A 71,735-nucleotide genomic window follows, 5' to 3' on the forward strand; every position below is an offset into this window, starting at 1 on the left:
GCCCATTCTTGTTGACTCTGACTTTGGTGATAAGGGTATCCTACAGAAGCAAAGGCCCTTTGTCACAGAACTAACCATGCATATACCTGGCTAAGGGTTCAGAAAATCTGAAGGGGAATCCAGGGAAACAGAGTAATTGAAGGCCTAGGTGCTGCTTCACACCAAAGAGGTACATCAGTGGATCAGCAACCAAAATTGTTGCTTCCTCTCTAATCTGACAAGTGTCTGCTTTGTGACCCTTCCTAACAGGAAACATACAAGTAAGGGAGTTCTGAAAAATGTACTTCAGCCTAGAAAGTTGACATTACAAAGCCATCACAGTTCCTTATTATAAAATTAGGTCTGTGTGTGATGAGGGTAAGGAGAGACTAGACCAGGGTCTCAAACACAGAGGTGCATGGGCACCAGGCCAGACAGGGCATTCTGGCCGAGTGGAGGACACAGACTCCACCTGAACTGGAGTAGTGACTACCCAGTCCTATTGATTGTTGCCAGGCAGCATTGTGGCTCAATATGGCCAGAGCTTTTCATTTTTTCAGACCATGTCAGAAGCACCTCATGAAATGTTTCTACATGCTCCCTCCAGAGGCAGGGGGCGTGGCCTGTGCCATTCAGGGAGGCATGGGGGAGGGTGCTTCAGCCTGGCAATAGTTTCATAGGAGGCTCAATCATACGAGGAACCTCTCAAGAATTTTTTTATGTGGAAACTACAAACTTTAATTTTTTGTGTGAAACCTCCCACTTTTAAGATATGTGCTTTAAAAAATTATTCTATCTCACATCTATTAGGATGGCTGCTATAAAAAAACAAATGGAACATAAATGTTGGTGAGGATGTGGAAAAATTGAAACCCTTGTTCACTGTTGGTGGGAATGTAAAATGGTGTAGCCGATGTGGAAAACTGTATGGAGGCTCCTCAAAAAATTAAACAGAATTACCATATGATCCAGCAATTCCACTTCTGGGTACACACCCAAAAGAATTGAAAGCACGGTTTTGAAGAGATATTTGTATACCCATGTTCATTGCAGCATTATTTGCAGTAGCCAAAAGGTAGAAGCACCCCAAGTGTCCATTAACAGATGAATGGGTAGACAAAATGTGGTATATATGTATAGCCCTAGAAAGGAAGGAAATTCTGACACATGCTACAACATGGGATGAATCCTGAGGAAACTATGCTAAGTGCAATAAGACAGACACAAAGACAAATACTGTATAATTTTATATGAAATTCATATAAAATTCATAAAAAGTAGAATGGTGGTTGACAGGAACTAGCTAGGGGGAGGGGGAAATAAGGAGCTGGTGTTTAATGGGTACAGAGTTTTACTTTTGCAAGATGAAAAAGTTCTGGAGATTGGTGAATATACTTAATATTATTGAGTTATACACTTAAAATGGTTAAGATGGTAAAGTTTGTGTTACGTATATTTTTCCATAATTAAAAATAAATACTGTATGGGCAAAACAAAATCATGTATGAGCTCAATGTGACCTCCAGTCTCTCTTTTGAGACAAGGGCTCTTATGGCTGCTTCACGAGACAAGAAGCCCTGGATGGTGATGTCCTCAAGGAAATTGAATCAAAGGAAGCCATAAAATGCTGAAAGCCAGAGATCCAGCCATTGGTCCTGAGGGTCTACACCATGGGTAACAATCTCTCCATATAAGGTTGTCATTAGGATCCCAGACCCTTGTGTAATGCACCCTACCCTACAAATATGTGCTTCTATAGGTCCCATTTCTCACCCACCTTCTCTTGTCTCTCTCTCAGCTCTGATCTTTCTTGTGGCTGCCTCCGTTATGGGCTAGGAGTGTGGCACTGCGGCCTTGCCCCAACCTGTCTGCCCTTTAAAACATCTTGTTCAGCTTGATTGTCCAACCCGTCTGCCCTTTAAAACGTGTTGTTCAGCTTGATTGTCCAACCCGTTTCACTGATGCCTCCAGCTCCTCCAAACAGTCCTCAAGCTTCTGCTGCCCACTGAGAGTTTTGTTCGCAGAGCCTGCAGCATGCCTCTCCTCCCTGGAGTCCCAGGGCGCAAGGGAGAGGGGATTCCTCATCTATCTCCATATGAGGGACACCAGCCCAAAGGTACGTTCTGGTTCTCCAACACCAGCATCTGTTCCTCTGGGTTCCTGGAAGTTCAATTGTGAGTACCCACTCTCCTGATTCAGAGATGGGCAAACCAAATCTCAGAGAGAACAAGGACTTGGTCAGTTTCTCACGTACTGGTAACCTTCTCATACAACCTGAGCCGAAGCTCCTTTCCTCAAGGAATGAGGTTCTACCTTTCCCATTACTTGTTCCTTGCTCTGGTTGAGGGGAGGGAGGGTGTACAGGCCCAAATGGGAAGCTAGGAGTCTGAGGCTACCCATTCCTTTCTCTGGTTCCCACCACCAACCTGCCCTTTGGGCTTTCCATGCAGCAAGCAGGATCTTGTCCAAACTCTCCAAGATTAGCGATACCCCTCCCAGGCCAGGAGCCCCTTGGATGTGTTCTCAACTTACCTATGTGAAACTGTGTACCTTTGGCCAAGCCCCTCCCTTGCCTAGGTCTGTTCTGCCTCCGTACAAAGCAGGGTTGGGCACACAAGCTTATCACCAGGAGATGGATCCAGTTGAACAGCAGACATGAATGGAGGATGGACATCTGTCTATGAGGACCTGAAGTGCTGGGGACCATCTGCCTCTTCTAAGGATAGAAGAATTCCCTAAATTAGGCCTAGAATCAAGCCATCAAGCCTGGTAACTGTACCAGGCTTGGGAGTGAAGGGTGGGAGTGAAGAAGGGCTGCCATCTGGGAGCCTAGCCCAGGGACCAGACAGCCATATACTAGAGCTGTCCCATTTGCCCCAGAGAAAAGCTGGAGTCCTGGCCTGACTGGGCTATAACCAGACAAGCAGGTGAAGGCTGCTTTGTTTGTCCTTGAGATTTGTTCTTTAAAAACAAAGGACAGGATTATACGTTCCAGTGCTCTAGTAAGCAAGATTAAGTATTGGCAAAAAGTGGGAAAATGGTGATTTGCATGCTCATTAAGTAAATGAATATTTGGAGAACAATTTGGCAATACCTAGTAAAGCTGATGACCCAGATTAAAAAACAAAACTGCAGAATGAAATGTCCAAGATACCATTTATGTAAATCTGAAATCACGAAATATAATCTCAGATATAAGAATGTGCTTTTAACATCCATTTATGTGAAAGTATAAATATCTAAATGAAAAGGCGGAGGACGGTTTATTCTTTCATGTTAAAATGAAAAGACCCTACCAAACTTAGTTACCCTGATGATGGGGAGATTAGTAATCAAAAATAAAGGGAATTTAATTTTTGTTGCTTATTAAACCTGAAGCAAGTATGACAAAAGCCGGAACAGTCAACATTCTGGTAAGTTATATGTATTTTTAATATCTCTCAGTAAAACCACCAAAACTCCATGCAAATCAACTCAAACAAAACTGGGTGTCTTGGGGAAACCATCCCGGGCCTTCAGTGCAGGGTGCCTGAGTATGACCACTAGCTAATCTTGCCTCCTCAACCAGAAGGGCAATCTGACAAGGAACTTAGAGTCAAGGCAGGCTGGGCAGGTCACTGCAGGGGTCAGGGGCAGAAATCCCCCTACCTCCAGTCTTGGCTGGCTCCCCTCAGGGCCTGTGTGAGGTGCCAAAGCTGTCCTTTAATTGGTGGAAGTCCTGATCCCTGATTTGCATAGGGCCTGGGCCAGTGCCTCCTCTGGGTGGTTCTGTGGCAGTAGGGGGTCAGCACCAGCCTTGTCCTCGGCAGCTAGGCTGCTTCTGTCCAATCACCTGACCTCTTATCAAGCCTTGTCTCCTGGAAGCTGCAAAGAGGGAAGAATGCTTGGCCTTGCCGCTTCTGGAGATTCACAGGCTCCATCCCCTGGATCCACAGGAAGTTCCCCTCCTGTGACAGCAGTGCCCTGCTTGGCACTTGCACATGAGTGCTTAATTGCCAGGTGTGTCACCTGGCAAATGCCTTTGGCTCCTTGCCTTGCACAGGGTAAGACATGTAGTTAGTGCTCAAATTCATTTAACAAATACTTGCACACTTACCGTTAACAATGGGAGGAAAAACACGGTGAAAAAAGCCATCCCTACTTTAATGAAACTAATGATCTGGGTGAGAAAGGACAACAGCTAACCACCCCAAATAAATATCTAATTATAAAACAATTCAGTTCCAGGAGGGGCCTGCAGAGCAAATCACAAAGGCTCTGACCATGCTGGGGCAGACGGATGGTCAGCTCTCACCTCTACCCTAAGCCCAAGTCATCCTCTGTGTCCTGTCCTGCTCTACCCAGAGGCTGGGAATTTGGATAGGGCTTGGAGAGCTGTAACTGGGACTCTTACCCAGACCACACACTCCCTGTGTAAGGTCAGGGTCTTGGCCTCTGTACTGAGTTCTCCCCCTAGCGCTTGTGTTTGGCAGGCAGTCAGGTTGGTTTTAAGGTAAAGGATTCAGACAGCTTCCAAATTTACAGGAAAAATGACCCAACAAAAAACCCCTAAGCCTTTTTATTGTTTCCAAAAAAGCAGTTTTGTCTACAGAAAGCCCCAAACAGTAATCCAAAACTCTCCTCAACATTAGCTGCATTTTCTGAAATGTGGAAAGTTTATCAAATATAATTTATTCAGAAAAAAATACAATGTTTTAAAAACTTAATTGCAAAAGACCTGAAAGAGCCCAAAGACTGAGCTGAAAATGGCCTTTTGCTAGCAGGACCAGGTCAGGGTGGGGCTGAGAACTGCACGTAGGGAAGGTTCCACCAGTCCATAATGAACTCCTACTTTTTCCTAGGCTGCCCATAGTCCCATGGTGGGTTCCTGGTCACAGCCAGAATTGCCACTCCCCCATGAACCCACAACCGTCAACTAACACTGTGCTACCTCCCCTCAAAGCAAATCCATACACACATAATACAAAAATCTGTTATCAGCAACAGTATTTAGTGCAGCAACTGTGACCTTGGTCTCTGAAAGTCCTGCATTACTGGCTCTGAAGCCGCTTGGTCACTGGCTCTTCCTCTTTCTCTTGCTTCAGCCATTGCTCCAGGAGTCTAGCACTACCTCTCTTGGTAGCGAATGGGCCCTTCTTCAGGAACTGGCTGGACCGGGGGGGCACATCTGACTCTGTCTTTTGGAGTGTTTTGAGATCTTCCTTTTTCGGTGGCTTTTTGGTCAGCCACTGCAACATCCTGTGGCTGCTGCCAATTGCCTTGAGCTCCTAGGAAAAAGATGAAAAAGCTCAAATCACCCAGCTCAAGCTTTTGGGAAAAGGCTAACTCCAAGGGAAGAAAGAAGGGAAGAGGCAGTAGGTACTGACCCAGATTTAGAAAATGTTACTAAGGGCCAGATAGGGCCCACTAGTGAGGAGTGGGAAGAGAGGAGCACCTGAGTGTGTTCCAAAGGGTGCCAGGGGTAGGGAGTAGCTCTTAGAGAAGGCTTTGCAGAGGAGGTGTGTGGGGCCAGTCAGAGAAGAGAACTGACAGGCATTCAAACATGCAGAGAATGAAGCATTCTCAGGAAGAAGAATGTAATTCATTATGACCAGGCAGGGAGTTGAGAAATGAAGCTGAGGAGATAATGGCTTCAAACAGCCCGCATGATGAGGCATTCAGCCTAAGTCTGAACGGGCTGTTTCCCGACTGCACAGCCCCTCTGCATAGCCTCTCCTTGCCTGGCACTGCTCTTCTGCTTCCCTTACCTGGGGTGCAGGTAAGGGAAGCTTATTGAAAAGAAGGCTCTTAATTTGCATAATGTCACCTCTCCAGAATGTGAATTCTTTTGGAGTAAAGGCCACTGAGAAATGGGGCTGCGCCTAGTGCAAAAAGAATAATTTTTAGAGACATCTAATAAAAAAGTGTCAGGGTTGCAGGAGTTTGCAGAGAACTGAGACAAAAGAAAAAGGATGACAGCTGCCCAACATTTTTCTTTTAAGTTTTCTAAGATGCCTATTCCTAGAACAGTCAGAGCCATGCCCTACTTCAGATCCCTCTATGCCAACCTAAAAATAGTTGCTACTCCTAAACCTTTATCCCCAAATGTCGATAGGGACCAGCTTTTTACTCTGGAGCTCCCCTCCCTATTGCATGCAGGCCTGTTGCTTGTTCACCTTCCCTTCAATATATATCTTCTGGATCCTTACCAATTCTAAGAAGTTAAAGTTTATGGCAAGAATGTTCTCAACTTGTCCTAAAGGCGGACAAGGATTAGAACTCCTCCAATTTGTGGCTGAGAAAGCAGTACAGAGAAGAGACATCAAAAATCACAGTCGGTTATGAACAGAGATACAATTATGGTTAAGGCCTCTTTTGTCTTTCTTACAATTGCCCTCTAGATTAGGAGTCGTCACACTTGGCATATTATCAGACTCACTGAAGAAGCTTCAAATGATACAGAAGCCCAAGTTCAGTCTGGAATATTGATTGACTCAGTAGTTGTAGATAGGTTCTGGCATTTACATTTTGGAAGAGCTCCCTAAAGAACTCTGAGTTACAGCCAGCTTTGAATCACTGCTCTAACTCAACTTTGCCATGAATAAGGAATATGCGTTTTGGGTGGTTTAAATTAAAACACTGAGTGTGTAAAAGGCCGTATTCTAAAAGAAAATGCTATACGGATAGAAGACAGAAAGCTCAAAAAGAACTGTCCAAGTCACAAGCCCCTACCTTTTTGATCAATAAGTCGACGGGAACCAGACACTCAGGAGTGTTGTTTCGGGAATTGTTCACCACGGGAGAGACTGGATGGAAGGTGATGTTCTCTGTGGGGTGGATTAACTTCAGAGCTTCCTCAGTTGAGACCTCACCAAAATCAAGCCATTTAGAGACTGCCTCCTCTCCATCTAAAATGGCAGGCATCCTAGCCAGTGAGGTCCAAACATTGGTTGGGATAGGCAGGGTGAGGGTGAGGGGAAAAGGGAGAGAGACTTGAGTCAGTTGATAGCACAAATTATCACAAGGAAAAGCTCACCCTCCCTCTGTACCTCACATGCTGATTACTGACTTGACAGGGCACAAAATTTAACACTGGGAAAGCTAGCTTATAAAGTTTTATGGCTAAGACAGTGAATAGTGCTATGATTGGATCCAGTGCACTGCAGTGTACATATTAACAAACTGGTGACCTTTCTAAGATGCTTCAGCCTAGAACTGTCTATCAACAATAATCTCCAGCCTTAACACCTATGACAGATTTACAGTAAGAAAGAGCTATTCACATAATTGTGAACAAAAGGAAACTATGCCTTGGAAAGCAAAATAACTTCTAGTACCCAGAAAAATGTTAAGAAAGATCCTATGTTTAGCTTCCAGATTTATATCCTAGGCCAATGCAAAGCAGGGTACATATTTCATCGATGGGTGATATAGTTGACTGTAGGAGATAAATATATAAGCATTTATTTTAATATAATCATTATCACTTTGATTTGTTTAAATCAAACATGTACTTGAAAAAATATTTTATAGGGAGTAGGTAAATGTGTTCACCTCCCACGTGACCACATCAAAATTACAACTAAAATATAGATTAACCACCCTTGAGAAGCACCCGAAGACTAGCTGAACAGAACTCCTATATCTATGGATATAAAAAAAGCCACGTCAAGACTGGCAGCACGGATGGAGCTGCAGAATGAACAGGTCCCACAACTACATGTGCTATTTAACAATCAGGACATTTTGGCTGTGGAGTCCCTGCTGAGGAGTGAACCATTCCAGGCCCACACTGGGCTCCCCAGCCTGGAGGACCAGTGCCAGGAAGAAAATTCTCCATAACAGCTGCCTGCGAAAATCAGTAGGGACTCACCACTGTAGACCCTGGAGTCCTTTTTAAGGGCCAGAGCACAGACTCACTCCTTCACAAACACTTGCCCTAAGCTCCAGTGAAGAGACAGCAGCTGGAAAAACACCCAAACACAGCAAACACAAGGGGGAGGAACTGACTGGCTTCAGGGCAAGGGCTGGAGCAGCAGGAGCTATTGTTCCTTTGTTCAGACCATCCCCCACCCAGCCAGCAGGTCCAGGCAGGCACCAAACCTGAGTCTCCTTTAATCTCACTAACACAGCTCTCATCCCACCCTAGTGATTCTCTAAGACCCCATTCCACTCAATTCACCCTCCTGGCCTGAACCTCTTTCAGCAGCTATTTCTCCTAAGTGGCAGGCGTCGGCTAGTGCTGCAGACATTGCTAAAATCTCTCGAAAATCCACAAACCCCAAATAAGCAGCGCCTGGCCTTAGTGTGCCCTGTACCTTTTGCTAAGCCTGGTACTCGTGATTGCAGCTTCAGTTCACATCGTAACCTATCCCAGGTGCCTGTAGCTCCACTAGGTGGCTCCAGCCTGACATGGGCAGTAGCTGGCCTTGGCCTGCATTGGAGCCCTTCCCAAAAGGTCCCAGAATCAACATACCCAGGGGCCAGTGCCAGACCACACCAGAGCAAAAGCCAGTTAGTGCCATAAATAACACACCCAGAGCCTGGCTGAAATGAATCCCGCTCTGTGGGGTCAACTTCTGCACAACAGCTTGTCTACTGTAGGCATGGCCAGTCCTCACATTAAGTCAGCCTGAGGGTCAATCTCATCTACTGATGTGCCAACAGCAATCAAGGAGAGCACACACAGTGCACACAAGGGACAGTCCTAGAGTAAATGACTGAGGGAGACTGTGCCACTGGGCTCCACAGGACACCTATTATATAAAGCCACTCTACTAAGAGACATAGCAGCCCTCTCTAACACATAGAAACAAACACAGGTAGACAGCCAAAATGAAGAGACAAACACATCCCAAATGTGAAGAAACAAGACAAAACTTCAAAAAATAACTAAACAAAATGGAGGCAACCAATCTAATAGATACAGAAATCAAAACACTGGTTATAAGGATGCTAAATGAACTTAGGGAAAGAATAGATGAACTTAGTGAGAACTTAACAAAAATATAGGAAACATAAAAAAGAAGATAAACATAAAAAAGAACCAGTCGGAAATAAAGAATAACTGAAATGAAGAATATATTAGAATAGACGGAAGATTAGATGAAGCACAGGACTAAATCAGTGATTTGGAAAACAAAGTAGCTGGAAACACCTACTCAGACCAGCAAAAAAGAAAAAAGAATTTAAAAAAATCAGAGCTCTGGGACAACGTCAAGAGTAACAACATTTGCATTATAGGGGTGTCAGGAGAAGAGAGAGAACAAGGGATTGAAAACCTATCTGAATAAATAATAACAGAAAACTTCTCTAACCAGGCAAAGGAAATAGATATATAAATCCAGGAAGTACAGAGTCACTAACGAGATGAACCCAAAAAGGCCTACACCATGCCATGTAATTAATGTGCAAAAGCTTAAAGACAGACTTTTTTTTTTTTAATTAAAATTATTGAGGTGAAAGAGAGGATCTTAAAAAGCAGCAAAAGAAAAGCAGTTAGCTATCTACAGGGGAGCTCCACTAAGACTGTCAGTTGATTTCTAAAAAGAAACTTTGCAGGCCAGAAGGGAAGAGCACCAAATATTCAAAGTGATGAAAAGCAAGGACCTATAACCAAGATTACTCTACCCAGTAAAGCTATTATTTAGAATCAAAGAGAGATAAACAGTTTCTGAAAGAAGATAAAGCTGACGGAGTTCATCACCACCAAACCAGTATTAAAAGAAATGTTAGAGACTTTTTTAAGAAGAAAAAAAATAAAAAATATGAAAAAGGAAATTCCACACACACAAAGAATTCCCACTGACAAAGGCAAACACACAATAAAACCAGTGGATCAATCAACACTAAAGCAGGTTCAGAAGTTAAAAGGCAAAAAAGGTCAGAACAGCATGTATAATTACAACAGTAAATTAAGGGATACACACAAAATAAATAATAAATGACAAAAACATAAACGTGGAGGGGGTGAGTAAAAATACTAGTGATTTTCAAATGTGTTCAAAGTTGGGTGACATTTAACTTAAACTAGACTGCTATAAACACAGACTGGTACATATGAAGTACAGGGTAACCACAAACCAAAATATTCAAGTGATATACAAGAAAAAAAGAGAAACGACTCCAACACAACACTACAGAAAGTCATTAACATGCAAGAGGAGAGAATAAGAGAATAATAAAGGAACAGAGAACTACAAAAACAATCAGAAAACAATAAAATGGCAATAACTACATAGCTGTCAATAATGTATTTAAATGTAAATGGATTAAATGCTCTAATCAAAAGACGAATGGATAAAGAACAGGTGATACACACACACACACAATGTAATATTACTTGGCCATAAAAAAGAATGAAGTCTTACCATTTGCGAGGACATGGATAGACCTAGAGGGTACTATGTTAAGTGAAAAAAGTCTGACAGAGAAAGACAAATACCATATGATTCCCCTTATATGTGGACTCTAAAAAGCAAACAAACAAGCAAGATGGAAGTAAACTCACAGATGCAGAGAACAAACTGATGGTTGCCAAATAGAAGGGGGACTGGGTGAAAAGGTGAAGGGATTAATAAGTACAAGTTGGCAGTTACAAAACAGTTATGAGCTTAGGGAATGTATGGTGCCAGGTGGGTATGATTTACCAGGGAATCACTTTATAAGTTACATACATGTGTAACTACTATGCTGTATACCTGAAACTTATATAATATTAAATACCAACTGTAATTAAAAAATTTCTTAAATTTTAAAAATAAAATTGATGTACCCCCCACCCAAATATTTTACAATCTCTGAAACCCAGGTGCATTTTATGATGAATGGCATCTCTGCACTGGTTTAGCTGGCAGTAATTTGCAGCACTTTACGTAACAGCATATAAAATAATGGTACATTTCAAAATGGTTGTGTCTTAGATTAGGTGAAATGGGAATTTATTTTAAGGTGAATTAGCAAACACCAAAAGTACTTTATCACATGAGAGCATACTTTCACAGAGAATACTTAGGACAAGGCTAAAAGAGGTAATCCTGGTATGTGCAGCATTGTATTCTTTTCAGCAAAGCATCAAAATTACTCCTGAGGGCACTCAGATTTGGCAAAAATTGTGGAAGTGTTACACAAGTATAGTCAGTTCTGGTAGTTAAGTTATTCGTTTGAAAAATGGAAATGTTTCAACGTGATTGATATTTTAGAGTGCAATATAAACAAAGATTTGTGTTTGCTTATATACGGTTTTGTCTGTGAGAAAGTCAAGGTGAACACAGAAAACTGTACCCCGCTGAAATAAGCCTGGTAGGAATACACAAAATACACACATGCATAAACCTCAAACATTGACAGCTATCTTGGTTCACTACATATTAGCCTTCAAAGTTGTGTTTTGCTTTTATTTTGCATTTGTGAACTTCTCTCTACATATAAAAAAATTATCCATTCAACAACTTAAACATGTCTAAGCTTCCTAACTCAGTGCATGCTAAGCAATGCATATAAATGGGAACTTTTAAGTATTGAGGAGAAGCTTGACATAACAAAGCATCTTGAAAGTAAAAAGAGGACATGTGATATCTCCTGAGTAACAGACATAAAGGAATCCACATAAACAACAACATTGTGAAAACAAAAGGAACATCTATACGTGGAAAAACTTCAAGAGGTGTTATGAAGTCAATAACAATCAGGCCTAAAGGAATCGAAGCAATGGAAAGATTCTTTAGCATATGGACTGAATGCCAAACAGTGAAAAACCTGGACGTGTTTTCACAAGGAGAAAGCACTATCTTGATATAAAGACCTAAGAAATCATAGAGGTGGCTCCTTTTAGTGCTAGTAATGGCCAGTTTGGTGGTTTCAAACACTGATGCCATTTTTAAAGCCTGTAGCTGTTGGGAGAAGACATAAGCACAGATGGAAATGCCACTAAAGAATTTTCCGCAGTGATACAGAAGTTAATTGAAGGAGAAGGCTATGCATTGGATCGAAGTCTTCGATTCTGATTAAATATATATATTATAAATGTATGTATCAAAGGAACTATATTTTGAAGGGAGAAAAATATGCTCAGGCTTAAACCACAAAAGATAATAAATTTTGCATAATCTTCCTTCCACCACTTGACAATAACTCACAAGCTACAACTCTTCAGACACTCACTTCCACAAGCAAATATTGGGTCTTTTTAAAGTAAAGTGCCATATTTATTGTAGAATCTATGTATTTCGTAATCCCCAATGTATAAAACTGTGGTAGTTTTTAACAGGTTAGTATTATTTTTTAATGTGTCACTGACAAAGTTTTTAAGTATTGTCCTCTTAACCCTACTTTTCCCAAAAGGTCTGTGGTTTTCACTGTAGTGTTTTGCACAAATGTGATTTTTAGGAATGCATGTCATGTTACAAACAAACTGACTGTAACTGTATTTTGCAAAACAACTGTCTTAGTTTCCTACTCTCTAAATACAGAAACTTTAAATACCATAAGCTACCTGTCTAAAAGCAAAGAGGACAAACTCTCCCTGAATGCTTTTGGACCTGGAGATAAGAAGTGTGACTTGCCTATGGTGGATGTCATTCAAGCCTTTGCAGGAATCCACTGTAATGATGGTGTAGGAATACAGGCAGTCTCTTCCCTCTGGTGGCTCCCAGCAGTCAAAGAGACCGGCCATTGTTAGTAGTCTCCAGTTGTCCCAGACTTTCTCCCAGTCTTCAGGATTGTCAGAAGCACCAATGCTACCTGACTGGAAGCAAAATACATGGGCAGATTAGATACTCAGCAGCCTTCTTCTACACGTAGGTCGAGTACTAACTACCACAGACTTAAGAGCATTGCAATCATTTAAGAAATAATTTAGCCCATGCCTTATTAACTCCTCCTGATCCACTGTCACTAAAGAAAAGAGGTCTGGTGGCAAATACCACCAAAGCTAAAGATTTACGACTCCTTAAATGTTTTCAGAATACAATTTAACACCTACGCTAGGCATTTAGGCCTTCTAGGGTCTGGCACATCATTCCAGCTTTCACTTACAATGTTAACCTGAATCAAATGCAGCTGTCTATAAATGAAGCTCTTATGCAATTTTGTTCTCACTGTGTCTTGCTGAAGCAATCTTCCTCTGCCCAAAATGTCATTCCCACCTTTCCTTATCATGCCAAATCCTACTTGCCATTTAAAATTCAGTTCAAGGCCTAGAATACAGAAAGCTAGAAAGGCTGTCACCTCCACCTTAACAATAAGAAAAAAAAAAGCTATAAAATCTATAAAATCTAATTTTTATTAAACTCATTAGAGAACTGAAGTCACAGGGCAACCAATTAGCCTGAACTTCATAGAAACACAGAGGCCTCTGCAGGGAGATGACATAAGCACTGGTTTACCACTGGCAATAGGAGGAAGGTAAGGCCTTAATACAGCAGGCAAGAATTCAGATAAAATTATCATCAAATTGCTAAATGCAGAGTATTGGGCCAGCCTAAGAGTACAGCATCCCTGGGAGCTAAATGCATCAGGGGAGTTTGTATCAGCTTGCAGACTCTTCCTCACAGACCTCCCTGGGTGTTCCCAAGAAAGACAGGAGACTAGAGAAAGCCTTCCTTGCTGGAGCATGCCTAGAGGAGGGGAGCTCCTCTGCTTTAGCAAAGGCGGGAAGCTGCACCTGATCACTTCTCTGAGGAATAACAGCCGTAAGGGGTCAGAAGAAGGGTAATAAACCCTACCACCCCTAAGATATTGGTAAAGACTCACTGAGGCCAGGAAGGGTAAAAGAAAAAAAACCTCTACAACCCCTGGGGAAGTAGCAAGATCATTGAGAAAGGCTGAGCCTGAGAACCCAGGGCACAGTTATGCCTAAGACTGAGAATGAGCAAAGATGACAGGGAATGCTTTTCTACCTGCCTTCATATTAATGGCACCAAGTGACAAGCAATAATAGCAGATACATTCTGGAGAAGGGGCAAAAGCATGGAGAGATCTTCTCTAATGCACAAGCACTAACGGAAATACGACAGCTGCAGGGAGCAGGACTACTAAGGAAAACCCTCTGGAGAATCAACCCTTATCCTAAACACAAGAGAAATTTAAAACCAGTGGTGAACAAAGGTAACAACAACAACAAAACACAAACCCAGTTCAGCAACTGACAAGATCAACTTAATTTTACACGTTAATAGCCTAAGAATAAGTGTATCCATTTCTAGGCATAAATATTATTTATCTAGGTCTCTGTTCTACATACTATGGCAATTAATCAAAAATTACAAGACACAGGGGAAAAAATGGCATCGATAATAGAGGCTCTGTTCATCCCTCTGGTGACTAAATCTAAGTTGTGACAGAAACAACAAGCAAACAGCAAGGAAAAATCGGCTGGGATCTAGATGAACAAGCCATACAACTAGGGAGAAATCTAAGAAATCACCCTGCAATGGCAGAAGGTAGGACAGGGTGAGGACGTGAGGCTGCCTGGTGCCTAGCAGCAGAGTGGGATGGGGGCCGTAGCAGCTGCAGACGCCTCTTAAAGGGGCCACGTCCACGAGCAGACTTTCGCGGTGACAAACTTGCTCACTCTGAGCACCAGCACCTGGTCAGCTGCATAGGAGGCACCGGGAACTTACAGGGACCCACGGAATTGTCGGAATGAGGGCCAAGGCTAGACTCGCTCTGTACAGAAGTGCCAGCAGTATCCATTGTTCCTCTGTTGAGCCCTCCCCTTTCCCAGTGTGCAGACTTAGCACCACCATAGCTGAGATGTTATCAAACTAGATAACATGTCACTCCACCCAGAGGATTCCATGAAACTCCACCTCCCTCAACTTGAGGCCCCACCCAAACCACATCCAGGTGTGTCCTCACTTAGTCAGGCGCCCCTGCTGAGCAGCGCCTAGACTCACAAAAGTGGCAGCTGGCCTCAGTTTCTGGTGTGGCCATTTGAGGCAACTATAAGCACAGCACCTGTGGATTGCCAGCTCAATCTTAACAGGTGGCCCTGGAGGGGCACAGGCTGGGGCTAAAGTTGGCATGCAGCTGAACCCCTCTTAGGACTGTGCCACTGTACTAATAAGACTGGGAGACTTAGGAGCTTTGCTTAGTACATAGAAACAGACACAGTAAGGCAGCCAAAAAGGGAAAACAAATTAGCAGAAGCCATATGAGAGAACAGAATAGAGATCCAGAAATAATGGAGTCAAGCAATCTAACAGATGCAGAGTTCAAAACACTGGTTATAAAGATGCTCAATGAACTTATGAAAAGTGCAGATGAATTCAGTGAGAACTTTAATAAAGAGAAAAAACTGGAAATGGAAATTATAAAAAGGAACCAATGAAGAACACATTATCTGAGATGAGAAATATATTAAATGGAATAAACAGAGAGAATAAAAAAGAGGATCAAATGACCTATATAGAGGATGGGAAAGCCAGGGACACTCAATCAGAATGGCAAGAAAAAAAGAAGCCAAGTCAAGACTATAATAATAATTTAAGGAGCCTATGGAACACAATTAAAAATGAAAATATTCATGTCATAGGGGTAACTGAGGGAAAATAAGAAGCTGAAGAGCTATTTGAAGAAATAATGATGGAAAACTTCCTTCACCTGGTGAAGGAAATAGACCTAAAACTCCAGGAAGCTCAGAGATTCCCCCAAACCAGGAACCCAAAGAAGCCCACACCAAGACACATCATAATTAAAATGCCAAAGGTTAAATACAAAGAGGCAATCTTAAAAGCAGCAAGAGAAAAGCAGTTAGTTACCTATAAGAGAGAACCCATAACTGGCAGCTGAGTTCTAAAAGAAACTAGGCAGGACAGAAGGGCTTAGCACAAAATATTCGACGTGATGAAAACCCAGGATCTACAACCAAGAATACTTTATCCAGCAAAGCTATCATTTAGAATTGAAGGACAGATAGAGCTTTCAGGACAAAAATAAGCGAATGGAATTTATCAATACCAAGACAGTATTACAGGAAATGCTGGAGGGACTTCTTTAAGAAGAAAAAACATGTATCAAAAACATGAATATGGGGTGGTAATAACTACATTCTTATCAACAAGTACTTCAAATGGAAAAGAATTAAGTGCTCCAACCAAAAGACAGAGTGGCTGAATGGATAAGAAAACAAGACCCCTACATATGTTGCCTACGAGAGACTCACTTCAGATTAAAAGACACACACAGATTAGAAGGAAGAAGGTGGAAAAAGATATTGCCTTGATAGACCTAGAGGGTATTACACTGAAGAAAATGGGCAGTATAGAGAAAGACAAATATCACATGATTTCACATACATGTGGAATCTAAAGTACAAAATTAACAACAACAAAAGCGGATATAAACTCATAGATACAGAGAATATTTTGAGGGATATCAGATGGGAAGGGGGTTGGGGGGTCACAAAAAGGCAAAAGGATTAAGAGGTACAAATGGAAGTTGCAGAATAGACATGGAGATGTAGAGTGTATCATGGGGAAGATGGTTAATGTCATAATGAATAGATAAGGGGGAACAGGGGTACTAGATTTAGTGGGGTGATCACGTTGCGAGTTATGTGGATCTCTGATTACTATGCTGTACAACTGAAACTGGTATATTATTGTATACCAACTATCATTGAAAAAAACTCATTGAATTGTACAACATAAATACAAGCAACTAATTGTTTATTATATTTCAATAAAGAGAAAAATATATATATCCTGGAGAGTAACAAAGAGCCCTGAGCAGAGACACACAGGCTAAGGAACAGGCATGGACTATGGAAGCACAGGGCCTAGACTGAATACTAGAGCTGCCCCACAGCCCAAGAGTGGGGGTGAGGGTTATCTCATCTATACACCTGCATCACTGAACAGTCCTTCAACCAAGAGCCAAAAGCTGGGGAAGCCTTAGAGATAAAGCTCCACTGTCACCCTTTGGAGCTGAGGGTAAGTGGGAGAGACAGACCCCAAATAAAGCAGTTCCCACCAGTGTGGCAAGAGGAACATAAGGAAATAACCAAGGCTGGGGGCTCTATTACAAACTTGTTGCTGTTCTCATGTGAGCCTGGTGAGGAACACATTGAGGAGCAAGATCGGTGCTGTCTACCTGCACTGACACGACTCCCTTTGTGTGTGGGCCTGGGGAGGGGCCCTGCACATACAAGGCTGACTTTCATAGCTGGCCCAGTTTATAACGTAATTCCTTTCACCACTAAGCAATTTGACCACCATTTTCACTTCCTCACCTGTCATTTACTTTATTGATGTTTTGATATATTTTTTTTTATCTGATGCTTTTCAAAACTCAAATAATAAGAGATGGAAAACAGATTAGTGATTACCAGCTGTTCATCACTGGTTGGGGGAGAGGAGCACGTTGTGACTAAAACAGGGTAGCAAGAGAGAGATCTCTGTGGGATGAAATAGTGCTATATCTTAATGGTCACACAAATCTACATGTGACAAAATGACAAAGAACTATATACACTTCATACCAATATCAATTTCCTGGTTGTGTGTGCTATAGTTACATAAGATGTAACCAATGGGGAAACTGGGTAAAAGGTATAGAGGACCTCTCTGTACTGTCTTTGCAGCTTCCTGTGAATTGATAACTGTTTCAAAATAAAAAGTTAAATAGTAAAAAAATAAAAAAATAAATAAAATTACAAGATACGTTAAATAGCCAAAAACAGACAAAACAACCATTTAATTGCCAAAAGATCTAGAAATCAATAAAACCAGACTCAAAGGATTACATTTCCCAAATGCTGAAAATATCAGCGAATTTAAAATAAGTATAGTAAGATTTCTTATTTTTTTATTACTCTAAAATATAACTGACAGTCTAAAACAAAACAGTAGCCATATATTGTAAGTTTAAAGCATATGAAAAAGTAAAATGTACGACACTATACCAAAAGGTGGAAGGAACTGGGAATACTGTGTTGTTAGGTCCTTATACTCCACAAGAAGCGGGATATTATTTGAAAGTACACTGCTCTTAATTTAAAATGTATATTACAGACCAGGTAGTAAAAACATTCTTTTAAGTAAAAATAATTAGCCAATGGTGGAGATAAAATTAAATAATAAAAATATACTCAATCCAAAAGCAGGCAGAAAAAATAGGAGAAAAGGAAAAAAGAACTGATGAAACAAACAGAAAACAACAAATGATTTTAACCTATCACATAAATAATTACATTAAATGTAAATGTCCTGAACACAAAGTAAAAGAATGATTCCCATATTGGATAAGAAAAGAAAGACCCAGTTATTTGCGTCTACAAAATTCTCTCTTGTAGAAAGTTGTCTGTGATGCCCCAGTCTAACTTATATGCTGTCCTCTGGGCCCCCACAATCTCATAAGCATTCCTTCCATGAGCATTCACCCCTAGTCTCTGATTTTTGATTCGTCTGTGTCTTAGCAGTAAAGCTTTAAGGATAAAAATTATGTGTCACTGAACTTCCAGGAGCCTAGCAGAACACATGGTATATGCTTAATAAATGTTCACTGAATAGAGATACATTTTTTATGGGCAAGAGACTAATTGTATAGAATTGAGAAAAGTGCCATCCTAGTCCCCACAAGTGCTTAACAGTCTCTCAAGGAGAGGGCCAGAGGACAAGTCTCTTTTTGGATATACAATTTCTAGTTGAAAGATGGAGAAACAAAGAAATAGAAATCTCATAGAGTGGTTCCCTCAAGAAGCAGTCCCAGAAGTTCTTACAGTTCATTTTAAGTGGAAAAAAATCACAGTGGAGAATCTAGGAAGACGGCAGCCTGAAAGCATAGCCTTGACTCTCTCCCTAGAATAATAAAACAGCTGGGACAAGTATGCTGGCTCCTCTGAGGCAAGAGCAAGGGCCACTGATGTGAAGGAGGTCTGGGACAGGGATCTTGCTTGCATTTAGCACCTCCCTGAAGAGGGTAGAAAGACGTCTGGGGATTTTCTCAGAAGAGCCTGTCTACTTGCTGTGTAGTGGTCCTTAGAGGGCTCAACTCTCCAGCTGGAAGAGAAGTGTCTGTAGAAAGACTTTATTCCCTTTCCTTGGAAGATGGGTTACACTTGGCTAATGCATTAACTAGACACAAATAAAACAGTTTGCTATTGTTGGAAAACCCTATGTATAGTAAGGAATATTTGAAGAATATACTACTACAATCTGACAAAGAATATACTACTACAATCTGACAAAGAAAAATTCTAGCCTACCTAGAGGGACTAGGTAAATAGAAAAGAAGAGATTGAGTTGAAGAAAAGTAGAGCTAATGGGAGAAAGAAAATAACTAACAAAAAGGTAATGAAAGTATGCAATGATAGATGTGGGATAACTGGGTAGATACTGGGAAGAAGAAAGTTAAAACCCTACTTTACTCCTTAAATAAAACAAAATACAGATGGATCAATGATTTGGCAATCCTGGTACATTTCTGTTGTCCATTTACTTAAAATCATTCAATATTCCTTATCCTAGTCTCAAATATCTGACACTCCCTTCCCATCCTCACTTTCAGCTGATGACTTTGCTTCCTATTTCACTGGCAAAACAGAAGCATTCAAAAGAGAGCTTTTGCTTCCTATCAATGAAACTCCCCACCTACCGTATGCGTTGCCTTCCTTCCTCTTTCTAATGGTTTATGCTTTTTGCTAGGTCAACCTCCCCACTGGTGCACTACTCCCCCTCACATATGCAAGTACATTCTTCCAGTGACTTACGCTTTCTCCCTGGATTAGCTTCAACGGCTTACAAAAATGCTGTTATTTCCAATTGTTTGTTGCTAGTATACAGAAATATTGTTGATTTGTGTATACTGATATGAGAATAAAATTTTCTAAGATGCCTGAATTGTCTAGGAAGAGGTAAAAGTATAATTTTGTATTAGACTTAGGAATATATTTAACTTAAGAGTTATAAGACTTGTACACAGAAATATTGTTGAAAGAAATTAAAGACCTAAATAAATGGAAAGACACTCAGTGCTTATGGATTGGAAGACTTAATATAATAAAAATGGCAAAATAGGCAATACCCCAAATTGATCGATGCAATTTCTATCAAAATTCTAATTGTCCTTTTTGCAGAACAAATAAGTTGATCCTGAGATTTATATGGAGCTTCAAAGAAACATGAACAACCAAAACAATTTTGAAAAAGAACAACAAATTTGGAGGACTCATACTTCAACTACAAAGCTACAGAGTGATATTGCATAAGAATGGACATATTAATCAATGGACAGAATCTAAAGTCCAGAGATAAACCTATATACCTCTGTGGTCAATTGATTCTTGACCACACATGGTACCACAGCCATGCAATGGGGACATAACATTTTCAACAAATGGTACTGAATAACCATATCTTACACCATATGCAAAGATTAATTCAAAATAGATCAAAGATCAACATGTAAAGCTAACACTATAAAACCTTTAGGAGAAAACAGAGGGGTAAATCTTCATGACCCTGAGTCTGGCAATGGATTCTTAAATATGACACCATAGGCACAATGAAGGAAAAAATAGATAAATTGGACTTCATCAAAATTTATAACTTTTGTGCTTTACGGACATTATCAAGACAGTAAAAGACAATCCACAGAGAGAAAATATCTGTAAATTGTACATCTGGAAAGGGTCAAGTAGCCAAACTATATAAAGGCTTACAACTCAACAAAAAGACAAACAATTAAATTTAAAGGACATGAACAGATATTTCTCCAAAGAAGAAACACAAAGAAGATACCTAAATATTTACTGTGAGTGCCAACAAGTTCATCAAAGATGATCAAATGTCATTAGGAAAATGCAAATCAAAACCACAATGAGATATTACTTCATCCCCACTAGGACGGCTATTATTAAAAAAAAAAAAAAAGAAAACAAAAACAAAAAACAGAAAATAACAAGTGTTGATGGGGATGTGGAAAAACCAGAATGCTTGTACACTGTGAGTGGGAATATAACCCAAAAGAATTGAAGAAAGATTCAAACAGATACTTGTATACCAATGTTCATATAACAGCATTATTTATAATATCCCCAAACGAGAAACAACCCACACATCCATCAACTGAAGAATGAAAGAAAAAGTGTGGTATTGTCCTTATGATGGAATATTATTTGGCAATAAAAATGAATGAAGTACTGATATTTGCTGCATGTATGAACTTAGGAAACATCATGCAAAGTAGCTAGACACATAAAAGAACATAAATTGTATGATTCCATTTATACAAAATGTCCAGAAGAGGCGAACTTGTAGACACAGAAAGTAGATTAATGGTTGCCAGGGGCTAGAGTAAGAGAGAAAAGGACAGGGACTGCTCATGGGTACAGGGTTCTTATAGGAGGTGATGAAAATGTTGAAATAAGATAGCTGCACAACATTGTGAATAAACTAAAAGTGAATTATACACTTTAAAATGGTTATAATGGGGAATTTTGTGTTATGCAAATTTTTACCTCAAGAAAAAATATTAATCTGAATACAAACAGGAGTGGCATCCTGGAATTAAAGGGGAAACAGAAGATACCATAGATAATTCTATGAATTGGCATTTCTTACTCTCTGAAAGTTTAATCTCCACCCTGGCCTCCACTTTAGCCAGTACCCTTTTTCTCATGATAGAAATGCTCCTAAGTACAGGAAAGCGCTTAAGGGGGAAAAAGTAATCAATAATTATTTGAAGGCTAAATCTTCTGACAAAGAATTAAATTGATTGTCTCCAGACAAACCAATAACCTTTTACTCCCAAACAACACAAGAGTCAGAATATTACTGACCAACTCCATTAAGGATTTACTATTAGGGACAAAAAGATTTCATGTGTAAACCAAAGTTAAAGCACTGAGTTAGGGAATCACAGGATTTAGAAATTCTAATTCCAGTTCTTTTCCCAATACCTTGATGATCAACTTTGTACACTGGTTTCTTACTATAAAATAGTACAAATTTCTGTTTCTTGCCCATACCACTCAGAAGCAAGGGCTTTAATAATTGCTGTATGATGAATGACTGGTCCTCGGGTGAAATTAAAATAGGTCTTGGAGAACAGAAGTTTTTGTATTTTCTCTCGTGTCTCAGTTTCTTCATCTGATAAATGAGAATAACAGTACTTTCTTCACAAGTAATTAGAAGCACTAAATAAATTAATACACATTAAGTTCCCAGAAAGAGTATCTACCTCATAAAAAGTGCTTAGTATTTAACCATTATAATGAATAGTTATTAAGTTTTATAGATTTAAGTCTTTTCCTCTACCAAATCATTTGTGTGTTAATAGGCTGGCTAGAGAGGGAACTTTCTGAGGAGGGTGCGTGAGGCATATGCTCTTGGCTATGAGAAGTCCCCCAAAATGAGATGACATCATCTGAAGGACAAACAATTCTCAATTTTAGCAAGGGAAACTGCAGTGAGAACGCAAATGTTTTAGCAGTTAGAGTAATAAATTTAATTAAAAAGAAAACATGATGTTGTCATGTCTGATATGTTTTCAATCTCCTTATAATGTTATGTGAACAGGTGAAGTTTATTATGTCTTAAAATAAAAGTTCTATGAAGGAAATGTTAAATGTAGTTATTATGCAACTAAGCAAATCCATTCCTAGGCATAAACCCAAGAGAAATTAAAACATGTATACATGCCAAAACTTGTACATGAATGTCCACAGCAACACTATTCATAATAGCTAAAAAGTAGAAACAACCCAAGTGTCCACCAAATGGTGAATGAATAAGCAAAATCTGGTATCCATGTAAGAATGAAATAGTGATACATGCTACAACATAGATGAACTTTGAGAACATTATGCTGAGTAAAAGGACCCAGATGCAAAAAACCACATAATGCATGATCCTATATATCTGAAATGTCCAAAATAGGCAACTCTATAGAGATAGTAAGTAAATTAGTGGTTGCCAAGGCTAGGAGTAGGGAATGGAGAGTGACAGCTAATAGATTCAGGGTTTCTTTTTGGGGTGATGAAAATGTTCTAAAATTAGATAGTAATAATGGTTGCACAACTTTATATATACTAAGAAATAACTGACTTGTATAAAAAAGGTGAATTATACCTCAATAAAGCTATTATTATTAAAAACTCTATAAGAGAAGGAAAAGCATGTCCTTCTTTGGATTAGTTTCTCTGTACTTTTCTAAATATTTACTGTGAGTGCTGAAGATAATACCCTTACTGTTTTGATTTGGGGGAAGTAGATGAAGTATGGCTGCCTCTGGCTTGTTCCCTGACTTCGCTGCCACTCGTAGAATCCATCTGCTAAAACAACACAGCGTCTTCCCTTTCCCAAAGGCACCTGAGGGAAAACATGAGCAAAATATGGTCTTAGTGATAGAATCATGTTTCATGAACTGGGGTTAAAATATTAGGTCTACCGATGTGTGATCTTAGAGCAGTTATTTAATTCTCTGCACCTCAATTTTTCACATGTATAACATCATCACTCACACAGATGTTGAAAAGATTAAATAACATACGTAGCAGCAAAAGCTCTCTAACAAATAGGCGCTTGTGGTAGGTAGCTTCCAAAGCTGGCTCCGCAATGAGCCTTTCATCTCAGTACTTATACCTCATGTGGTTCCCTCCCACAGTAATTTTAGACTGGGCCAACAGAATGCTACAGAGTGATGCTTGTGACTGCCATACAACTTCCAAGGCTAAGTCACAAAGCCCTGCAGCTTCTGCCCTACTGTCTTGAATCATGAGCTTTGGGTAAGCCAGATGCCATGTAAGAAGCTTGACTACCCCAACTAAGCATGTGGAAAGGCTTCCAGTTGTTCTCCCATCCTGGCTGGGATGTCAGAGATGTTGGTGAAGAAGCCATTTTAGACAACCAGCCCCAGCTGTCACTAGATGTTAACTACATGAGAACCTCCAAGTAAAAACTATCTAGCTGAACCCAGTCAACCCACAGAATATAGAAATTATATAGTTGTTTTGTTTTAAACCACCAAGTTCTGGCACGGTTTGTTACACAGTAGCAAAGAAAACAGCACTCAACATTAATAACTAGGAACACACTTTGGGACCTCAAGGAGGGTTCCAAAGAGAACCCTATTTTATTTCTTAGGTATATAAGGCACTAACAGCTTTATTAGAAAAAAGAACAGACTACGTGCCTTTTTCCTAGATAAGCCACCTACCTTGAAAGACCGTTTTTCCATTATGGTGTCACTACGACAGTTGGCAGTGTTGAACTGCAGCTTGGAAGGATCATCTTCTTTGAACCAAGATGGAACCAAGCCCCATCTCATGGGAGCAATGATACGCTCAGATGAGTCTGCATCCTGCCATGGAAAAAGGTTAAGACTCCAGTGAGATCACAATGAAATTTAGAAAACCAAATTTAGCGGATGCATTATATTACTATTAGTATCAAAATACAAAGAATAGAGAGATTATTAAAAGGGAAAGATTGTACTTGAAAACAATTTTAGTGATTTATCATGACATGAGTAACTTGTGTTCTTTAGCGATCATATTTATTAGCATATAAGATATTCTGCTTGGGTAAGGTGAGGGATACACAGAGTTTTTGTTCCTGTTAACTTTTAATTAGTGCCTACTATGAAAGAGACATAGTGCTAGGCCCTGTACTTCATGTGCTTCCAGGTCTTAAGAAGCACAAGTTACAGACAACCATAATACAATGAGGTACATGCTGTGATTAAGAGATATATAGAGTGCTATGGGGGCACATGGAGCAGTGCTTAGTCTCAAAGGGCTTGCACTGTAATGTGAGGCCACACAGGCATAAATATATTAAGTAATAATACAAACTATTATAGGCTAAGGGCCACATGGTGGTACATAATGAGTGTCTAAGCAGTTCTGGAGAGTGATCTGTGATGAACAGAATGGAAAAATATCAGCTCCTCAGAAGGAGCAGAAAGGATGGAGATAGGGCGGGATGATTCTTAAATTGGATCCCACAAGCTGTACAGAATTCAGAAGGAGAAGAGATGGGGGGAAAGACCAGATATGAAATAAGATGAGCAAACAGGCCATGTCAAAAACATGCAGGAAGTGGTTTTGTGCACAAAAGCAAGCATGAGGAAGCTATTTTTAGGAAGGCTTGCTCACAAGGTTGGTTTTCAGTTAGCATCTGGGAACTTGGATTTTGAGTATTCTCATCTTTCCCTTACTGATAAGGATGGTTTACTGTGACTTGTTTGTACAAAAAAAATGAGTTTTATGCTGAACACTTGTTTTTCTTCTGGGAATCTGGAATTTTGGTATTTGATAAACAGAAAGTGCTTATGTGACTAGCCCCCAATACAAACCTAGGGCCCTGAGTTTCTAATGTGTTTCCCTAGGCAGAAACACTGTGAATATGTTACTATATTTTTTACTGCTAGAGAAGGAACATGCTTAGTGTGTCCCCTCACAGAAGGAGAGAACATAAGGAAGCCTGTGCATGGATTTTCCCAGATTTCTACTTGTCTATTTCCCTTACTGATTCTATTGCATATCTTTTCATTGTAATAAACCTTAGCCATTATACACCTTATATGTTGAGTTCTTCTAATGAATCTCCAAATGTGGGGGAAGTTTTGGAGTCCCTCAATACATAGATGTTAAACTTCTTTGTGGTAACCAGCCCTTTGATGAAATCTAGATTAAAATGCAAATACACATTATTTTGCATGGAGTAGTACAGTATGGGTTGGAAGAAACCAGTAGTAGAGAGTGCATTTTGGGTGCTACAATGGTTCAGGGTCTCGTGATAAGGATACAGTAGGTTTGGTGACAGTAGCGAGAATAAAAGATATCCAAAGATAGAAAAAAAATAAAATCGCCATGCAAATCGAAAAAGAAAACAGGGATGATTAAGTTTTCAGGCCTAGGAGACTAAAATAATGATGGTACTATGGTACAAAAGGGAAAATCTGAAAAGGGATTTGATTTGGGGAAAGATCATGTGTTGAATTTCTGATGATAGTGGCAAGTCAGTGGCAGTTTAAAGAAATAGTCACAAAATCTTTCCCGTTCTTCCCATTGAGAGCTGGGGGTCTGTGTTCCCTTCCTTTGAATCTGGATGGGTTATGACTCGCAGAATGTGGCATGAGTGACACTATGATTTCTAAGGCTTAGGTCAGAAAAGGTTTTCAGCTTCTTTTTTGTTTGCTGAGACATCTCTTTTGGAGCTCTGAGCTGCCATGTAAGAAATCTAATTTCCCTAAGACTACCATGCTGTGAAAAAGCCCAAGCTGCATGGAGAGGCCACATGTGGTACTCCAGTCAACAGCCTGGGTTAAAATCCAACATCAACTGCCAGGTAAGTGACTGAAGATGCCTCTAGATCAGATGCTGGCAAATTTTTCTATAAAAGGCCAGATATTAAATACCTTGTACGTCATAGTCTCTGTTGCAACTAAAATTGTTGTTATAGGAACAAAGCATCAGATAAATAAATAGATATTGTGGTATTCCATAAAATTTCATTTACAGAAATGGTCAGAGGATCCTAGTTTTCTGATTCCTGCTCTAGATGATTCTAGCCCCAGATGCTAAGTTTTTTCTGCTGAGGCCCCAAACTTCAGGGAAAGACAAACCATATGTACAATGCCTTGTCTTAATTCCTCATGGGTGAAAATAATGAAGGTTGTTTTAAGTCACTACAATAAAAATCCAAGAGGGTTGTTTACTATGTCAAAAAAGTATGTAGAATTAAAGTTTAAGTGACAGGCAGCAAGGTAGAGAGAATGGGTCATCAAACTTTTTCTGTAATGGACCAGACGGTAAATATTTTTGCCTTTTTGAGTTCATATCATCTCTGTTGCAATGACTCTGGTAACTGAACTCTGCCACTATTGGTAGCATTAAAGCAGCCAAAGAATGAATGAGTATTGCTGAGTTCTAATAAAACTTTATTTACAAAAACAGGCAATGGGCCAAATTTGGTCTGAGGACCATAGTTTGCTAACTTCTGGTATAGGGAAAGAATAGGCCTTTGTAAGAAGACCTTGCTTCAAAAAATCCCTCTCTGCCACTTAGAAAGTTGGCCTAGTCTCAACTTCCCGGACCCTCAACTTTCTTTTCTGTCAAAATAGAGTGAACAATACCTACCCTACAGATTCATTAAAATGTGTGGCATGGTACAGGCATACAAATTGTAGTTTAATATTTTTTTAGGTTAGAATTAAAAAGAAATAGTAAAATTTTCTATATAAAGGTGATTGTTAAAACCATTAGGATAGTATCTTAGGGGGTAAACCGAGCATAGGATTTAACCTGGGGGTACAAAAAGAGAAAAAGGCAAAATGAGGAAAACGTAGAGTCCAAGAAAAAATACCTAGAGAGAGAAAAAAAAAAAAAAGAATGAGAAAAGTCAAGAAAGGATGGAATTCCAAGAAAGAAATCATCAGTAGTAGTTATTTCAGAAGGGCTTCCCTTTTGTATAAGGCTAATCCCTCTACTGTGTTCTTGATAAGATCCTGCCCTGTTTCTTTCAAAATTTTGCCTGTATTAGTTAATCCTCTTTCTACACACACACACACACACACACACACACACACACTCCATTCTCATTATTCATAGCAGGTAAATTCTACAAAGTTGTTGTAAACATTGAATTAGTGAATAGTGAACTGATACTCTTAGGGGAAAATACAGGGTTAGTTTCTCATGAGCCTATGATGACAACATATTCATCATTTGATTTTCACATCACCTTATTTAATGTGTATTTCTGTTTAAAGACAGTTGATTTCATATATATTATTGATTCACTGAAGTTGAATTCACGACCAACAGCACAGTAACTCATGCCTGAATGAAGCTTATCTAACACATGTATTTTCTCTGTAAGGCGTATCAGGCCTTCTTATGTTTAGGAATACCAGCCAGCACTTTAGCACTACGCTTGGAGACAATTTTATACAGTGAAATCAATGACTAAAAAGCATAGAAATGCTAAAAACATAGCATTAAATAGAATGCAAAAATGTCAATAGTGCCAAGGTTGAGAAATCCCACTTTTACAATTGTGTTTAATGGACAATTGTAAATCAAACCCATACGTGAAGCTGCCCTCTACTGAGAATGATAAATAAAAAGTGGCTGTGGAGGGAAAATATTGAAAATATTGCTCAATATTAGTCATCTTTTCTCAAGCCTTTTTGGACTTGTGAGCAGAAGAGCTGGTAGCACTGGGGTAGATAAATGAAAGAGGAAGTCATCTGCAAATCAGTGGTTTCAAATGCAAATTTTGCAATCTATACATATGTGCTGGCCGTTAATATAGATTAATATGCTGAAATGGTTCTAATTTTGCTTTACAATTTACAGATTTGAGAAAAATGAAGCCTCAATTACTTATCAAAATTAGGAACCTCCCAGCAATGTTAACAAAATTTATTAGAGATGTGGAATCAAAATACTACATCAGCCAGCAAATTCATACCACTGACAGAAAAGGAAGGCTATGCTTGCTAGGGGCTCCACCTTCCCCATTCCTAGTTCATGGACACATCCCCAGGAGTCGGGACAGTGGTCTGGACCTAAGTCCCAGATCTATACCTCAATGACTGGGTGACCGAAGATGAGTCACAATCTTTCTACACTTCTCTCTTTACAAACATGATTATAAATTATTGGTCACTCCAACACAATAGGTAAATACTATATGAATTTACATATAGTACTAACGGATGCAATTAAACTTCAGAAAATCAAACCAAATACATGTTTATAGCTTCACTAAAAAACAAACGTAAAAAAATTGAAAATACATGCAGAATGAATAGAAACTTCAGTGTTCAAGTAACATCAGAGGTGTTTTAGATCAGCCAGTCTTAATGCTGCCCTAGGCCCAGAGATTCTGATTCAGCTGGACTGGTAAGGGGTATGGAAATTTTTTTTTTTTAAGGTACTCAATTGACCCTGATGATCAGTGATGGTTGAAAGATACTGTCTTAAAAAATGTATTCAAATACCAGGATCATATAAACTTGATATGCATTAAGGGTAATATGCCTTATATAGGGAAGGCACTTAAATTAGCCTGAAGGATAGTGAATTATTTTTGAAGATTGGAAGATACCAATACAACTCCTTTCGGTGAGGCCCCAAGTAGTTCTCAACTGAGGAGTCAAATAAAGGCTGGTTTTAATGTCACCTCAGAGGCTGAGCATACACCAAACCAAATACAGATGACCCTGAACCACACACAGATTTAAACTGCATGGGTCCACTTATACGTGGATGTTTTTTCAGTGAATACTGTAAACATACTTTCCTTATAATTTTTCTTAATAACATTTCTCTTCTCTAGCTTATTGTATTGCAAGAACACAGTTTACAACATGTACAACATATAAAACATGTGTTAATTTAGTTTCCATAATTGGTAAGGCTTCTGGTTAACAGTAGGCTATTAGTAAAGTTTTTAGAGAGTCTAAGTTTTTTGTAGATTTTTGGATTTTTGGCTGTGTTGGGGTGGGTGTTCCTAGTCCGTGCATTGTTCAAGAGTCAACCACAGAAGTAGATGACCATCACAATGCCCATGCAGAAGCTAATATGGTGCAGAAAAACTGGTTACCTTCTCAAAGTGTAGTCGCGACAGAAGCACTGGGCTATTTGATTGAGGGCTCTTGTTGTATGAAGGGTCATACTTGTCAGGGTCTCGCCACTCTGGGAGCCGCTGCTGGCCCTGCCGATCTTGATAGGCACAAGCTCTTGTGAGAACATCTCTAGGTAAGTGACAGGATGTTCGCCCACACATTCTTCAACACTGTTTCTTACAACCTTTAGATCATGAAACATTAGGTTTGTATTGCTCAAATATTAGGTCTTATTTCATTATTTACAGCATTCTCTCAAGATTCCCACATGACTCTGCTTCCAGCACCACCTGTAGTTTTATGTAACCATCTCTTAAGCCTTCCCTAGGAAAGTCTTTCCTCAAGAAAACCGACTATGCCTGCTTTGTTTACTACCCAGGCCTATATAAAGCATTAAAAAATTGGGAGGTGCTCCATAAATACCTGACTGAATGTAAGAAAATAGATTTCCCTGTGGAAGTTAATTTTTTTCAGCTTAATGTTTCTGCCAAGAAAGGCAAAAAGGTACGGCATCTGTGGTCACTTCTGGAGCCACAAGCTCCTTCCTGTACGTGACTCTTTTTGTCCTCACCGTCTCGTCCCACTCCTTTTCCTTCTCTCCCTGTCTGGGATCCTCACACCAGCGAGCAGCGGCTAACCTCGGTGACGGCAACCGGGGCTGAGCGGGCGCTATTAGTAGCATCGAAAGTCAGCTTCTTCGCTGTCGGGCGTGTATCCTCTCCTCCCCAGCACCGGGGATCCCCCAGGCCGCCCCGCCGCCCCGCCCCCGGGCTCTTGGCGCAAGCCTAGGCGTCAAGGTGGCCCAAAGGTTCTCCCGCTGGCGCCACCTTTCCCCTCCGCACCAGGGCTGGGGCCCCGCTGTCCGCCCCAACCCGCCTCATTTTTACCTCGGCCCTGGACCGCGCCCGCTCCGCTGCCCGCGAAGCTCTCCTCCACCCTCTCACGCTCCGCGGACACACGTACGCGGCGCCGTGCCCCGCCCCCAGCGCCCAGCCCCGCCCCTGCGTGGGACATGGCCCGGGCTTCCTTCCCTCCCGCATCCCGGCGATGGCAGGCGGCCTGTGGCATCTGAATCTTCTAAAAATGCCCCAGGAGACTAGGATTGCCTTTGGGTACTCCTCGATCTGCGTTCTCAGAGATCCACTTCCTTACATATTCGGCTGTTCCCCTGTGGTGTTAAACTTCCCTACCAGGGCGAGCTGCGGGAATGGGGCTGGGGAAGAATCTGCAAGGACAAGGCTCATGCCTGTGGCGCTGGCAGAGATTGTAGTTGCGTCCCAGGGAGCCTGAAGTGCGCCCTGCTTCCTATAGCGGGAACCATAACTCTAGGGCACCAAGTTGTTGGAGGGGTGAAATCAGGAAACATTTTCTTTGCAGTCCTACTGCCTCATAGTTTGGGGCAAAACTTAAACCATCAGGAAAACTTCCATGAATCACTCAAGTCACTCAAACTTCAGTGGGCACCAGAATGAGCCTTTCCAGGGTCATCTTCCCCCACTATCCCAATCTGAATCTCTAACGGTGAGGTCTAGGATTTTTTTTAAATGGGCTTTGCAAATACATGTATTACAGCCACAAAGCTGGTAAATCACCTGCCTTGAGTTTAAAAATACAATTGAGGTTGTTGCTGAGCCTGCTCCCCTGGGACATAAACCAGAGATTTCTGCATCTGGAGCCAGAAAGCTCTTTAAGGGCTGTTCTTCCCTTCTGTGCATTCCCTGAATTGGACTCAAGTGGGGGAGCAGGCAAACCCCAGAGCATACGCTATCTCAGATCTGATGCTAGGACACAACTGGGTCATCCACCCCAAACCCTCTTGAACCTCCATCTATCTCCTAGAAAAGGAGGGTGGTTGTGAAAATGCAAGAATAAGTGCGTGAACTCTCTCGGCTGCTGCCATTCCCTCAGCAAACCTGCACTGCTCCTGTTCCTGGGCGTGGGGTTGACAAACGAGGAGAGGGTCCTGCCTCATGGTAAGTCCCGCAGCCAAAGGGCTATGGATGCAAAAGGGATACAGTAGGTGTTTCCTTAGTGGTGGTGAGAAGAGAAGGTGGAGCCCCTATGCATGAGTCTGCAGAAGTTACCAGTCATTCAATAAATACATGCTGATTTTTTTAATACGGATAAGCTGGTTTCTTTGGGGATAAATTCAAGAAATGTGAGCATTTTATTTATTTGTGATGTCCCCCCCTGGCAGGCAAGGGAGCAACTTCTAGGATAAACTAAAATCATCCCCTATTCATAAAAAGGAAAAAAAAGGTTATCCCCTAACAAACAGTCCTGGGGCCAAAGTTAAATTAAAAAAAAAAAGAAAATCCCCAATGATTCCTAATTGTTTTTGTATATAGAGGCTTGGGAAGGAGTTTCCACTGGGTACATGACAAAGGTGAGACTTCTGCATAGTGCTGGGGACAGAGGTGAAGAGTAGGGCCTATGCAGCCTGGCCTCTTAGCCCACAGATGCTAAAATGATGTCTACTGGCAGCTCCTCTGAACTTCTGGCTGTCACTTGCATTGTAACTGTGTCCAAAAGCAGCAGCCGGGAACGCACCAGGATGTCATGACCACCCCGGAACACACCTAGAAGGGAAGAGAAAAGTACAGGTGTGTAAGGCAGAAGCTATGCTGAGTGCCATTCACAGCAACTGATCAAGGCAGGTCTAGGGTAGTGAAATGCGAGTGGGTCTGGGACCAGGAGACCTGGCTGAAATCCCTGAGTGAGGCCTTGCACAAGTCACTTTACCTCTCTGAGCTGTAGAATTTTCAGCTATAAAGTGGAGGAGATAATACTAACCATATTTTAAGTTTGTGCCAAGATAAAATTAATGGACATATTAGTCTGTACTAGGTGTCGCAGAGGTTCTCATACATGTTGGTTGAATCTAAGAGCACAGATAAAGGGACAGCCCCATCATGACAAAACTACAGAGCAGGTGTCCGCAAGACCCAAGGGACTGGGTTGCTTCAGTGTGGCCAGAAACATGGGCTTAGGGGCTGTCACCTGTGAGCAGGGCACTGAAGCAGAGCAACCTCCCTGCCCTGTTAATGCTGGGGGGGACGCTTCCATTTCCTTTTATTCATTGTTTTAGGTTTGATAATTGTATTGCCCCTTTCCTTTTTAAACAAAGGGTCATTATCTCAGAGAAAAGCACTGATACAGAAAGATTTACATACAAAATGCTACATTTATAGTTTGCTTTAAAATAATCTGGGGGCAGGAGCTATAAATGCTGTAGTTGTTGAGGCTGGAAGATGAGCACTTGGGGGTTCATTATACTAATCAATTTTCGTTTATGTTTAAAGATTTCCATGATGAATGCTTAAATCCCATTCCTATTAGAAAATTAGACAATGAATATGAAAACAATTCACACAACAGAAAGTACAAATGGCACTTCACAGAAGAAGAATCTTAACATCATTCAATATATAAGAAATGTAAAATAAAACTACACTAAGATACCATTTTCCACCCAGATTGGCAAAAATCATAAGGTTTGATAACATGTCACGTTGTCCAGAGTGTGGGAAGACAGGCATACAATTCCTATGGAAGGCAACTGGGAGGCAAATATTTATCAAAATGAGAAATGCACTTTGACCTCAGCACACACAAACAAAATAAAGTATGTGTGTGTACATGCATATATGTGTGTGTGATTACTTATTATAGCACTGTTTGTAATAGCAAAAGACTGGAACAATCTAAATGTTCATCAATACAGGATGGTTCTATAAAATATGGTACATCCATACAATGGAATATGAGGCAGCTGTAAAAAAGAATATGGATTCAGTTTGGGATGATAAAAAAGTTCTGGAGATGGATAGTGGCGATAATTGCACAATAACATGAGTGTATTTAATGTCACTGAACTGTACACCTAAAGATGGTTAAAATGGGAAATTCTGTGACATATGTCTTACCACGATTAAAAAAAAATGAGGAGACTCTATGTATTGATAGGAAAGATCTCTAAGATGCACTACTGTCAGTGAAAAGCAAAACCATTTGTACGTAAACATATGAATTAAAAATGGATATATTAGCTTTTATATTCATAACATCACTGGAAGGACATACTGGCATTGTTTGTAATAGTAGCAATGGTTGCCTGTTGGAAAGGAACTAGATGACTGGCAGCAAGGGTTGGGAAATAGATATTTCACTGCAAGTCTTTTTTTTCTTTGTGAATCTTCGACATCATGAATTTAGAATCCTTCATTCCTAGTGGCAGCTCCCACCCAGGCTGCGGCGGCATCTAGGCTGCAGCTACCCAGGCCTTTCCCACCCAGAAATGCTGCTTACCAGCCAGGAGCAACATGTGGGTGTTCTTGTTATCCGGCACTTTGTCTGACCTCTCACAAGGGTGCATTCCCAGGAATTTCACAATATTTCCCACAGCCTCTGTAGGGAGAAATTACAATATCATTAAGTCATATATGTTATCTCCCCTTTGTGGCACCAAAACTCCCCCATTCCCTAATCCTGCCCTGAGGGGCTTTTAATGAAGTGGCATTTGAAGTATGTGCTGGAGACATAGCTCTGGGTCCTTGTGGGGGCAGGGGTGGGGAGGAAAGATGAAGAGTACTTCAACAGCAGCCAAGGATTTTACCTTCAAGTGTCTTGATGGTAGACAAAGTGAATGTCTCCTCCTTCTCAAACTCCTCCCCTACTTCATCCCAGGCTGCTTCAAAGTTCAGCTTCATGACCTTTTGGATATGATCAGCTATAGTGACTTCTAAATCTTCCAGCTGGAGAGATGGAGGTAGAAGTTAGGCACATATCTCCCAGGAGACAGAGTCCTAGCTCTGCGCACCTCTGGGCCTCTGCTCTTAACTCACTGCTCACTCCTGTTGCAACACATTAAGCAGGTACTTGCTAGGTACTGAGCACTGTGCTAGGCTCTGGGAACACGCAACAACTTGACCAGGTATCTGTCCTCAAGGTGCTCACAGACAAGCATTCACTTCAATGGAAAACGCCCTGACTCAATTACTTACCTTGGAGTTTCAGCTGCAAGATCACATCTCTCCTAAAAGCCTCACTAGTCAGTGGCTCAAGGATCCAGGGACTGCACAGGAATATTCACAGAAGTCTGACTCAGCATGTCCTCTCGCTTACCTCAGCTGTGTCCTCTAAGCCTGACATATATTTGACCCACACCTCAATCTTAGCTATGTCCTCATTAAATGACACACAATTTCCCCCTTCTCCAACCTTAGACCTGAGTGTACATAAAGATTCCCCATTCATTTACCCAGCAGATCTTCATTGGGGCCCTACTCTTGCAGATGTTTAAGCTATGCATAAGTAGGACTCAGCTTCTACAATAACAACAATGCCTCAGACCCAGCTCTCCCAAGGAGCTCACTTGGTCCCAGGGCAGTTCTTGCCCATTGGCTCAGAGAAAGCCCCTCCTCAACAATGGTTCTAGGATGACACAACAGTGATGTCAGTTTTATTTCACAGTGACTGGCCCTCTAGCCACAGCAGCTCTAATAATCTCTGTTTTCAAACTGAGCTTCATGGTCTATGCTCAGGTGGCACTGAACCACTGCCCCATGATCAAATCCCAGAATGACTCCATTCAAGCTCAGAAAGGTAGGATTGGAAGAGCTATTTTAGCGCATGAAAGGACTGTCTAGTAGATGCAAACTCATCTAATTTCTCTAGAAAGCAATTTGACAGTATGAATTGAAGTCTTAAAATCAAGCTTACCCTTTGACCCAATGATTCTACTTTTAGAAATCTATCCTAAGGAAATAACCTGAAATGCAAATAAAAATTTGTACTGAAAGGGATGTTTAATGCAGCATTTGTAAATAGTGAAAATGTGGAATCCCAAATGCCCAACATTAAAGGAATCAAGTGAGTTACGATACAACTATATAACAGAGTATTTTAAAGTCATTAAAAATTGTGTTTATGAAGTACTTGTAATGACACGGGAAAATATGCTATGGTTTTAAGTGAAAACAGTAAGATCTATAATGTACAGAATGACTTCAATTATATAACTCTTCCCCCCACCCCAAAATAACTCCCAAGATCTGTGGGTAATGTTATTCTGTTTATACTTGTTTTTTTGTGTGTGTTTCTCAAGTTTTCTTTTCATACACAAGCATGTCACTTTTTTCAAGTTAAACAAGTTTCAAGAGAGCTGCAAAGCTAAAAACACGAAGAAAATGCTTCAAGTCTGGTCATTAGCTCATGGAGAGAGTCGCTCTTAGCTGCAGGCACAAAACTGAGCCTCCTGACACTAACTTCTTACCACATATTCATCCTCATAGCCTTCATCATCAGTTTCCCCAGTGGTGGGGTCACAGTCCTTGACAGTGAATTTCATTATGCAGCTGAATGTGCAGGACACTGTGGGGAAGAAGGGCTCTCTGGTTAGTATGTCCTGAGCCACTACAGGGATGAGATCTTCCACAGGGCAGGTGGCCACTACTGGCCCTCTTGGCCTCTGTCATGTCATCAGTACCAGCAACACATCATTCAACCCCGCAAGTCTGGACAGAAGGCCCCACCTTGTAAAGGACAGGAGAGTCAGGTCATGGGTTCACAGAGTCTCCTCGTAGGAAAAGGAAGAAGAGGAAAGCAGAAATGACACAGGACAGCTACATCCACATATCACAAGCCCACTGTCTGAGGCCTGGAAAAAGAAGCTAGTGGTTTCCTTGGGAGGAATGGATTTGGGGTGTTTCAGGATTTGTCCCTGTCTTTGTGCCTATCTTTGTACTCTTTCATGGTATAATGAAAGGGTACTGGTTTCAGGACAAGATAGACCTGGGTTCTGCCTCTTATCAGCCATTTGAACTTAGACAAGTCATTTAACCCGAGTCTCAGTTTCATCTATGAATACGGAGGGTAGTACTTATCCCCTTGGTCTTCCATGAGGAGGAAATGAAATCATGTATGAAAAGTACCCAGCACTTAGCCATTCTTTTTCTCAGGACTGAAATCAAGGAGCTGAAGCTCCAATAGAAGACAAATGGTTGGTACACAAGCTGCTTACCCCCCCCCCCCACCCACCCCCATCCTGATCCTGAGGGCTTCCATAAGGCCAGGCTGGTATCTGGAGAGGGTCTCACCAGCTGTGGGGTCTTCCTTAGGCAGTGCCACCAGCGTGTAGCAGGTCCCAGGCTGGTTGTAGGGTAGGCTCTGGGCAGGCACATAACAGAGCACCTCATAGGCCTCAGTGGGGTCCATTTGCACCGTGACATGTTCCAAGGTCTGGTCGTTGAGAGTGTTTGTGCAGTCAAACTGGACCAGAGAGGAAAGGGGTTAGACACTGCTCTAGGTCCAAGCCCTGTTGCAGTGGAAGAGCCAGGAGGTTCCACCTCTCATGCTATGGGCCAAGCTGCCTCCCATCCCAGTCACCCTACCCAGGTTCCATGCTGACACTAAGGAGCCAGAAAGGTCCTGGGTCAAGGATACAAGAGACATACCAGCTGATGAAAGACCCCGTCAACGAGTTGGGCTCCCAACCAACTCGGTGTATGGGGAAGGTACCCTAGGACCCTATAGGACCCATGAGACCTGAGACTACTCCCTGGTCTCAGGAGTCCTTTACCAGGGCCTCAGCCCTCCCTGCTCACCTGAAACACCATGTGGTCAGTGAAGGTGTGTTTGGTACAGTGGATGACATACTCTGTCTCTGACTCAGTGAGGGCCACGGGCTCAGGCGAGGACTTGAAGAGGGGCCCCAGCCCATGGAACTCTGGCACCGCTGCCAGCTGCTCTGAAAACCACAGGCCACACATTTACTCAACTTCTCAATTCCCAGACCAACTTGTGATGGTTTCTAATAAATGCTCTGCCTAATTTTCAAAGTCTTTCACCTTCTGGGGGTAGACAAGTATACACAACTGATTACTCACTATTTCCTAAATATATTGATGCATTTTCTCATCTTCCTAACTTTGCTCAAGTTGTATCACCCACCATAAATACTCTCCTCCCCTCTGGCCCAGAAAAAAACCTCAGAAGCAACAAACTGACTTGGAGACCCCAATGTCCTAGGCATAATCCATTTGGAGACTCTCTCAACCTTAGAAACTCAGCAAGGATTCTTAAAAGAAGATGGGGAGTAGGAAAAGGTTAAGAGAATGAGATAAATGCTGTTATAGCTGCAGACACAGATAAAAGAAAAACTGCTCCTATACATTTGTCACTTAAGACAAATGGCCAATAAACAGGTATTTCATTGTACAGCTGAAACTAATATATTGTATGTCAACTGTAATTTAAAAATAAAACAAAAAGAGATGTTTCAGATTCAGAGTATTGCAGAAGGGCATCTGGTACGGCCTAGCCCTACACTCCACAGCCAGGTTCCAGCAGTGAGCTGGGTTCTCTGGCTCAAAGCCCATGGACCCCTACCCTGGCCTGTCCAGGTGAATGAGGCATCTGACAGCTGTCTGTACATGACATCCGCCTATGATGGCTAAAGCTGCTGCTCTCTTCCCCAGTCTATGGCAGGGGCAGGATTCCCCAAACAATGACAATGGATCGCTTGTGTCAGAATTACCTAGGAGTGGGGGCTTGTTAAAAACTCTGATTCCTGGACCCATTCTGAATCTGCTCTATCAGACTCTCTGAGTTTGGGACCCAGGAATCTGAATTTCTAAGAACTGTCCTCAGATGACTCTGATATCTACTAATATTTGAAGACCATTGTTCTAAGATTTTCAACTTGTCTTCCCAATTAAAATGAAGTCTGTAAGTACAGGAATTATACCCAGAAGCCAGGGATCCAATATTTTGCCCTGTACTTAGAAGGTACTCAATTCATGTTTCTGGGACAGAGACAGAAAGTAGCATTATTGTCATTATTTTGTTCCTCCCAACCCTCCACAAAAAGAGTCTACGTGATTGCTTCAGCCTTCTGCAGCCCAAAGGACTCAAGAAAAAGTACAATGTGCAGGCAAGAGGACCCAGCCCACTGCTAGAACCTGGCTGTGTGGGATAGGGCTAGGCCTTACCAGATGCCCAGAAAGAGCCAGCTTAGCTATTAGGAGGAATTCTTAGGCCACCATGATCATGAGAAACCAGAGTGCTTTTCTATGGGAATTCATTTCATTGGGCCTCAAGTTTACAGACCTGACATTTACTACCTAGGGGATTCTGCTAGTAGTTCTCAGTTAATGCCTCTGAGTTTCAGAGTCTTCATCAATAAAATCAGTACAATAATCTTGCTCACAGAGTTGTTGTGAAGATAAATGAGGCAATAAATGTCTAGATCTAGCAAAGTCCTGGAACTTAACATGTGGTCAATAAATGTTAAGCTTTGAAAGATTGTTTTAAAATGGAACTGATACCTTCAAAGGGGCTTAGAAGGAGTCTTCCTTGGAAGGTGTGGCAGAATGACTACCCCCCTCCCCCAAGATGTTAAGGCACTAATTCCCGGAACCTGTGAATATGTTATGTTGCATGGTAAAAGGGACTTTGGAGATATAATTAAGTTGGATCTTGGGGTGGGGGAGATTATCTTGGATTACCTGGGTGAGCCCAATAAGGGTCCTCATGAGAGGGAGGCAGGGGTCACTATGCAAAGAATGTAGGCGGCCTTCAGAAACTAGAAAAGGCAAGGAAATTATTTTCCCCTAGAACCTTCAGAGGGGGCTCAGCACTCCCAACATAGTGACATCCATTTTGGACTTCTGGTCTTAGAATTATAAAATAATAAATTTGTGTTATGTGAAGCCACTGAGAACTAATACAAAAAGAAGTTTCAGGTTAAGTTTAAGTTTAAGGTTAAATTTGGTGATCCCAGTTGGCTCAGGATCCTAGTTTTCTTGAATCTGAAAGATAATATGTTGACAGGAGACAAGATTCTGGAATGGAATAGGAAGGATTTAATTCAATTCAACAGTAACTGGGCCTGTTTAGAGGAAGGAAGGCACTGTGCTAAGTGCTATGACAGAGAAAATAAAAGACAAAAATATGTGAAGAATCACACAGAACTATTTAAGAAAAGACAGGAGAGCTAGAGTAGAAGTGATCTGGTGAAAGAGCTTAGATCAGGGAGGGCTTCACAAAGGAAGAAAAGTATGTGCTAGTCCTTGAAGGTAGGAACTCAATGGAGAAATGGTCTGGCGATTAGATACACAGCCTCGCCCCTTAAAAATGCAAGACCAGAGGAATGGATGGATACTTACACAAAGCGTTACAATGTGGACTGAACACATCTGGGACTCAAGAAAAAGTACCAATGTCTTTGGACCCCAACTGTGCTGAATCAGAAATCTTGAACTGGCCTGAGCTCCATGGTTTTGAGCCTTTAGAACCAAGGTTGAGAGGCAGCTCTGAGCCAGTTTATTCTGGATCAATTCCAGCCCCTCCACTTTCTTGCTCTGCAACCTTAGACAAATCACTTACTCTCTCTGAACTTCCTATGCCTCAGATTCCAAATGGACCTAATATCCTCCATATGAGGGTCAAATGTACTGCCTCTGGTTCTCTCAGGGCCCAGAACTCAGGACAGACCCAATAAAGAACAGTTCTTACTCTGAATTCCCCTGAGGTGAGCAACTACTCCAAAGCTGAGGAGACTGAGCTCTGCTCCTGACAGTCCCACTGAGCATTGCTACTTACCCTGGAAGATCTCCTGCCGGGTAGTTGCCACTTTCTCAGGCTGCTTGGTTGCTGGGATGGGAGTACTTTCTGCAGGAGTAAATACACATGGTGACCAATAACTCCAGTAATGGGGCAGCATGATGCTGTCACTTAGGGATTATAATTTCCTGAGAGTGTGAAGTACAGAACATGTAAGAAAGAAAGCAAATGTTGGTGCATGTGTCTCCAATTCCTGAGGCAGAGATAAAAAGGATTGATTATTCCCTCCTCCCAGTATAACCCATTCCATCCCAGTTGTTTAGTGGCTTTGCAGCCAATGCAGGGCCTCTGAAAGGAGTACAGGTGTTACTTACCTGTTCTTTGCTCTGCCATGGGTGTGGTGGCCAGGGGCACAGACTTGAGATCAAAAGGTTTTTCTGATGGTTCTAGAGTATACTGCTGTAGAGCCCTCTCCAAACCAGGGATGGACACAGTCAGACCTAGAGGCCAGGGGGAGAGAGGCTACTCTGCTTGGAATGCATGACAGAATGAGCACCAGGAATCCTCCACAGAAAACTGAGGCCCTGGGATCTAAGTTGTATGACCCTGAGAAAGTCACTTAACCTCTGAGCCTCCACTTCCTTATTCATACTCTCCTTCATAGGATTGGTGCACAGAGTAAAGATCCATACAGGAGTGATTGACAAAGGGTAAAGCACTAATAGAGGTTTTTATTAATGACTAGTGTTTCAATTCACTGGGCTGTTTCCACCCACACTGCTGTGAACTGCAAGACCTGAGGTCTCCTAAGGTCACGGAGATGCCATGAAGTTGCCATGAAGGTCTAGCCAAGAGCATCTCACTTCAAATTATACCTGCTCAGGGAGGGTGTGTCTGCTCTGGAGTGATGAAAAGGGTCACAGCTCTGATAGGGGTGTGGGTCAAAGACAGACAGGGAAAGACTCACCATTTAGAATATAGCCTGCATTGAGAGCCTTCTGCTTCTGCTCCAGGACATTAAGATAAAAGGTAGCTCGGTCCCTGACTTCATTGTCATCATCCATCACACACCTGCAGTTGGAACACAAGGTACTCTTGACTGGGGCCCCACAGGGGTGACAGGAGGAATCCTGAAGGGCTTCACCAGAGGGTGGTGAGAAAAAGCAGATCTCCTAGAGCTGAGAGCTCAGTCCCCAGATGTGATATCCAGCCATCAAACCCACAGAAGAGTCCATAAAACTCTAATTAACTAAGAGGTAACTATATTTATATTCCCTGGATCGTCTCACTAAAGCTCCCCCAGTAAGAGAAGCAATCTCCTGTATCCAACAGCACATCGAAAAAGAATTTAATCTGACCCAGCAATTCCATTCCTAGTTATATCCTCAAGAGAATTGAAAACATATGTCCACACAAAAATCTGTATAGGAATGTTCATAGTAGCATTATTTATAAGAGCCAAAAAGTAGAAACCACCCAAATGTCCATGAACTGATAGATGGATAAAATGTGGTATATAGCCGTACAATGAAATATTTGGCAATAAAAAGGAATGAAGTACTGGTTTGTGTTGCAACATGAATGAACCCTGAAAATATTGTGAGGAAGCCAGACACACAAAAGGCCATAAGACTGTATGATGGCATTTATATGAAATATCCAGAATAGGTAAATCTGTAGAGATAGAAAGCAGATTAGTAGTTGTCTAGGGCTGGTTTAGGGGAATAGAGAATTATTACTAATGGATACAGGGTTTCTTTTTGGGGTGATAAAAATCTTTAAAACTTAGACTGTGGTGATGGCTGTGCAACTCTGTAAATGTAAGTCACATCTGGGTGACTTACATTTTTTCGTGCTCTTCTATGCCTTCTATTTTTTTCTTATAGTCCATAGTTGTGTAACTCCCTCCCTACAGCCACCTTTTTTTAGTTAAAAAGAAACAAAGGAAAGCTGCCTGGGCTTGAGAGAACTGTCATTCATCATGGCCCTCAGGCCTATACTCACCTCTTCAGCAACACCAAGATACTGGGTAACATCTCCTCATTCTGGGCTCCAAACTTGGCCAGAGCACTCACAGCACCTGTGTTTATCAAGTACATATGATATACGAGACACACCAGAGCCAACACAATGAGTGGCTCTGGGTGGATCTTGGTACCAACTGGCTTCAACTTCTTCATCTATTTCGTGGAGAAGGCAGCCCCAAACTAGAGTTCCAAGAACCATTTTCAGCATTAACTCTGATGAGTCCCCAGGAGCTGGACACAATGTCAGGCTTCTCAGCTTCTGGAGCCAAATGGCCTTAATTCATAGTTAAATGTAAAATATCAGTGAAAAAATGAACTATTTATTACTTAATGATTATAGATTACTAAAATAGGAAAATCTGTCCAGTGGGCATGAGAAAAACAATAAATTAAAAATAAAATATAATGGTTGCACACTCATTTAAAAGTGAGTTTTACGGATATGAATTATATCTCTACAAAGCTATTAAAAAAAGAAATAAACACTAATATAAAGTGAAACTTAAAAAAATCAATAAAACAAATTAGAGAGATTAAGAACCATTCACCTAGATGACCTCTAAGCATCTAAGGTCCTTCTATAATATTATAAAAACTGAGCTTAAGAAGCAAGAACACCAAGTGCCCTGTCCCCAACGGGGCAGGTCCCTTTGCTAGGGCAGTCTATTCAAGAATAAGTTAAGAGTTCAAGTTCAGTCCTGGCTTAGACCTACCTGCCCGGACCTCCTCATGCTCCAGAACTACTCGGTTATAGATGAAGCGGATGTATTTGGAGGGGTTGTTAGTCTTGGGCCCCTCCTGACCCAGGAGATGCAGGATGCGGGTGGCCAGCACAGTGAATTCGCAGTCTTCAATGAATTCACACAGGTGTGACAGCCCTGTCTCTTTGCTCTCTGAGTTCTCCTCAATGATGCTGATGATGCAGTCCACGATGGCCCGCTTGTACTCAAAGCCACCCTACAGCAGAGGGGATTCAATCTGAACAAGGAAGCTGCTCTCTCCAGAAATGAGCTGTGAGACTCGGACCCTAACCAGGTCCAGGGACAGTGGTCCAAACACAGAACCTGGAGACAAGACTTGGCTCTCTGTGCTCGATCTTTTTTGTGTAAAACAAAAGGCTTAAACTGAATGCTCTCTGGGGCTTTTGACGTTCTAACAGTATTTGGGTTAAAAGAAACATTTTGAGTATTATTTTCTTCCCAGCTTTGAGATAAAAGGCAAAATGGTGCTACACATGCTATGGAAAACAGTTCAGTGGTTCCTCAAAAAATTTTTTTAAGAATGGAATTACCACGTGATCCCAATTTCACTTCAGGGTACACACCCCCAAAAATTGAAAGCTGAGTCTTGACGAGATATATGTATACCCATGGTCATAGCATCATTATTCACAATAGCCAAGAGGTGGAAGCAACTCAGCTGTCCATTGACAGATGGATAAACAAAATGTGGTCTATATATACAGTGGAATATTATTCAGCCTTAAAAAGAAAATTTCAGTACATGCTACAATGTGGGTGAACCTTGAGGACATCACGTGTAGTGAAATAAGATAGTCACGAAAGGACAAATATTGCATGATTCCACTTATATAAGGTCCCTTGAGTCGTATAATTCATAGCCAGGGGCTGTAGGAGGGGTAGTGAGGAGTCAGTGTTTAATGGGTATACAGTTTCAGTTTTGCATCACGAAGTTCTGGAGATCTGTCGCACAACAATATGAACATATTTAACAATACTGATTAATCTCTACACTTAAAAATGGTAAATTTTTATGTCATAGGTATTTTATCATGATTAAAAAAGAAAGGCAAAATTGGGCTGCAGAGAATCAGAAGATCCTGGATTAAAACTATGCTCCACTACTTACAGACTCTAATGACAGAGGTGATAAATGAGATGCCTATAGGTGCCAGTCATGTAACCTGGCAACACCAAGCCAATCGGATAGGACTGGTGGGGCAATAGACAGCGCCTGTCTCATCTAAAGAGGGAAATCACCACTTAGCCTAGTGTTGCCAGATCTTACAAGTTTTTCAAGAGAAAACTAGAAATCTGTGGTAATAGATGATTTTTAAATAATGGCTACTTTATTTGAATATGTGAAATGTTTAAAACTTTGTATAAGTACAATTTATCTGTGGGTCAAATCTGGCCCCTGTTTTCAGATTAATTTGTTTTATGTCTGTGAGCTACTTTCCTTGTCTGAGCCTCATAGTCCTTCATAATAAGGACCAGTAGTGTGCTTACCTCACAGGTTTTTTGAAGAACAAAGATGCTATGTGTACGATACTATGTATTTTAATAAAGCAATTATATAAGAAGGTGCACCATAAACTTGCAAACACTATTCATTATCAGTTCCACAGTCAGTCAGTCAGCCTGGTGGGCACTTAAATTCATTTTTAAGTTCAGAATAAGTGCCTCAAGGCGTTACTGGCAGTTGCTCTAACTAGAGAATGACAAGCCTCTCTGCAGAAAGCTAGAAACAGAACCATTTCCAGAAGACAAGGTCTCAGTGTCTAAGTCCAGTATTCTAATGAGTGAAGGACTTACATGCAATTGTTCTGTGGAACCATGAGTTTTCCTGGGAGGAAAGGAGATCTGGGAGAAAATCATGGGCTTTGGAGTCAGACAGATCTGCTTTCAGGTCTTGGCGCAGACACTTACTGGTCAGATGACCAAAGGCAGCTCAACGCACCTCTGAGTCTCAAATCCTTGATTTTTAAAGGGAGAAAATAATGTCTATGGACAAAGCCTGTCATAAGGATCACAAGATTGTGTATCCTGTGTAGTGTCTCCAAAGTGCTTGGCTCATTAGCTGAAGGCTCCCTAAGCATTAGTGCTCTCCTCCCAATATTCTTGGGAAACCCAAAGCCACCCAAGGCAACAGCTCCTCTACTGCCTCAGTCCAAGGGTCACTCTGGGGCTGGGGCAAAGGACACCAAATATCTGGGGACCAAATCTACTCCACAAACCGTTTGCTTCTGCTCTTCTGAATTAACCAGTTTTGTTAAGATATCCAAGAAAGGTGGCATAGTGAATCATTAATTCATGTCAGGAACAAAAATATAGCAAATGTCACATTAGCATCAGTTTCACAAGAAACCACCCAGGGAGCTCCTTGAATAGCCCAGAATATTTCTACACTAGCTACCAGGACAGTACATGGCTTCCCACCTTCTGCACAAACATTGCCTCAGAGCATCACTGTGTCTTTAAAGTCAGGGTAATAAGTCATTATAGTTATTACTATAAATACCAGTAATTGATGTATGTTCATCTCTTGGTCCATGAGGAATTTAAAGGGCTGCAGACACCAGGAAATCTACACTGTTAACAGGCTGATCGGGGTACAACCAAGAAGAATGGGCACTTGACTCCAAGTTGAACATGCAGCCAGCGCCAAGTCACTCCCTGCACCAGGAGCCCTGGCATGTTCCACATGCCCCCTACTCTTACCTCTTCCCGCAGCATGGTAAACAGGAAGTTCATGAGGACAGCGTGTTTGCGAGGATACTTCTGACACAGGGCACTGATGGCCTGGACAACCACCACCTGAGTTAAATAGACATGTGTGAGCAGCAGCCTGCTGCTACCAGGGTTGAGTCATTTAATTCTCCAATTGCCAATGGAGTCCTTTCTTAGGCAAGGCCAGGCCCTGGATGTGGCAGGGCAGGGAGACAAGGGGCACTCTATCCCTACTCTCAGGGAGCATGCGGTCCCCGAGCCCATACAGGGGAGGGTGTTGAGCAGAGCCATCTCAATAGTCCCAGTTTCAGACTCTAGGTCCCTTAAACTCTGCTTTGCTACTCAAACCTCAAAGTAAGTCTGTAAGCCTTCCTTCTCTATCTCACTTGTCCTACTTCTCTGTGTCTCCTATCACCTTGCCAACCCCTCTGTGATCCCCTCCATTATCTTTCCTGGCTCCTCTTCTTTGGGTATTCTGTCCCTGGCCCTCTTCTCTTCTCACAGTCTCTTCAGTAATCTTACCTTCTCCCATGGTTTTAACCACCTCTTCTATATCACTGACAGCAGATCTTGTCTGAGCTCAGTCTCAGTGTTTCCAAATGTCTACCAGACAACTATAACCGGTGTCCACAAACAACATGTCTTCAGTCATCACAATTACCTCCCCACTTCCCTCATCCAAGACCTGACCCTCTCCTTCCTTAGGCAAACTGATCAACAGTACCACCATCAACCCGAACTGGAAAACAGTATCATCTTTGACAAAATTTATTCCCTCAGCCCTCACACCATGCCCTACCAACCGGCTGTGAAAAGGAACAATGTAAACAAACAACAAAGGGAGGACTGTGTCCATCTCTCAAGTCTGAACTCTGTGAACGGTGATGTGGTAGCCTTCTCTACTGAGTCCTCAAGCCTGAACAGCCCCCCAGGTCAATCCTAGACTAGTACCTAGGGAACATGGAAAGGGGGCTCAGAGAGTCTTCCTGATTCTGGAGACTGTTGGTGTCCCCAAGGTGCCCCAGGTACCTTGAATTCATCTGAGATCTCTGACATAAAGGAGGAGATCTGCTTCATGAGGCGGTCAATGCTGCTCTCGCTGCCAGTTTTGAGGAGGGTGGTGATGGCCAGCGTGGCGATGCTACGATTTGAATCTGTGACCAGGTTCTCCAGGTCCAGATTACAGGCCGTCACTGCTGATGGATGCTTCATGGCAACCTGTTTGGAGAAGGAGGAAAAAAATGGACAGGAACAAGACAAAAAATATAGGACTTCTGTCAATCTAGTGGATGGGTCTATCCTGGTCAGAGGTCCCTTGGGTGAACTCATCTCACCATCTGATAGAAAGTAAATGTGATCAGGGTTATACCTATCCAGGTCAGGGGCTAGAAAACACCTCCAGCTGGATCACACCACCTCTACCTATCCTTTCAGACATCCAGATCCCCATTCTGTCCACCCTGGACCCTTACCTTATTGAGGGTGCGGACAGCAGCATAGCGGAGAGCGGCCTTGGGCGAACTGCAGAAAAGCTGGAGCACTGTGGGGAGATAGATGCCATGTGCCAGGCTGCCCTCACTGCTCAGCAGCTGGGAAAACTCAGGTAGATCTCCAGGGGAGGGGCGGGAACAGGGGAGGATGTGCAAGGGCTCTAAGCTGTTCAGTTCCAAATCCTCTGCTCAGCTCATTTCCCTGCTGGCACCCCCACCTTAAACAAGGAAATAAGCTCTTCTCTCCCTGGGTCCCTGAGCCATGTGTACAGGCCTTAATATGTGTGTAACGGACCAGTGGGTCTTGTGAATGATGACAGCTACTGTTTACTGAGCACCTGCTGTATGCTAGGCACTGTGCTAAGGAGCTGCTGTGCCTTGTCTCTGATTCCTCACAACCTTATGAAGCAGCTACTGTTATTATTTATCACAATTATCGTTTAACAGGTAAGACTGAGGCCCAAAGGGGTAAAGAAACTGAAGTAATTGTGTTAGCAGTCAATAATCGGCAGAACCAGACTGAAATCCAGGACCGCCTGCACCTGAAGCATGACTCCTGGACCTTTGTGAAATAGAACTCTACTCCTCTCTCCTGAGGCACATCCAGAAACTAACAGAATTTATGCAGTCCTGGCTTAAACAACAGCCTTAGCTCTTATAACTGTGTGGGTACAAATCAGGCAGCATCTCTCTCCCTCCCTGTGCCTTGGTTGTCAGGAAGCTCATGGCTCAGTTCTGCACTGGCTGTGATAGTGAATATGACTCCTGTTTTCTGAAGCATCTACGTTCCTTTCTTTGTACCGTGGCTTCTCTTATACTTTTTGGGGAATACAGTAAGAATGAACACCCAAATCAGTGAATGAATTCATTTTGTTCTTATATTTTTATCTCTAAGAAGGGAGACTTCTTTCTCTAAACATGAATCCTATTTCTCTACTTGACCGGGTTACACCATTATTACAGAGATTAGAAAATCACGAGGTCCATACGACTGAAAAATCTGCAACTCAAACTCTTCTGCTATAACATATTGGCTTTCATTGGGTTTGTCCTAGAACACTCTCCTCTTCTTTCTCACTCTCTCACTCTGAATTTGGGTTTAGCACCACTAAGAATCTCTCCTTTTCTAACCCCTCAACATACCCACTTCCAGTACCAAATACTTACCGCATCATCGCATGCTTGCTACTCTGAAAGTTAAGGTTTCAACACCTAGCACAGGGAACTGTACAAACAAGGCACTGAATACTCAATAACTAGACGTGAAACAACTTGAGGTGGGTAGATTCTCCTTAATAACAGCAAATAACACTTACACGGTCCACCTTGATGCTAGGCACTATTCTAAGCCATATGTATAGATTACATAGGTTTACTACCTACCGTAACCCTACATAACAGGCATAATTACAATCCACATTCCAGAGAAGGTGAAGCAAGGAGAAAATGGATGTCTTTCCCAAGCGCACTCCGCTGCTAAGTGGCAGAGGCAGTCCAACCCAGGCTATCATGCTCCAGTGTCCAAGCTCTAAATTGCTTTCTCCTTTACCTGAGACAGCTCAGCCCCCAGGGAGCATGTATTGGTTTCATAAATCTTGGGTTCTTCCACCAGCCTCTTGTAACATGGCTAGTCAGCCCAACATGCTGTAGAGCAGATCTGAATCGATTTGAATCTCACCTCTGCCACTTACCAGAGCCCCAGCCTCTTCAGTGGTGAGATATAACTAAAAGTACTCCATCCCCAAAATGCAACACACATGACAGGCCATAGTACAGTAGTACAGTGCCTGGCACAGAGCAACGCTTACTAGGTACTGATTCCTTTTCTTAACATTAGACTGTGGCCTATACAAGGGCATTTTCTTTCTTCCCCTGACCCCTAGCCCAGGACCTAGCTCTCAGCAAGCACAATGTTTGAGGCTGCGTGAAGGAATGTTCGATAACCTGACACAGCTGGGGCCAGCTCTTTTGCACTGCAGCCTGGCAGATTGACGATGGCTGAGGCGGCCTCGTATACCACCATCTCATGCTTGTTGCGCAAGCAGCTCTCGATGAAGTCAAACAGTGGGCTGTCACGGCTACAAAAGAACACAGGTGGCAAGAAGTTGGAAATGGCTTCGCATGGTAAGTTGAATGAGGCAACATCTAGAGCCAGGAGAGACAAGAGCTGTTACCTGCCGTCCTCCTCCTCTAGCTGCTTGCTGGCCACCCGGATCATCATGCAGTAGGCAAAGGGAGACTTGAGGCCATACCGGGTGAACTTGCTGATCATCTTATTAACAGCCAAGCGGTCATTCTTACGCACATGGTATAGGAGCCCCAGTGCATGGTACTAGAGGACAGGAGATAGCAGCAGAGAAGGCATGAGAAGCCCAGCTCTACTAGTTGTGTGTATGGCCCTGGGCAGGCCACTGTGTCTGGCTGAGAGGGCTTTAGCTTTCTCATTTCTAAAATGGGCATCACAGTAGCTGCTGCAGAGTGGCTGTGACAAATCCCCCAGATGGTCTTTACAGATAGCTCCTGACAGAGTACTCAACAAACCACATGAATATATCTGTAGTTCTTGTTCCATTCCCTGACAGACATCATGAAGGGGGACAATAGACATCGCAGAGATGAAAGAATGGGAGGAGACCCAGCATGTTTCAGCAAAAAGGAGGCAGGACATGGGCCCTGAGCATGGACATGTGTTGCAAGGTGTCATGCAAGACACCTCAGACATGAGACCTTACAATGGTAAACCCTACGACACTCCTGAAGATATGTATTCTTAGTTCATTGACTCTCCCAAGGACTCATGGCTGGTACTGTCAAAGCAAGGTCTGGAAGGCTCGAAATCCAGGACTCCCTTCTGGAGATGTAAGGTACACAGTTATTTCCCGTTCCTTCTGCTCTTTTCTGTTTCCTTATGAGAGTAGCATTTAAGCGCTGAGGCTGTGAGTGCCTTTTATGTGAGAAGCTTCTCTGACCCTGGGGAAGTGTTTTGAGCGGCCACAGATGGCCCTGGAGATGAGAATCAGGGCAAAAGGCGAGGAGAAAGAGAAGAGATGAACACAAAGGGACCACCTATAGGTACACGCCAGATGGGTCAGATGTTATAGATGCTGTCTCATTTTATCCTCACAGCTTTGTGAGGCAGAAACTTTCACTCCCATTTTATAGACAAACAAATTGAAACTCAAGAGAATTAAATTCTTGGCCTAGATCACTAAAGAAGAGTTACAAAGATAAAAGTCCCACCCAAGATATTTCCATGCATCACTAACAGAACTGCTTGCCGAATGCCCTCTGCCTGCCTGGGCCAGGTTTGCTACACTGCATACCCCCAAACACTACATAGCCGTTTATCAAAATACTTGAATATTTTGGCACCAAATGGTAAGCAATCTTAATCCGCGCCCCCCCCCCAACACCCCCACCATGGCCCTAAGGGGTAGCCTAGATTCTTTCCCAAATCTTGCCACAATCCAGTGACAATCCAATTAAAGCCTGCTCCGGCTAGGGGCCACCGAGATCTCTGTGGTGAGAGTCCATTCTGACTGCCCAATGCCATACTATCTGCCCAAATATTTTAAATACCACTGCTCCACTCACACCTCACCTGGACCATGATGTTGTCACTGGATGCTGCCTCCTGGGCCTCATTCACCCAGCGCTTGACCACGTCAAAGCTGCACTTCAGCAGGTGCTGTGGGCAACAGGGCACATTAAAGGGCAGGCAGGCAGGAGACTCTGCCAATACAACTCTTGGGCCCAGTTCACAGTTCAGCCCTCATTCTTCCCTTAAAGTCCAGGCCCTCTTCATTGTCCTGGTCCTGAGACAACGCACAAGCACAGGATGGCTCCCACCATCATTCTCCCTGCCCTGGAAGATTTCCAGCTAGGCCCAAACTCCAACAATGTGTCACTGCAAGAAATGGGTCAAAGCCATCTAACTGGCCCCTCCTCAATGAACCCAGAGTTCCCCAGCGCTCTTCACCAAGGTGGTTGGGACTCTCAGATATGGGGATACAAAAACACTTATTTCCTACTATAAAGTGACTCTGCTATTCGGTTTCCTGATCCTAAACCGTGCACCCCACCCTACCTCCCACCCCTGGCCCTACAGGGCCGTGGCCACAGTTACACACCAGGGAAGACACCAGTGCAGAGCTGGAGACACTGGGCACCTTGTCCACAATAGCCTGTTTCATGTAGCGCTCAATAGCCTGCAGCATGGTGCTCTGTGGGGACAACAAGGAGTGGGGCAGGAGGGGACCCAATCAACCTTCAGTAGCCATCAGGAATGCAGGCAATGGAGTATGGAAGAACGATGTGAGGAGAAAGGAAGCAAACACGTTTCCTGTGCACCCTACCCCTCATCCTCCATCACCTGGTTCAGTGCTTTGTCTAGGAGATGGGGGACAATGATAAGCATGCAAAGGATGAGACTGAACTTTAACTGAAAAGCAGAAAAAGGGGAGGATGGCTGGCTGAGAATAGCAGACTCACATCAGTGATCTGGCAGAGCGTTCGCACGGCTGGGCCCCGGTAGTTATCTTCTTTGCCAGTCATGTCCTTTGTCAGGCTGTAGTGGGAGAAGGTGTTGTCCATGCCCAGGAGTCTGGCCTGCCTTCTCCAAGCACAAGTCCGTGCCCACTTTTCTCTAGCTCCCACCATCACACTTGCCTGGATTACTACACGAGTCTCCTAACTAGTGTTCTCTACTTTTGCCTCTTCCAAGTCAAACTCCACAAAACAGCCAGAGGGATTTTTATAAAACTCAAAACTGACCAGGTCATTCCTCTGCTTCCTACTGCCATTACCATGAAGCATCATAAACTCTTTAACAAAGAAGTCCCCACATACACTATGTGATCTCTCCTCTCCAGGCATTTGTGTATGCTGTTTCCTCAGCCCAGAGAACTCTTCATCCCCTCACCCTCATCTCTGTCCTGCTATTTCTCACTCCTCCTCCAAGACTCTACTCAGACATTTCTTCTAGGAGGCCATTCCTTATCCAAATTCAAGTTTGGTGCCCTTCTTTACTGTTTTCATAGCCCATCATACATTCCATGGTAAACTATATTATATACTATCTTAATGGCCTGACTGCCTGGTTATTTCTCTGTGAATTCTGAGAAGCCAAGTCTGTCTTGTTCGCTGCTCTATTCCCAGAGCTACACACAGGGACTGGTAGAGAGTCAATAAATATTTATCTAAATGAACATACAAATGAATATATAACACCTCCACAAAAAAAATCTGTGACAAGAAATAAGAGAACTGAGCCCCAGTTCTTAAAAACAGGATTGAACTTTAGTAACTTCTGTCCCCTAAGTTACTCAATGTAATGTAGAAAGCAGTAGGTAGTAAGGAAGCCTTTACATACCTCTTGCATTCTCTGTGTCTATTTTTCTTGTGCTTTCTCTTGGTACTCACTAAGCTCTTTGTGAGAGTTCCGGGCTGGCTCAGTTATCTAAATCAAGGAAAGGGTCTGTGCCTAAGCTAAGGCCAGAGAATTACAAGGGAAACGGCATGCTCTGGACGCTGTCATGGGGTGGGCAGTGGTAACTGAAAGGTGAAGGAGGCAGAAGATGAAGGGTACCTGGCAATATGTCTATCAAAAATCTCATTGTCCAGTACATATGAGAAAAAAATGGCCTTGTATCAGTGGAACCCATCAGAGGAACCATCCACACACTCAAGACTCACCTGCTGGTGACGATGATGACATCTTCTGCGATGCAAGACATTTCCTTGATGGTCAAGTAGCACATCCGACGGAGGGTGGGCTAGTAAAGAAATGGGAAAAGCTCTATGACCTCTAGCCTAGGTTAGCAAAAGAAAATTCCAAGAAAACTCCAGAAGACACAAAGGCAGTCCACACTGACTGGTGGGGTCACTTTCCCTTGACCCCCCCCCCCCCCCCCCCGTCACAGCTGTTTCCTCTCAAGGAAAGCTGGGGTTGGGGCACTTACGTCATTGGACTGAAAGAGCTTGGTCATGGCAAAAAAGGCCTCAGTTGCTTCAGTGGTCCCCAGGTGCTCCCCCTATTTTCATCAAAAAAGAAATCTCAGAGGGGCCAGAAGGCTCTTCCTGCTGAATCAGCCCAGGCCAGATCCTCAGACCCTACAGAGGCTCCATCAAAGGCAACACATTGGAATTGGACCTGAGGGGACCCAGAGCTGGGCACCTGGCTACAACCACACAGTGGTAGCTTAGGTGCACCACCCCCAATAACCCCCAACATCATTTTCTCCACCCTGAAGCCTCACCCTGTTACCTGGTTTATGAGGTAAAGGATCTTGGTGAGGATGTGGGCACACTTCCGAGGGTTGATGGGAGTTTCATTAAACACACGGGCCTAAGAATAAGGGATGAATTATATTACCTTCCAGGCCAGTTTAGTTTCACTCCATTGACTACCCTCAAGCAAGTTCAAAGGCTGAGAAGTCCCAGGGTAAATACACTTGCTCAGACAAGCTTATTTCTATAAGAGTTTTTTTTTTCTTTAATACATCTATTAATACCTCCCGATACCTTCCTTAATTTAGTTAGAAATGTACTGACTTATTTTTTAATTTTATTTTTTTTAGGCGAGGCAACCCTTGGTTGACCTCACATACTGCAATGACCTTGTCAGCTTACAATCCCTTATTTTTTACGCCAACAGCACCTGGTGTTCCTAGATAGTCTCCCATCCAAGTATTAACCAGGCCTGACCTTTCTTAGCTTCGGAGAGCAGACGAGATCGGACTTGTTCAGGGTGGCATGGCTGCAGACTGTACTGACTTACTAACAGAAAATTGGTAAATGTTAACTAGAAAGAGAAATCGGTAACAACAACGAAAATGTAAACATAATGAACTCTCTCCAGGAACAAAGTTCCTGTCTTTCCAGGAACAGGTTTTCTCTACTATTGTTCTCTAAACCAGTACTTTGAATGTGTTAGTATCTCAATCGCATTGATAGTGAGCATGATGATGAAAGATACAGGGGAGCAAATGACACTTGCCTCCTGGAGTACTGCACTCTTTTCAAGGTGCTGGAAGGGGTTGGAACCTCCACCTACAGTCAAAGAACAGAGAAAACTGAGTACAAGTCGTGACCCTGAATTTCAAAATTCTCCTACAGAGAAGCAACACATGTCCGTCCCTCTTGTCTATGTAGTCAAGCTCAAACTCCTCCGAAGGGCAATCAAAAGCTCTACCTGAGTATAGATCCTACCACTCTCCTGTAAGGGGGTGCCCTCTACCCCAAACCACTTATAGTCACCCAGCAGCCCTAGTACAGTCCCTCTAGGCCTCTCATAGTGTTATGTCTTGCATTCATGTACACAAATGGTACTCAACTGAATCCCTATTATATGTGGGGACCACTATCTCCCAGTGACTAGGATTTATTCATAGCTGATGTCACATTTGTAATTAATTATGTGTTATTATTTGGTTGATGTGTCTCCTCCACGATGCCTGTGACTATTCTAATATTCCCAGCTCAGGCACTTAGTGTCTCATTTTCCTACTGCAGTATCAAGACACAGTAAAGTTCCTGGCATGCAGTAAGCGCTCAATATATGTTTGCTGAATAAACGAATGTAAGAGTTAAGGTTCTTGGCCACAGAACAGTGGCAACACAGATAATGCCCCAGTTTGGTCAGCATCAACGCAGCCCCGGCGAATTTCAAGAGTTCAGACACTGAAAGTAACAAAGGAGCATTTGCTACTCCCCTGACAGATGGGGAAACCGAGGCCCAGGGAGGAGCACAGCCCACCCAAGGTCATCCAAGCTTAAGAATGGAAGAGGGGGAGTGGAGCATGTTCAGACTCTTGAGGCTTGCCACTGACCAGCTGTGGATCTTCGCACAAACCTCTGTACCTCACTGGGCCTCGGCCTCGAGTCAGGACAGAACCCCGAAAGAGGGCTCCCAGGGAGAATGCTGAGAGCCTGCGCGATGGTCCAGCCTCCCCCAGGCCTAGGCCCAAGCCTCGGCCCCCTCACCCGATTCTTCGTCTTTCTTATCGAATTTCTTCAGCATGGTGGTGCCGGCGGGGACGCAAAGCAGCAGCCCTGTGCGGGACTGACGCGGCTAGCAGAAACAGTCTGGCGGCGGTTCCGCGCGAGCCACTTCCGGCTGGCCACGTCGCCCTGCGCTTTGCGCTCTGCGCAGGCGCACTCTACTCTCTGCGCAGGCGCATATTTGGGCCACTCCACCGCGTACGGCATTAACCCTGTCTCAAGCGCGGGGCTGAGTCGGCTGGGACCTTACACTTGGAACTGACCGCACTCCAGCTCGGCGCCTTACGCGCTCCCTAGCTGTACAATGGGAGTAATAGTCCCCGCCTCTCTGTATTGTGGCGTCAGTTTAAACGGCTTTCGGAAGTGAAGCCTCCTAGCATATTGGCCCGCAGAAGACACCCCTCTCCGCCCCCCCACACGCCCATTAATGTTACCTGTTTTTACTATGTCACCTAGTTAGCGGGGCCTCGCTAGACACTCCTCATTTTCAGTCCCCTTCCCCAGCCTGATTTTTCTCCCTAGGTCGAATCACCATCTAATACACTTTTTACATTATTGCTTTTATTGTCTTTTATTCGTTGTCGTGGATAATGTTGGCATATAGTAGGTGCTCAGTAAATCCTTGTTGAATGAATTAGTGTATGAATTTACTGTTATAAATCTGCCCACCTCTATCACGTTTGCTCCTGGTGCAAACTGATTTATACTTATAACTTTCAGGGATCTAACTAAAGTAAAAAGATCAGCTTAGAAACTTTAATGTGCTTTTTAAATACTTCGGGTTTTGGTCAAGGGCCTACTAGATGCTCCACCTAGCGCTGGGAGCCGGAAGAATCGGGAAGAACAGAATGAAACATGATCCTGTTTATGTGCCTGGGGACTTGGTCGGGACACCTTAGAGCCAAGGTAAGGGCGATGAGAACCAACGTGCCAAATTGCATTGGCCATGGCAAAGTCAAGTCAGGATGGTCACGTGCTGCGTTGCATGGCACCAGCTTGCCTCAGGAGTGGGCAGCCCGACGACCGGCGGGAAGGAGAAGGAGCCTTGCTGAGCCGTTGGGGCAGAGGCCTGCCTACAGGTGAAGAAGGTGGAGGTGATCCAGAGCAAGAAGAGGAGCAGTGGCGGTGGGGGGCAGTCTTTAGGGTCAGGCTTTGCAGAGTGAGGCTGGGGGCTGCTGGAAAGCAGGGCAGGGGGAGGCCGGATTTTGCGCCTACGTGAAATTGTCAAGAGCCAGAAAGATGTTTAAAATCTTTCATCAATAAACCCACCCCTTATCCGGAAGAAATCATCCAAAAGAAGAAAAGAAAGTTGCCCAATGCAGCGCTTTATAGCAAGAAAATTGGAAACACCCTAAATGTCCAGCAATAAAGGGATGATTATAGGAATCATGGTACAGCTATCGGATGAAATATTCTGCGCCTTTTATAAAGAAATATTCATTATTGTTTTTAATTAATTTTTTGATTTATTGTTGGCATACAATGTATTAGATTCAGGTGTACACATAGTGATTAGACAGATAAAGGAATATTTCTGTTGAACTTGGGAGGCAATATGCAGACTTCTTGTAATAAATGAGACATTAAAAAAGAAAAGCAGGGTGTAAACGAGGTCTCAAGGTGAAATAAATATGCCTTGGGTTAAAACCAGAAAAGAACCCTAGAGAATTGGATTGTTGTGTTAGAAAGTGAAATGCAGATGAATCGTGTTGAGTTAAAATAACCTTTTATGTTATGATATTAATTCTATAAAATTTTATACCAAAGACAATTTTTAGAAACCTCATCTTCACAATGAGAATTATGGGTTATGTCTCCAGCTCTAAATATGAGCTTATATATAATTGCAGGGTTTTTATTATTTTTTAAATGTAATATATATGCTTTATGGTAATTGCTAGGTCCTTTGCAGAAACAATACAAAGAGTACAGGAGAAACTAGGGAAATCTGAATAGCATTGGTAGACTGTACCAATATCAATATCCTAGTTGTGATATTTTTATTAATTTTACTATTTTTAAAAAATTGAGACAATTAACATACTTTAAAATTCACCCTTTTAAAGTGTATAATTTAGAGGCTTTCAGTACATTCCAAAGTTTGTGTTCCCATTACCATTAATTCCAGAATATTTTCATTACCCTCCCAAGAAACCCATATTCATTGGCAGTCATTCTCCAGTCTACTCCCTCCTCCAGTCCCCTCGCCCCAACCATTAATCTACTTTCCTTTTCTATGGATTTACCTATTCTGGATATTTCATATAAATTGAATTACACAGTAGTATATGGCCTTTTGTGTACCTGGCTTCTTTCATTTAGCATAATGTTTTCAAGGTCTGTCTATGCTGTAGCATGAATTCAGTCTTTTTTATTGCTGAATAATATTACATTTTATGGATATACCACATTTTGTTTAGCCATTCATTAGTTGATGGCCATTTGGGTTGTTTCTACTTTTTGACACTCACTTGTGAATAATGTTGCTATAAACATTTGTGTACAGTTTTTGTATGACCTATGTTTTCATTTTTCTTGAGTAGAAATGCTGGTCATATTACTGTAAGGAGGAGGCAAGAGAGTAAAAGTTATTAATCAAGTCACATTCAGAGACTGTAATACGCTGATCAGCCCTGCAGCCAGGCCAGGACACCTTCAGAACAAAGGAAGATTTCTGCTGAGATTGCTAACAACCCATTCCCCACATCTGTGGAAGGGGAAACAGAAACCAAGAGTCATTCCCTATGTCTAAAACCATGGAGAACCTGTGGATTAAAGGCTGGGAACTGCCAGCAGACCTTTCACTTTTTCACTCTACTTATTCTTCTCCTTCCTCACATACGTCCATATCAAAGGAAATGGGTTAACAATATCTTTTAAACTATAACACAGGAACTAAAAATGATATATAAACTGAATTCCCTGAACACTCAGGGTCCCTCTCAGTGCCTTTATTCTGTTTCTCACTGTCTCTCTCACTGTCCCTCTCACTCTTTACCTCTGAGAGGAGACCACATTCTATCTGTGGAGTATTTCCCCTTTTCTAATAGACTTCCCTTTTGACCCTAACTTTGGTGCGAGTGTTGAGTTCTTTCTACATTATCGGCCAAAGGACCCTCTTCTTCTCCTGGTACAGGGTTTGGTCTCCCCCACTACTCAGGAAAATTTGCTCTGTCCTGCATCAATGTGATAACTCTATGTTTAACTTTTTAAGAAACTGCCCATTTTACAAAGCATCTGCACCACTTTACATTCCTTACCAGCAGTGTACAAGAATTCCAATTTCTCCACATTCTCACCAACGTTATTATGTTTTTTTGTTGTTGTTGCTGGTTTGTTTGTTTTTTTTTTTAGTCGAGGTAACCCTTGGTTGACCTCACAGATTGCAAGGACCTTGTCAGCTTACAATACTTTATTTATTTGTTTGTTTGTTTGTTTGTTTACTTATTTATTTTATGCCAACAGCACCTGGTCTTCCTAGGTGGTCTTCCATTCAAGTATTAACCAGGCCCAACCCTGTTTAGCTTCCAAGATCAGATGAGACCGGGCTTTTTCAGGGTGGCATGGCCGTAGACTATTGTCTTTTTTGTAGATTCATCCTAGTGATTGTGAAGTGGTATCTTGTGATTTAGCTTTGCCATTTTCCTGATGGCTACTGATGTTGAGTATCTTTTCAGGTACTTAGCGGTCTAAGCACCTTTGGTCTAAGAAATATCTATTCAAATTTTTTGCTCATTTTTAAATTGGGTTATTTATCTTTTCATTATAGAATTTTAAGAGTTATTTATGTATTTTGGATATATATCAGATACTTATCAGATATATGATTTGCAAATATTTTCTCCTATTCTGTGGGTTTTGTCTTAACTTTCTTTATAGTGTCCTTTGAAGCATAAAAGTTTTTTATTTTTATAAGGTCCAATTTATCTATTTTTTCTTTTATTGCTTATGCTTTTGTGTCATACATAAGAAATCATTGTTTAAGCCAAAGTCATGAAGATTAATCCCTATGTTTGTTTCTAAGAGTTTTATAGCTTTACCTCTAACGTTTAGGTTTTTGACCTATTTTGAGTTAGTTTTTGTATATAATGTGAGATATAGGTGTACAACTTGCTTCTTTCTCATGTGGACATCCAGTTGTCCCAGCACCATTTGTTGAAAAGACTATTCTTTTCCCATTGAATTGTGTCAGCACTTCTGTCAAAAAACAATTGACTCTAAATACATGGATTTATTTCTGGACTCTCAATTGTATTTCATTAATCAATATACTATAGTTTTGTAAGATGTTACCATTGGGGGAATCCAGGGAAAGGGTACAAAAGATCTCTGTATTATTTCTTAGAATTACAGGCAATCTACAATTAATAAAATTTTAATTTAAAAAACAGAGATTACTTTTACAGTACCTTCTCACCACCACCAACATCACCACCACCACCACCATCACTACCATCACACCAGAGCTAAAAGAACTGTCTTGTTCTAAAAATTTCCCCAGCCTTCCTCTTAGGTGCTCACTCTTGCCCTGCAGGTGACAGAAACTCCCTTTTTACCTCTACTTTTTCACAAGTCAGAGCCAGTCCCTGGCTGACCACCAGAATGATTAAGGGTACTTTTAGAGTCCTGAGCCTCATAAAATGAGTCCTTCAGTCAAAGAAACAGTCCCCTATTTCTTCTCTGCTCACATCCACCTTTGAAAGCATTCATTCATTCAGCATTTATTGAGCACCTGCTAGTATATAACTCTTGTAAACAGAGCTAGTAATCTATCTATACATGTAAGCCATTATTATTAATAAAAAATAGACTTTTTAAGAATAACATAATGAATATAACCCTTTCCCTCCCAGTTTTGCAAACTATATAAGGCTACTCTGTAATAAGTTATGATTATTACACTTCATGTATTTTATCCTTAACCACCCAAAGAAAGTTTGAAGTAAACAGCCATACCTCATTTTATTGCACTTCAGTTTTTGCACTTCACTTTATTGTGCTTCCCAGATGTTTTTTGTTTGTTGGTTTGTTTTTTAAAATATAAATTAAAGGTTGTGGCAACCCCATATCAAGCAAGTCTGCTGGTAACATTTTTCCAATAGCATTTGCTTACTTCTTGTCTCTGCGTCATATTTTGGCAATTCTCACAATATTTAAAAGTTTTTCACTATTATGATATTTGTTATGGTGATCTGTGATCAATAGTCTTTGATGTTACTATTGTAATTGTTTGGGGGGCGCCATGAACCACACCCATATAAGATGGTCAAATTAATAGATAAATGTATGTCTTGTGACTTCCTCACCAACCAGCTGTTCTCCATCTCTCTCCCTCAGGGCCTCTCTTTTCCCTGAGACACAATAATATTGAAATTAGGCCTCTAAGTATTCAGGTCAAAGGAAGAGTCACATATCTCTCACTTTAAATCAAAAACTAGAAATGATAAAGCTTAGTGAGGAAGACATGTCAAATGCTGAGACAGGTCAAAAGTTAGGCCTCTTGGACAAAGCAATTAGCCAACTTGTGGATGTAAAGGAAAAATTCTTGAAGGAAATTAAAAGTGTTACTCCAGTGAACATATGAATGATAAAGCAAAACAGACATTGCTGATGTGGAGAAAGTTTTAGTGGTCTACAGAAAAGATCAAGCCAGCCCATGACATTCCTTTAAGCCAAAGCCTAATCCAGAGCAAGGACCTAACTCTTCAATTCTATGAAAGCTGAGAGAGGCGATGAAACGGCAAAAGAAAAGGTTGAAGTTAGCAGAGGTTGGTCAATGAGGTTTAAGGAAAGAAGCCATCTCCATTACATAAAAGTGCAAGATGAAGCAGCAAGTGCTGCTGTAGAAGCTGCAACGAGTTATCCAGAAGATCTAGCTAAGATAATTAATGAAGGTGGCTACACTATGCAGGTAATGCAGGTAAAAGCCTTATACTGGAAGAAGATGCCATCTAAGACTTTCATAGCTAGAGAGAAGTCAATGCTTAGCCTCAAAGCTTCAAAGGACGGGTTGACTCTCTTGTTAAAAGTTAATGCCACTGGTGACGTTAAGTTGAAGCCAGTGCTCATTTACCATTCTAAAAATTCTGGGACTCTTTAAGAGTTACGTTAAATCTACTCAGCCTGTGTTCTATAAATGGAACAATGAAGCATGGATAACAGCACATCTGTTTACAACATGGTTTACTAAATCTTGTAAGCTCACTGTTGAGACTTACTACTCAGAAAAAAAGGATTTCTTTCAAAATATTACTGCTAATTGACATGCGCCCAAGATCTCTGATGGGGATGTACAACAATGTTAATACAACATCCATTCTGCAGCGCATGGATCAAGGAGTAATTTCAATTGTCAAAAAAAGTATTATTATTTAAGAAATACATTTTATAAGGCTACAGCTGCCATAGATAGTGATTCATCTGGTGGATCTGGGCAAAGTAAATTGAAACCTTCTGGAAAGGAATTACCATTCTAGATGCCATTAAGAACATTTCATGATTTATGGGAAGAGGTCAAAAAAAAGCAACATTGATAGGAGTTTGGAAGAAGTTGATTCCAACCCTCATGAATGACTTTGAGGGGTTCAAGACTCCAGTGGAGGAAGTAGCTGCAAATATTGTGGAAATAGCAAGAGAACTAGAATTACAAGTAGAGCCCAAATTGCCGCCATCTCATAATAAGACTTGAATGGATGAGGAGTTGCTTCTTATGGATCAGTAAAGAAAGTGGATTTTTCAGAGAGCATGTACTCCTGGTGAAGATGCTGTGAAGATTGTTGAAAGGGCAACAATTTGTAAACATAGTTGTAAACTTAATTGATAAAGCAGTGGCAGGGCTTGAGAAGACTGACTCCAATTTTGAAAGAAGTTCTACTGTGGGTAAAATGCTATCCAACAACATCATGTGCTACAGAGAAATCATTTGTGAAAGGGAGAGTCAGTCAATGTGGCAAACTTCACTGTAGTTCTGTTTTAAGAAACTTGCCACAGCCACCCCAACCTTCAGCAACTACCACTCTAATCAGTCATCAGCCATCAACATCAAGTCAAGACCTTCCGCCAGCAAAAAGATTAATTTACCCAAGATGGTATAGCAAACTAGGGACACAAAGGGCCAGTGTTACATGGCTCTCGTTCTCCTACTCTGACTCAGCTGAAAGGCCACCTCCTCAGAGAGGCAGTCCTGACTCTGTAGCTAAAAATCACCCCCTCTCTTTTCCATGATCTAGTTTTATTTTCTTCATGGAAATTTATCACTATCTAAATTTATTTGCTTGTTGTATTACAGGGTTCTGCAGAGAAACAGAAACAATAGGATGTGTGTCTGTGTGTGTATGTATGTATATGTATATGTGCATATATATCGAGAGAGAGAGAGAGAGAGAGAGAGAGAGAGAGAGAGAGAGAGAGAGAGAGATTTTTTTACAATAAGCAATTGACTCATGCAGTTATGGTAACAGGCAAGTCCCAAGATCTGCAGTCAGCAATCTAGAGGCTTAAGAAAGCCAATAATTTATTTCCAGTCCAAATTCAAAGATCTGATGGTGTAGTTCCTGTCTCAAGACAGGAAGAGCCAATGTTTTAAATCAAGTACAAAGGCAGGAAAAAAGCTGATGTCTCAATTTGAACATAGTGAGGCAGGTGTAGTCCCCCTTATTTAGCCTTTTCGTTTCATTTGAGCCTTCAACTGACAGATTGGATGAGGCCCACCCACATTAGGGAGGATAATTTGCTTTACTCAGTCTACTAAATTAAATGTTAATCTCATCCAAAAACATCTTCACAAAAACACCCAGAATAATAGTTGACCAGATATCTGGGCACCTCATAACCCTGTTAACACATTAAATTAATTAACCATCACACTTGTTTACTGTTATCTCTTCACCTTCCCCCCGCCCCTTTAATTCTCCTCCCACCCAACTACCACCTCTGACCTATGGATGTTGTCATTTCCCCTTAAGAACTGAATCTCTGAAGGCAGGTCTTCTCCCACACACTCAAGGTGTGCACCAGGGGGCTGGTGAACCCAGGGCCTGGTTCTGTGGCTCCACCTGGGGTGCAAACCCAGGACCTTCTGCGTGTAAAGCAGACATGCTAACCACTACATTATGGAGCCACCCCCTCTCTTCACCTTTAACTGCTAAGGCAGCTCCTTGTTTGTTGTATCCCTTGACACCTGGCACATAGTAAGTACTCAGTAAATGGCAGTTGAATGAATGAATGAATGAGTCCTAATTCCAGCCCTGATGTAACTCCATATTTATTCTTTTTCTTCAGTAAGAAATTCCTTCACATTGATCACTGATGATTTACCAAAGGGAAAATATAATATCTAAAGTAAAACCAATGTGTGCAGATGCATGATTTTCTTTTTGTGTGATGAAAGACCCTGGGCTAGGAGTCTGAGGGCAACTCAGCTTCTTGTCAATCCTCAGTTTCCAAGCAACAACAAGAACACCCATCCTGCTCTTCTCTGTATGTGTGACTGTAAGCCTAACAGGTTTGCCACTAAGTTTCAGGATTACTTAGAGTTTTCCCTTCACCACAAAGGAGGAGGAGAAGCAGCCAGCTACCTGCAAGCTCTCTCCACCCTTCAGGAGGGGTGATGTGGCTGAAAAGTTATTAAGTGACTCACCAGGAGCTGGTCACAATGAATAGAAAGAGTTTAGAATATCTCCACCCACCAGCAGACTGAAGAATAATGATGGTCTAATAAAAAGGGAGTGTCTGTGATGAGCTCTAAGGCCTACACCCACCCCTTGGTGGGCCTCTCTATACAAACCATAGTGCTTGGTCCCAGGAAACATTGGATTGTGCCTGGGTCTGGGGATTTTGCAGTCAGAAAGTCCCTAAAATAAGATTGTCTTTACATCCACAGATATCATGGAGTGAACACAAACCACACATTGTGAATAAAGCAGGAACACATTTCATTTGCAGGGACCCAGTTCAGGCATCCCAGGACCCTGGAGAGGTTTATGGTGCTTTTGAAGAGCTTTTGACTCAAAACTCCCAGGAAATTCAGCCACAGGGGTGATTTATTTTCACTTTCAAAAATGTCATTAGGATCCTGCTATACATTGTGCTTTGCTCAAAAGAGACCTGAACAAGTGTTAGTGTGCGCTGGAGAAGAGACAGAGCTGAATTGGCCAAGAAACAGATTAAACATGTATTTGCACCTAGCTAAGCAGGGGAACCAAGGAAAGAGAGAAAGGGAGAGGGAGAGGAAGGAAGAATACTTGAAATAATTAAATATTTAATATTTACCACCCCAAAAAGATTCAAAATAGTCATTAAAGAAAAAATCAGAACATTTCTGGTTTATATTAGTGTTTTTAATTTTGCTTCAGAATTGGGCAAGCCACCAAAGCATTCTGGTAAGTGTACAAACTCAGGAGTCATTTAGCCTGGGTTCCAGTCCCAGCCCTGCTATAGATATCACAGGTATTTAAACATGATCAAGTCTTTCCCATCTTAAAAATGAAAAGAGAATAAAACTCTCCCTCTAACTAATCCTCCTTCTATTTATCTCTCCCTCACAGGAAAGAATAAGCAACTCATAAAAATGATATAGACAACTCCTTTAAAAAGTTGTCTTTATTTTTTGCTGTTAGGCTTGCCACTGTAACCCATCCCCCACTGGTCTCCACTGGATCTGCTCTACTTTGTTTTGTGATGATTCTGGAGGAATTTTGTTTCATTTTTCTTCCTCGACTTTTCAGCTACATTTGAAACTAATAACCACTCCCTTCTTAGAACTCAACAAATGAGATGGTGTATTACTTATCTATTGTTACTTACAAATCACCCCACAACTTAGCTACTTAAAAAAAAAACAAAAACGCATGTTTAATGAGATACAACCTCATCCCCATTAGGATGGCTACTATCAAAAAAAAAAAAAAACCCACAGAAAACAAGTGTGGGTGAAGATGTGGAGAAATCGGAACCCTTGTGCATTGTTGGTGGGAATGTAAAATGGTGCAGCCACAGTGGAAAACAGTATGGAGGTTCCTCAAAAAATCAAACAGAATTACCATGTGATCCATCAATTCTACTTCTGGATATATATCTAAGAGTGGAAAGCAGAGTCTCAAAGAAATATTTGTATACTCATGTTCATAACAGCATTATTCACAATAGTCAATAGATGGAAGCAACCCAAGGGTCCATTGATGGATAATAGAGAAACAAAATGTGGTCTGTATATGCAACGGGATATTATTCAGCCTTAAAAAGAAATGAAATTCTGACACATGCTACAAGATGGATGAACCTTAAGAACACTATGCTCAGTGAAATAAACAAGTCACATGTATTTTTTGTGCATGATTTCACTTTTATAAGGCATATAAAGTAGTCATATTCATAGAGATAGAGATAGAAATTAGAATGGTGTTTACCAAGATCTGGGGTAAGGGGGAAATAGAAGTTGTTCAATTGGTACAGAATTTCAGTTTGCAAAATGAAGACATTCTAGAGATTTGTTGTACAACATTGTGAATGTAGCAAACACTACTGAACTTAAAAATAGTTAAGATGGTAAATTTTATGTTATATGCTTTTCACCACAATAAAAAATAAAAAACATACATTTATTATCTCACAGTTTTTGTGGATAGGGATCTGGGCACAATTTAGCTGATTCCTCTGCTTCAGGTTCTCTCAAGAGGATGCACAAGGGCTAGGTTCTTATCTGAAGGCTCACTGGGGAAAGACCCTCTTCCTAAATTGCATGATTATTAGCAGGATTAAGTTCTTTGTGTGCTATTGGCTTGAGGGCCTCAGTCACCCACTGGCTGTCAGCCAGAGGCTACCCTCAGTACATTGATTGCCATGTGGGCCTCTCCAATGTGTTGGCTTCCTTCTTCAAAGTATTTAAGCCAAGAAGTCAATAGAGAGAGTCTGCTAATGAGAAGGAAGTCAGAATTTTTTGTAATCTAATTGCGGATGTGACATCTCATCACTTTTGTCATATCCTACAGGGTAGGAGAAAATAATTGGGTCTGGCCCACATTCGAAGAGGTTTATACAAGGGCATGAACACCAGAATGCGGGGTCATTGGGGGCTATCTTAGACATCTCTTAGGCAGAGAAAGCATGTCCATTAGCAATAAGTTCCATCTCATTTCTAAAGAAATGCTTTACAATCTTCGTTTGCTTTCTCATTTACAATGGAAACAAACTTAAGAAATACTCTCCCTTATAAAAGAAAGGCAATTATGCAGTTGAGATAGTGTCATGGGCTGAATGTTCATGTTCCCCCAAGATTAATATGTTGAAGCCCTAACCCCATTGTGATGGTATTAGGAGGTAGTTAATAATAAGTGTTGGAGAGGACGTGGAGAAAAAGGAACCCTCATGCACTGCTGGTGGGAAGGCAAATTGGTACAGCTACTATGGAAAACATTATGGAGGTTCTTCAAAAAAAAAAAAAATCAGAAGAGAATTACTATATGATCCAGCAGTCCCTCTTCTGGGTATCTACCCCAGAAATTTGAAAACATTCACCAGTAAAGACATATACACCTGATGTTCAGTGCAGCATTATTAACAGTGGCTAAGACATGGAAACAACTGAAGTGACCTTCGTTAGATGATTGGATAAAGAAGCTGTGGTACATATATATATATACAATGGAATATTATTCGGCCTTAAGAAAAGATGAAATACGGCCATTTGCGACATCAATGGATCTTGAGAAAATCATGTAAAGTGAAATAAGTAAGACAGAAAAAGTTGAAAACCATATGATTTCACTCATATATGTGATATAAAACTGAAAGCAACGAATGAACAAGACAAACAAAAACTCATAGATGCAGACAACAGTTCAGTGATTACCAGAGGAAAAGTGGGGGGGAGGTAGATAAGGATAAATGGGGTCAAATATACGGTGACAGAATGAGATTGGATTTTGGGTGGTGAACACACAATATGATATACAGATGATGTATTATTGAATTGTACACCCCAATACATTTAATTTTTAAAAAAAGGTAATTAAGTTTAGATTAGCTTGTGAAGTTTGGACCCTCGTGATGAGATTAGCGCCATTATTAGAAAAGGAATAGAGAGGTCTTTTTCCACATGAGAAAAGACTATGTGAGCCCCTAACAAGATGGTGGTTGTCTACAAGGCAGGAAATGGGCCCCCACCAGGAACTGAATCTGCCAACACCTTCATCTTGGACTTCCCAGCCTGGAGGCTATGAGAAATAAATGTCTGCTATTTAAGCCGCCCAGGCTTTGGTATCTTGTTATAGAAGCTTAAGCTAAGACAGACGGTGAATGGAATCTGACATGTCTCCAATGTCAGGAATGCAACAGGTAGAGGTGGGGACTGTGGCAAATAGGAGATTATATACCTCAGCTAATGGAGCAGCCATGACTTACTGCACCTGGCTGTTGGCATACAGGAGTTCAGGCCCAGAATGGCCAATCCAGATTTTTCCAGAGAAACTGGAAATAAAGATTTCCAAAGAATTAATCTTATTTTTAAGTTTGGCAACTAATCAAAGTGTTTACAAATATTGTGCAGGCCAAGAAGATCTGGGCCCCAAAATAGCATGCTCCAGCCCAATAATGCCTTTAGGCACCACAGTGTACCCCTTCCTTGGCTTCCAGGGTCACGGGCCCGGGCTTGTATTGCTCTGGTTTCCTACTTATCTTTTTGACTGTTGCTTTCTACACTATTTTGTTAGATTCTTTCTTCTTACAACATTAGATGTTGACACTGCTTATGGCTCTGCTCTAGGCCTTCTATTCTCACTCAACATACTTCCCTGGGCAATTTTAATTATTTCAGACTCAAGTTACTACTTACTGGCTGACCACTCTTAAATCGAGATCCACTGCCCAAAACCAAGCTCCAGACCCAATGCAATACAATAACTGATTTCTCAACTCCACATTTCCCTAACCCGACTCATTGTCTTATCTCTAGTCTACCCATCGGTTTCCTCTGCAGAGCTCTTCACCTCTGTTCATGGCATAACCGAGTTGCGTAAACCAGAACCCTGGAGCTATCCTTGACGTCTTCTTTCCTCTTATATTCACAACCAATCCACCTGCATTCTTCTTTGTCCCTCTAGCAAATACTTACAAAGTTCCTCCTTATAAGGGGGCCAAGCTATAAGCTCGGCTTCTAGGGATCAGCAACAAACAAAAGAGGCAAGATTTCTGCCTTCCTAATGCCCACAGTATAGCTGAGGCAATAGTTTTAAGCTGATTCTCTTAGCTAGAAAATTAATTTAAAATAGAACTCATCCAACAGATTTGGGTACGTGAGGACTAAATGAATTAATATAATATGATGTGCTTAGAACAGTGTCTGACACACAGTAAGTGCTCCACAAGTGCTAGTTGTTATTGTTAGAGAAAGAAAAAAGATCATAAATGAAGAACAAAAGGAAGAAGCTGTAGAAGAGAATAGGAGAGTGGATCTTATCTCACCGGATAGGCAGGGAAGGCTTCTCTGAGACCATGTTTTGGATGAAATAGGAGGAATAAAAAGCCAGGCAAGCCTTAGGGGAGATAACAACCAGTGCAAAGACAAAAGGTGATTCTGGTCTAGACTCAGATGGAGGAGCCAGATATATTTTGAAAGTAGAATTGACATGATTTGCTGTAGGTGGGTGAAGTAAGGGAAAGGGAGGAATCAGAGGAGATGTCAATGTTTCTGGCTTTAATTAGCCAATTTCATTAATTGAAATGGGAAGCTTAGGACACTAACTGGTATGGGGGAGGGATAGAAAACGAGATTCCCAGTGGAGATGCCCAATAGCCCATTTCCTGCATGGTCTCTTGAACCCATCCTATCCTTTCTTTCTCATTGCCACTCCTTAGTTCAGGCTGCCAGGCTGACTCCCTGGACTTCTGTAATAGCCTCCACCCTGTTTCATTCTCCAATCCTCCCTTATTCTGCAGCTAGAGTGGCCTTTCCCATACAAACCTTCTCCAGTGACTCTCTGACAAGCAAATAATTTTTTAATCTAAGAGTGTACATAGGTGCTCATTAATTCACAGATCTATAAGTTTTTGGAGCCATAAGGTTTTTTTGTTTTGTTTTGTTTTGATTGAGGCAACCCTTGGTTGACCTCACAGATTACAAGGAACTTGTCATCTTATAATCACTTATTTTTTATTTTTTTTTATTTTTTATGCCTACAGCACCTGGTCTTCCTAGGTGGTCTCCCATCCAAGTACTACCCAGGCCCAAACCTGCTTAGCTTCCGAGATCAGACGGGATCGGGCTTGTTCAGGGTGGCATGGCTATAGACTACAAGGGTTCTTAATAGCCATCTACTTCAAATTCTCAATCAAGTGATTATTATGCTTCAACATTCCTCACTCCCACTCCCACTCCCATCCCCTACCCAGCTCTGCCTTTACAAGAGACAGTGTGGCATGATAATGGGAGCCAGGCCTTTAGTCAAGTAGAATCTGCATTCAGTTCAGATAAGTTCGTTTGTGGAAAAACAAGTTTCCTTTTTAACTGGTGTGTTGGTGGTCACCAGGACCTCTCTCAGTTTCAGTGATTTGCTAGAAGGACTCATACAACTCAGAAAAGCTATTATACTCATAGTTATAGTTTGTTACCACAAAAGAATAAAGATTAAAATCAGCAATAAAAAAAATGCATAGGGCAGAGTCCAGGAGAGATCAGGTATGAGCTTCCAGTTGTCTTTACCCCGAGAAGTCTTACAGACAGTGCTCAATTTTACCAGCAACGATGTGCGACAATATGCACAAAATGCTGCCAACAAGAGAAGCTGAGCCTTGTATTCAGGGTTTTTGTTGAGGGTTGGTCACACAGGCATGGAGCACCCAAATGACTGGTATTCAGTCATAGGTGTTCAGTCTCCACTACCACCCCACCCCCAAGCCAAATGCAACAGCATGGCCTACGGCCCCGGCAAATAAAAACAGGTGTTTGCCATAAATCACATTGTTAGTATAGTTATTTGACATATTCCAGAGCTCCAAGTATACAAAAGCACTTCAATCAGGCAGGATATTCCGAGGATTAATAGGTTGTCTCCCAAGACTCAGTCAAGGGCCAGTCACTTTTTGAAATGCGCAGAGTTTGAGTACCTCAAGCCTGCTGAGCTATCCCTTTACTGCGTACTTGGTCTGAACAATTACCATGGGTATTAGAGTTCAATCAGGAAAATCAAAACCACTGTAGTTATTTAAAACAAGAAGAATTTAATGAAAGGGTTAATTATACAGGCAACAGAGGATTTGGGAAGCTAAGCAGCAGACAGTGAGGAAACCCACAAATCGGCACCAGCAATAAGAAGCCTCTCCTGTCCTTAAGACTAGAGATGATATTACTAGAGCCTAGAGGCTGAAGTCATCTGTGGGAACTGATATGTGGGGGCTACCTGGCGGTCATGGGGCATCACAGAGGAAGGGCAGCCTAATGGTGAGGAAGAGCTACAGGGGAGCATCAGCTTCCATTTCGTCCCCAAGGAGAAGAAGAAAGGGAGAAATACCCTGACATCTCCCTTCCTTCTACCTTTCAGTCTCCTACTTGCATGTCCCCTTAGCTGAACCCAGTTTTGAACCAACTGGCAAGGGAGCCTGGGATATGTAGTTTCCACAAGTATGGAGGCTCCCCCTAGAAATGATTCATACACTATTTACTTAGGGCCTGTTCTAATATGCCTGGCACTGTGTTAGTCATATTCACCCATGCCACCCCATGTAGCCCTGCCAAAGAACTGCTCTACAAGTAAATATCCTGGTGTCCATTAAATGGATGAAGACATTTAGGTACTCAGATAAAGAGAAACATTCTGTGGGAGGTGGAGAGGTAGCAAGAGGGATGGGGATAAGAGTGGAGACTACGGGTTTCATCCTATCATAGAATGCACAAAAGGGTTCTGCAAAAACCTCCCAGGGCAGGAAGTATCCCCTGTACCCAGAGCTGGCAGAGGTGGAAAGAATGAGGTATTATTAGTTCAGTACATTCTTCATTAACTTAACAGCAAAGAATTCCTCCTACTGGAGCCTCGCTTTCTTCCTCCATCAAATCATCCCCACCCAGACCTCCCCCAGGAAGATATGGGTTCAGTCACAACAGAAATTGTTTGCACTAAATCTTTTATTTCTATTTTCCCTTCATGATTGCAAAGATGATTTGTAGCTACAGATTGTTTCATCTCTCAAAGACCCATTCACTTCTCTTTTCCATGACATTTTCATGCTACTGATCTATAAGATCTTCCTGGGCTTGCTAATGCACAGGCTATTAATTGCACATGCTCAGAATTCAGCTGAGGACCTCCTCCCATAAATGGTCTTAAACACACCTTTACATGATGCTAATTTCACACATTTGACTGGGCCTTTAAGGTTCAGAAAATCCTTTCATTTCCACTCCCCCCGCCCCCACGCACACTTGGCCTAGCACTATGGCAACTTTCCTGTGCTCCCACATAAGAAATGGAGATAAAGATGTTATCTCCTTCCACCAAGACCTGTGTTCAAAAAGTCTAATCATAGTTAATTTTCTTAGGTGAGACATGCTATGGTATTTATGGAGGAGAATTGAAATGATCTCCGAATCTTTGAGGACACACACACACGATGACTATGACAACTTATTAATAATTGTTGGATCTTTAACTCTTTTG

General features: G+C 41.9%; 2 protein-coding genes, 1 long non-coding RNA gene, 1 other non-coding gene and 1 pseudogene across 6 annotated transcripts in view; all 5 read right to left on the bottom strand.

Annotated features, from left to right (window-relative positions):
* Positions 1 to 4,521: 4,521 nt before the first annotated feature.
* On the bottom strand, positions 4,522 to 30,509 carry HMCES (5-hydroxymethylcytosine binding, ES cell specific). 3 transcript variants are annotated; one of them, XM_016118419.2, is made up of 7 exons: positions 30,426 to 30,509; positions 29,517 to 29,722; positions 24,118 to 24,261; positions 23,151 to 23,270; positions 12,522 to 12,703; positions 6,691 to 6,883; positions 4,522 to 5,246 (listed from the first exon to the last, which is right to left on the bottom strand). In XM_016118419.2, the coding sequence occupies exons 2-7, from the start codon at positions 29,697 to 29,699 to the stop codon at positions 5,010 to 5,012; spliced, it is 1,059 nt and encodes a 352-aa protein (XP_015973905.1). In that variant the 5' UTR covers positions 29,700 to 29,722; positions 30,426 to 30,509; the 3' UTR covers positions 4,522 to 5,009. The 3 variants fall into 3 exon arrangements, with proteins under 3 accessions (XP_015973905.1, XP_015973907.1, XP_015973908.1); XM_016118421.2 differs by lacking the exon at positions 30,426 to 30,509 and adding an exon at positions 30,110 to 30,217; XM_016118422.2 differs by lacking the exon at positions 23,151 to 23,270.
* A 1,124-nt stretch (positions 30,510 to 31,633) lies between these two features.
* Positions 31,634 to 55,222, bottom strand: COPG1 (COPI coat complex subunit gamma 1). Its single transcript, XM_016118418.2, has 24 exons — positions 55,072 to 55,222; positions 54,086 to 54,138; positions 53,354 to 53,434; positions 53,049 to 53,120; positions 52,783 to 52,862; positions 51,580 to 51,655; positions 51,219 to 51,311; positions 50,690 to 50,776; positions 49,263 to 49,420; positions 49,033 to 49,166; positions 47,071 to 47,138; positions 46,628 to 46,816; positions 45,590 to 45,685; positions 42,842 to 43,085; positions 42,106 to 42,181; positions 41,069 to 41,172; positions 40,476 to 40,601; positions 40,141 to 40,209; positions 37,143 to 37,285; positions 36,636 to 36,807; positions 35,813 to 35,910; positions 34,154 to 34,292; positions 33,847 to 33,945; positions 31,634 to 32,117 (listed from the first exon to the last, which is right to left on the bottom strand). Exons 1-24 carry the CDS (start codon positions 55,106 to 55,108, stop codon positions 31,987 to 31,989), a joined length of 2,625 nt encoding a protein of 874 aa, XP_015973904.1. The 5' UTR covers positions 55,109 to 55,222; the 3' UTR covers positions 31,634 to 31,986.
* A 3,323-nt stretch (positions 55,223 to 58,545) lies between these two features.
* On the bottom strand, positions 58,546 to 58,664 carry LOC118610232 (annotated as a pseudogene).
* Positions 58,665 to 69,255: 10,591 nt separating this feature from the next.
* Positions 69,256 to 69,374, bottom strand: LOC118610369. The gene has a single exon (XR_004953866.1). It is a non-coding gene; the product is annotated as a 5S ribosomal RNA (ribosomal RNA).
* Positions 69,375 to 71,185: 1,811 nt separating this feature from the next.
* The window catches only part of LOC107521941, a 3,268-nt gene continuing 2,718 nt past the window's right edge, over positions 71,186 to 71,735 (bottom strand). Inside the window, exon 2 of the long non-coding RNA XR_001599692.2 lies at positions 71,186 to 71,735. This exon is cut by the window's right edge and continues 1,964 nt beyond it. This is a non-coding gene — a long non-coding RNA (uncharacterized LOC107521941).

The sequence above is a fragment of the Rousettus aegyptiacus genome, unplaced genomic scaffold (assembly GCF_014176215.1).
Source record: "Rousettus aegyptiacus isolate mRouAeg1 unplaced genomic scaffold, mRouAeg1.p scaffold_m13_p_12, whole genome shotgun sequence".
Taxonomy (NCBI): domain Eukaryota; kingdom Metazoa; phylum Chordata; class Mammalia; order Chiroptera; family Pteropodidae; genus Rousettus; species Rousettus aegyptiacus.

Coding starts and splice junctions, on each gene's coding strand:
- COPG1 (XM_016118418.2), bottom strand. CDS start 55,108: ATGCTGAAGAAATTCGATAAGAAAGACGAAGAATCGG. Junction 45,686..46,627: donor AGATCTCAGATGAATTCAAG/GTACCTGGGGCA, acceptor TATTTAACTCAG/GTGGTGGTTGTCCAGGCCAT. Junction 40,210..40,475: donor CATGGCAGAGCAAAGAACAG/GTAAGTAACACC, acceptor TTACTCCTGCAG/AAAGTACTCCCATCCCAGCA.
- HMCES (XM_016118419.2), bottom strand. CDS start 29,699: ATGTGTGGGCGAACATCCTGTCACTTACCTAGAGATGTTCTCACAAGA. Junction 24,262..29,516: donor CGCGACTACACTTTGAGAAG/GTAACCAGTTTT, acceptor TTTCCATGGCAG/GATGCAGACTCATCTGAGCG. Junction 5,247..6,690: donor TCGACTTATTGATCAAAAAG/GTAGGGGCTTGT, acceptor TCTTTTTCCTAG/GAGCTCAAGGCAATTGGCAG.